The following is a 72,089-nucleotide window of genomic DNA, read 5'->3' on the forward strand; positions in this document are numbered from 1 at the left end:
CGCTTGCAAGATAGACGTGCCGCTATAGCAGACAGCGGAGATGACTGGGAAACTGACCCTCCCAAGTCCGGGGCCCGGCTCTCTACCAGACTTTCACACACCAAGCCACCGTAGCCTCCACTGCTTACCCCACAGGCACCCCAGAGGGGGAAAGAGGAACAGTGTGGACAGCAAACTACCGAACAGTGGAGACCCTGCAGTCCCAGATGAAGAAAACCACAGTCACACCCAGTGTTCATACACTCCCTGACCTAAACATGACTACTGTCACAGCAGAAGTTCCCCTGAAGAGCAAGACCCTCACCAGTGAACCTACTAGGTCATCCTGAAGTATCTGGACGCCTCGGCAGTACCGGACCAGGACAGTTACCAGTCAGGGTTGGACTTCTGTTCCCAGATGAAGACTTGGGCACAGGAATCCCTCACCAAACAGGCAGGTTCCATCCAGGACGTCCAGCAGGAAAAAGATGAACCTGGGGACAGGTACTCCTCCAGACTGTCTCAACAATTTGAGGATATCGGATTCACCCTCCATAATAAGATCCAAGCCCACATGCTTGTAAAGGCCCTAGTGGAGGGCCTCCAAGATGAACTTAAAGACAAAGTTCTTGCCACTCATCCAGAAATCCTATCTGCAGGATTCAAGGATGCTGTAACCATAATCAAAGGATTCCAGAAAGCTCAACATAAGGTGAAAGACAAGAAGAAAAAGAAAGTGATGCTGATGACCACCACTTCAATGAACAGTGACTCAGATGAAGAACCGGTCCCTGCCCCTATCATGGTACAGCAAGCCCCTACAGGACCACCTATGCCTGTCAACTACTACCCTCAGCCACCAGTACCCCATGCATCTCATCCGTGGCAGACACCACAACAGCAAGGACCCTTTGGATTCAACAACCAGAGACCTCGCCCTACCTGCTGGATTTATGGAAGACAAGGCCCTGCCAAAAGAGACTGCAGGTCCAGACCCAGTCAACGCCCCCGAGATGACTACAGACCGCGCCAAAGTGGACCTAGATCTGATGACTATAGAGGGTCCCAGAATAGACCCAGACCTGATGACTATAAAGGATCACATGATGAACCCAGGTACCAGGACCAAAGATATCAAGAACCAAGACCACAGGATTGTATTGGCATTACCGGCACCACTGCTGAGTCTCCCCTCACTATTCCTGTCCCCGTTGGACCTTTCCCTGATGTCATGGCTCGCTTCCTGGTGTCAGATACCTGCCCCATCAACCTTCTAGGGGCAGACCTTCTTCAACGTCTTAGAGCTTCTATCAATTATACTCTCCAAGGTCTTCAGCTTGAATTACATGACCCCAGGTCAGAAGAGGGAACTATGGACAGATGTGTACTTAGAGCTCTCCCTCTGATGCTTCAGCAAATTCATCAACCTGATCCCCTCTATGGAGTCCCGGACCGGGTCCCAGCCCAACTCCCTTCCTCACTCTGGTCAACTGGACCTGATGACGTAGGACTTCTACCGGTCCCTCCAGTGATGGTATATCTAAAAGAGGGGGCTCAGCCCCCGAGAATACCTCAGTATCCTCTGAAAATGGCTCAAGAACAAGGCCTCTCCACCCAGATTCAGGCCCTTGTCAAGCAAGGTGTTTTGGTCTACTGTACCTCTTCCTGCAACACCCCATTATTTCCTGTCCAGAAGAAGACCCCCAAGGGGTCACCACCCAAGTACAGGTTAGTCCAGGACCTCAGAGCAATCAATGCAGCTACCGTATTGGAAACTCCGGTGGTACCCAACCCCAACACTTTGCTGGCCAGCATTCCACCCTCTGCGAAGGTTTTCACGGTCATCGATCTTGCTAATGCCTTCTTCAGTGTACCCTTACACCTGAAGTGCCGTTATCTGTTTGCCTTTACCTCCTGTGGAAGCCAACTCACTTGGACAAGGTGCCCACGGGGTGCCCAGAACAGCCCTAACCAATTTACTCAGGCTATGAAGACTGTCTTGTCTCCCTGGATTGCTGAGCATTCTCAAGTTACTCTCCTACAGTATGTGGATGATCTTCTCCTCTGTGCTGACTCCAAACCACTGCTGGAGCAAGAGCCATTGTCTCTCCTACTGTACCTCTCTACAGCCAACTGCAAAGTTTCCAAAGATAAAGTTCAATGGTGTCATGCAACGGTCATTTTCCTTGGACATTGTGTCTCTCAAGGGGCCAGACACCTCACAGAAGACAGGAAATCGGCCATTGCCAAGTTACCATTTCCTTCCACCATTAACCAACTCCAGTCTTTCTTGGGACTCATCACCTACTGCAGACAATGGATTCCGGATGCATCCAGGCTTATGCAACCCTTGTATGACTGTTTAAAGTCAGGAGAACCACAAGGTGCTTCACCTCTGGTCCTCCCACATCTACAAGACTGTCACCACCAACTGAAGATGGCCATTTCCAGAGCGCCTGCTCTGGGACTTCCAGACTATACCCAGCCCTTCAACCTGTTTGTTTCTGAAAGTGAAGGACATGCAACTAGTGTCCTGGCGCAACAGCATGCTGGGAGACAACGTCCTATTGGTTACTACTCTTGCCGTCTGGACCCTGTGGCCAGAACATCTCCTACTTGTTTGAAAGCAGTTCATGCCGCCCATGCACTTCTAGACAAGACTGCTGACATCGTCCTGGGACATGACCTCATCATTCAAGCCTCACATGATCTGGCAGCAGTTCTTTCTCAGACCCAACCCAGACATCTGACCCACCAGAGACACCTCAGACTTCAGTGTTCTTTACTTCTGCCTTCCCATATTACCTTCAAACGTTGTTCAGTGATCAATCCAGCCACTCTCCTTCCACATTCCAGGGGGGAAGAAGGTGACTCAGAAGTTGCTCCAGCAGTTGAAGATCCTCATGACTGCTTACAAGTTCTTCTTGATGATACCTCAACGCTTCCAGGGGTAACTACCCAGGAATTACCCCATCCTGACCTTGAACTTTGGAAAGACGGCTCCAGGTTTGCAGACCAGCCTGGAAGGTACCATACAGATTATGCGGTAACCACTGAAACACAGGTGGTGAAAGCGGAAGCCATACCAGCCTCCATGTCAGCTCAAGAAGCCGAACTGATAGCCCTCAAGGAAGCCTGTACTTTGGCCAAAGGGAAGACTGAACATCAGGACTGACTCAAGGTATGCCGATGGCATTGCCCATGATTTTGGAATAATCTGGAAGAACAGAGGCTTCATCACAGCCGCAGGTACCCCAGTGAAGCATGCAGACCTCATCAAGAACCTGATGGAAGCTCTACAACTGCCTACCAAGGTGGCAGTGATCAAGGTAAAAGCTCACGGAAAAGTGAACTCTAAAGCAGCCAGAGGAAACAACCTGGCTGACTGCACAGCCAAAGAAGCTGCCATGGGGAATGTGTCATCCGAGTGGCTGGAAAGGATCCCGAAGGAAAAACAAGAGATGACCTACCCCTGTATGGTGGCCACTAGAGCCCAGAAGAAGAAAGAAGAAGAAGAGAAGATTATTTCTCCGCAGTTCATGCCGCCCATGCACTTCTAGACAAGACTGCTGACATCGTCCTGGGACATGACCTCATCATTCAAGCCTCACATGATCTGGCAGCAGTTCTTTCTCAGACCCAACCCAGACATCTGACCCACCAGAGACACCTCAGACTTCAGTGTTCTTTACTTCTGCCTTCCCATATTACCTTCAAACGTTGTTCAGTGATCAATCCAGTCACTCTCCTTCCACATTCCAGGGGGGAAGAAGGTGACTCAGAAGTTGCTCCAGCAGTTGAAGATCCTCATGACTGCTTACAAGTTCTTCTTGATGATACCTCAACGCTTCCAGGGGTAACTACCCAGGAATTACCCCATCCTGACCTTGAACTTTGGAAAGACGGCTCCAGGTTTGCAGACCACCCTGGAAGGTACCATACAGATTATGCGGTAACCACTGAAACACAGGTGGTGAAAGCGGAAGCCATACCAGCCTCCATGTCAGCTCAAGAAGCCGAACTGATAGCCCTCAAGGAAGCCTGTACTTTGGCCAAAGGGAAGACTGAACATCAGGACTGACTCAAGGTATGCCGATGGCATTGCCCATGATTTTGGAATAATCTGGAAGAACAGAGGCTTCATCACAGCCGCAGGTACCCCAGTGAAGCATGCAGACCTCATCAAGAACCTGATGGAAGCTCTACAACTGCCTACCAAGGTGGCAGTGATCAAGGTAAAAGCTCACGGAAAAGTGAACTCTAAAGCAGCCAGAGGAAACAACCTGGCTGACTGCACAGCCAAAGAAGCTGCCATGGGGAATGTGTCATCCGAGTGGCTGGAAAGGATCCCGAAGGAAAAACAAGAGATGACCTACCCCTGTATGGTGGCCACTAGAGCCCAGAAGAAGAAAGAAGAAGAAGAGAAGATTATTTCTCCTACCCTTGCTCAGCTACAAGAGGAACAAAAGATGGCCCCAGAAGAACAGCATAAAGCATGGAAAACATGGGGTGCTGCTTATGAGAATGGACTCTGGACAATGCAAGGACTTGTCTGTCTCCCTAGAAAGCTGTACCCCGCCATTGCTGCCTGGGCTCATGGGGTAACGCACAGAGGAAAGAACCAAGCACTAGGCTATGCCAAGAGTATTTTGCTCCAGGATTATCTACAGCTGTGAATGCCTACATCAAGGCCTGTTCCATTTGTGCTACCTGCAACCCAGCTCCCACGACCAAAGTGCCCTACCAGCACCTGGCCAAGTCAGACTACCCTTTCCAAAGGATCCAAGTTGACCACATTCAGCTTCCCAAGTGAGGAAGATATGAATATGCCTTAGTAGCTGTGGACATGTTCTCAGGATGGCCAGAAGCCTACCCAGTTGTCAACATGACTGCCAAGCTCACAGCCAAGAAACTGATTACTGAAATTGCCTGTAGATTTGGAGTACCTCAGGTAATAGAAAGTGACCAAGGACCAGCCTTCACCGGATAAATCTACACTGAACTATGGCAGATGCTAGGAGCCAATATAGGACTCCACACGCCATATCATCCTCAAAGCTCCGGGAAAGTTGAAAGGATGAATGGGACTTTGAAGAACAAACTGCTCAAGATGACACAAGAAAACCCTAAGGAATAGCCAGAACTTTTGACCATTGCCCTGTACCATGTCAGACATACCCCTCAAGCCAAACACGGTCTTACTCCCTATGAGATTCTGTTTGGGTCACCCCCTAAGTTGTCAGAAGTTAGGGAGCAGCAGTTAGCTGAGGGGATGGATAAAGTTGTTAAGTTTGTTGTCCGTCTGTCTAGAGAACTGTCTAACACACATTCTGCAGTCTCTGCTTCTATCCCTGAATCCACAGGTGACACGGTCCACGACTTCCAACCAGGTGACAAAGTATATGTAAAGAAGTACATCCGCAAGAACTGCCTGGACCCAAGGTTTGACGGTCCATACACTGTGGTTCTTGTCACCCCCACTGCAGTTAAACTTGAGGGGAAAACCACCTGGACGCACGCCTCCCACTGCAGAAGAGACCCGGCCTCACCATGAGGAAACATATCCTTTCTGTATACATGATGTTCTTTAGCTCATGCCACATTGGTTCAGGATTAACCACATTATGGGTTAATATGCCCCAAGATAAACCACGATCGCCCAATCCCTCATCCATGGAGCTAATTTAGGGAAAGATGGGAGGACTCCATGAGTGTAAGTTAGTGTAGTGCAAGCGGGAGGTGAGGTCTTGCTGAAAGGGCAGGCCTTGCCCGAAGTTTGTGAAGCAACCCCACCCCGACCTATCCCCACTCATGGACAACCTCGAAGGTACGTTAGAGGAAAAATTTAGTATTTAGGGGGGATTGTGAAGGGGAATATTTGTATATGAGCCTATAGTTTTATATTTTTTATACTTTTATATAGCTGGCAAATACTAAAGTTTTTCCTCCTCAGCAATATGCTCAGATATGTTACTTAAGATGGCGCCGGCATCCACACAGCCAACACCCTATATCCAGGAAAAGAACAACATTCCTGATTCCAAGAAGGCTTCATCCCTCATATCGAAACTCAATGCCCAGGACATTATCTGCCCAGATACTGGAACTGACCAACCAGGGCACATCGGATGCTAGACAAATTTGCTTAACCCTTCCCCATTATGATGCTGTATGACACATAACCACACCTTTCTCTCTTTTGTATAAAAGCTACAAACACGGAAATAAAGTCAATCTTGCTGTCATGAAAGCTAGAGTGAAGAGCTTGCTTAAGATTAAAACCTGAATAATCTTATCTCAGATTTTATCTTGAAAATGTGCACACTTGCTCTATCTAATTTGGAGGTGACTGACTGGACCGGTTAATTGTCGATTACGACCCTGACAGAGCATGCACTATCTTTTCCCGGTGTATGTCGGCATGGTGTATGTGTGGCACCGTAGCACCCCTGGCTCACCATTGCCATCTATGGAGATGTATATGCAGCAGCAAGTTTGCACCCATATGTGCCTCCCCATAGACGGGCGTCTGAATGTACCCTAAGAGTCTATAAATGTGGATGTATGAGTGTAGAACTTTGTGTGTTTGTATATAGATATACATGTTCTTATAAATGAGTGTGATAGTATAAACATGCTTACAAATGTGTCTACATTTTTTAAGGGGGAGGGGGCCCCATGCACAAATCTGCTCTGGGGCCCTGCCTCTCCTAGTTACACCCCTGGTTATATACATATTATTTTGTAAGATGTGCAGCATGATATGTAGATAATAGTGAATATCCTCCATTCTTTAATGTGTCAGGTTGGATGTTGGGCCCCCTGACACTGCGGGCCCCATAGCAGCTGCAATGGTTGCAACCACTGTAGTTAAGCCACTGCACACATACCTGAAAGGCAATTGCTGAAGGGGATCCCCAACTGGACTAATAGGAGATGTCTAGAAAAAAACATGGCTTCTCTGCAATCCGTCTGATTAATGGGGGACAACATAAAAAAGATGGTAGTTGTGGCTGCAGTATTGGCTTCTGGCCACTGCACAAAGTAATTGCAACTGTTTCTAGCTCCATGCTGTGTGTAAGCTAGTTAAAACAGCAGATGCTGGGGACAGATGTCAGATGTTGAAGGCCACCAATTATAATTACTGGACAAAGCATTTAAGCATAAAAAACAAGGGTTTAATGAACTTAATAGATTTTTCTTAACGTTTTCCTACAAAAAAAATGGATGCAATCATTTATTAGTATCCCATGAATAAAGAAAGACACAAGACACACCATGACAGGAGAACATTTTATTGTCCTTACAGCACGTTATTCCAGGACACACAAAAGATAATCTCCAAATTCCTGGGTCTCTGTATCACTTGACAACAATAAACTGTGAGGGCGAGATCTCCTCTTTCAGATGTAAAAAATACACCTCTGTGTAACCAACCCTGCGCCCTAATATGTCCCCTGCCACAGGTTTAAGATTCAGGACACCCCGTCATGTGACCTGCAGTTAGCACCGCATGGATGTGACACTGACCACGCTTGAGCATGAGACAATGCATTGTACACACCCAAGAATGTTTCCCTGTTGTTACAAAGTTACAACACATAAGATTCCAATTGTAGAAAAAACATGAATTATACCCATTAACCTGCACATGAATGTAGCTGTATACGTGTACACTCCCCAACCCTGATGTCTTGTGTTCACAAGTAGTATGCTTCAATATTCACTTTGGAAGAAATATTCCTCCATTTTGATGTAGTCTTTTGTGTGTGTGTGTGTGTGATATCCCCCATTTTGTTGTAGTTTGTGTATAATATCTCCCATTTTGTTGGAGTCTGTGTATGTATTGGTGTATTTGGATGTGTTTTAGCATGTTTATGTCTGATGTTTGTACTGTAGGCCAGGAACAATTTATCGAGGCATGAGAAAATACTTTGTCATTGCTATTAGCATCCCTTTAGGAATTTTAATTTATAAGCACCACAGTTAGTGAATATTTTTAGAAATCTTCTAATATGGGACCGATTTACACAGTACACAAAGCCCATAAGATACTGATATTTTTCTGCTACAGAAACTGTCAATCTCCAAAAGTTTATGTACTTGTAAAGGGGGTTTTATTTTCTCATTTCTTGATAAAGCTAGACTTTAAGTTTAACACACCCAACGCACAAATCTGTCCATGAATGCATTTTCAGTGAGTCTGCCATAATCTCCCTCTTTAAAGATGGCTGCTCCCTCTCCTAAACTTAGTTTCTTTAGTACCTGCATATCCAGATCTGACCCAACAGATACTAAGGTAGACACAACATTATGCTTTTTCATGGCTGTCACAGACTCCTCCAGACCCTCCTGACCAGTAACGCCATCAGTGATGAGGACAAATGAGGTTTCTGCAAACTTCCTGGCACCTCGTGTGTTGTCTCCCAAGATATTATTGATGGCATAAACAATGGCATTTCCAATATTGGAGGAGGAGTCATAGTAAGTCAGACGTGATAGCCCCTGGTAAATCTCTGTTAGGTTATGGGTAAGTGGGAATACCACAGCTTGCTCATCCTTTCCACCATACTGTAATAGGGCCACCCGGGCATTGTTAGAGTCATCATTGGTCCTTGATAGAGACAGGCGTCTAGATACTTCCTCAACAAATGTCGCTGCTTGTCTGAAGTTTTGTTTTCCAATACGTTCAGAGCTATCCAGAAGGAAGACAACATCCACTGGGCGCTGAGTGCATTGTGCAACTGCAAGTTCTGTGGGGAGAAGGGTGCATATATACTTTGTATACATCTGGTATAGTCACTAAGTATACTCATTAGACCTGTGCGCATGCATAGAATGAATCAAGCTGCTTCTTGGAGAATAGCATGTACAATTTCTCCTTAATAAATATTCATAGAAACCTTCACTCATATCATTCCTTGCTATTACTAAAGGTGTGGCAAGAACTCTATAGGTTGTATCATAAACCCATAGAAATAGAAGTCCCAGCACTCGTTGTCTTTAGATGCAGTTGAGTTTATTTAGTACATCGGAACAGCCACAACACAGTAACAGGTAGAACGCATTTCGGCTTGTAACCCAAGCCTTTCTCAACTACAATGTGTGAATACAAAGAATCGAACGTTTGGATCTTTGTATTCACACATTGTAGTTGACAAAGGCTTGGGTTACAAGCCGAAACGCGTTCTACCTGTTACTGTGTTGTGCCTGTTCCGACATACTAAATAAACTCAACTGCATCTAAAGACATCGAGTGCCGGGACTTCTATTTCTTTGGATTATACTGGCATGTCCTGACCCTGAGCACCGTTGAAGCAACGGAGTGCCATCTATCTTCATTACATTTGAGTATCATAAACCCATGACCTCCGGCAAGGGTGTAGCTACTGTAAAAAAAGTGTTGTAAAGGCAGTGGTTGTACCTGGCCCTAAGTGTTGAGTGGCCTAAGGCCTTTTTGCTGCATTGGAATATACCAACAATATAAATGGCAGATATAAAAGGGGGGCCTCTGTTAAAGTTAACCCATCACCATTATGAATATGTCCTCATGTGGACAACTTGGTGTTAATATTTCCCAAGCGAAAGTGGTATATCCTCAAACTTAACTCAAACTCTGAATCTCTAGAAACAGTTACTTGCCTGATTATGGAGGGGTGTGATGGGGCCACTAAGAGAGGCTGACGTGGACCTGACATAGAATTGTACAGTGCAGCTACCAGGCAGGGATATCAAGAAGCTGGAGCCTCCTGATATATCGAGCGCACGCAGGGGCAGGGTAATCATTATACATTGGCTGTCCCAGAGCTGGTGGCTTAGACTAATCATAGAATCATCGTTTATATGGTTGAAAAAAGACTCATGTCCATCAAGTTCAACCAACTGTAGCTCTTTTCCCCTCCCTATAGACTTCAAGTGATGCTTCACTAAGCTCTTATCTGTCTTGTTAGCAAGACAGAATTCAGCACAAAGTTATTATTAGATTAGGTGGGATGAAGGGTGTTTTGCATATTGATTTATAGAAAACATATTCATTTTTGAGGATCATATGCAGAAAAATCCAATTGTGGCAAATATTGAACAGATGTAACATAGAATATAAATATGTGTGACTGTAAATGTATGACTGAATGAAAGCCCTTATTCTGTAGGTTAACACCCATTCACACAGGAGCACATACACACATGTATACATATTCAACAAAGAAGTGAGAAAAACATAAAATGACAAAAGCAAATCAAAACAGTGAAAGTGAAAGTAAATAAGGAAGGATTATTACTAATAAGACTGTTTCTCCGCAATTAACAAAATACACTTAGGCAAAAAAACTCTTTTTTTGTATATAACATTATTCATATTATGTTACAAAGTTTGTCTTATAACAACCTTTCCCATTGGTTGAAGAAGAGAGGAAATCTAATGTCCTAAATTCCTCATTCTCCTATATGTCTAAAAAGGAGTAATAGATGCAAGGTAAGTAAAGGTTACCTGCATTAAAAGTTTAATGTGAGATGAGTTAAAGGAAACCTACCATTTGATTTGATGCATTATGAAGCAAACATACCTTGAGAATGCTGTAGCTACACTGATGCAGAAACATATCTTGGTTAATCCCTGTGCTGAGTGGTTTTGCTGATAAAACAGATATAACATTATGATAATGAAGCTTTGTGACTTCTATGTCTGCTCTGATGCTTGTTTTGCAGCTTCTCATAGCAGGAGAGTTTCTCTCTGATTGCATCATCATCCCCTTCAGTTTTCTTCCTGCTAGACAGAATAATCAATTGCTGTACCATCCCCCAGCTGCTGTGTATGAGTCATTTAGCTCAGGTTGATTAGTGCTTGACTAGTAATGCTTTACTTAGCAGGCATTTGTAATTCCAAGCTCTTGCAATGTGTAAGCCAGTCTGCCCCAATTTCCCAAGGTCCTGAATGGTATAATTGTTTTTTCAGCAAAACCACTCAGCACAGGGATTAACCAAGATGTGATTCTGCATCAGTGTAGCTACAGCATTTCCAAGGTATGTTTGCTTCATAATGCATCAAATCAAATGGTAGGTTTCCTTTAAAGTGAACGTTTGACCTGGAAAGTACTGTTCAATCTGCAGTCAGGATGTTATGGAGCAGGAGGAGCTGAGCATAGTGTACATAGTGTCCAATTTGCAGGTAGCATGCTATAGAGCAGGGGGAGCTAAGCAAATTGTACATAGTGTAGTATCTGTAGGCAGCATAGACATCATGCAGCTCATCCTGCTCTATATACTGATAAGTAAATATAGTAGACTATGAGCAATCTTCACACCTTCTCCTGCTCAATAGCAAGCTGCCTACAGAAATAGCATTATGTAAAATTGGTTCTGCTCTATAAGATGTTGTCCATGTTAAACATGAATGGTTTCCCTTTACGTATGAAGGTATTGAGCATAAATAAATTTGCTACATAAATGGCGCTTGCATTAAATATTTACTTATTATTATATTTTTTGTAATTGTAATAAATTACATTACATAAAATGTCATATATTTTTTAAGAATTTGTCCTTGCCAGAATCCTGCCTGGGATATAGCTATAGATATTGCATTTTTTTTTAGGAATTTTATAAATTTCATCCTCTGCACCTGCTAAACCTGTAACAGGTACACACTGGGGGAGATTTATCAGAGGTGTCTGAGAGCAGAATTGTTCTAGTGGCCCAAAGCAACCAATCAGAGCTCAGCTTTAATTTCTCCACAGCAAATGAAAGCTGAGCTCTGATTGGTTGCAATGGGCAACTAGAACATTTTTTACCTCAGACACCTCTGTTAAATCTCCCCGCTGCCTCTATGATGATTGTGGAGTAAGACACTGCATTAACAAATTCCAGTCAGTGCATTGGCATCGCCTACAATGTCTGCATGAACCTTTCTAAAAGCATCAACAAACAACCCGGTCCAGTTCTGCCTCTCGTCTCCGTTGGAGAATTTGGCTCTCTCAGCCGTATAAACCATCATAGCAATGAGCTGGGAGTGCGTTGGGGTCTCGGAACTCGCCTTCTGAGACTCAAGGAATTCAGCAACCTGAGGGATGGTTTTAGGAAAGGCGATCGCCACACCCTCTTCATTAAGGTCGTAATTAACGATAGTTTCGGGGTTATGTCCCCTCCCACCTGCAAGTGAGGGCCAGAAGGACAGGGTCAGGGATCCCTTTCCCCGGAGACAATAGACATTAAACTGCTTATAGAGTTAAGAAGTCTCTTCTGCCCTTCCTTAGTTTCTCATCCTTGACCACTATGATGTGGTTAGTTAATTAAGCTAATTCTGCCCAGGCCAGTTTTAGTATTTTTCAGTAATATCAGAAAGAGTATGAAATCTACCTCAAGATGTAGCATGCAGTGGAAGTTTCTGTAAAATTGTAGGCACAGATGCAGTGATTAAAAGTGTAAAAGAACTAATATGTTCTGCCATTCTATTATGCTATAATCAGGGGCATAACCTGAGGCGGTGCAGAGGGGGTAATCGCAACTGGGCCCAGGAGGCCTAAGGGCCCATAAGGTGTCACTTTCCCATATGAGAAGACTATTACTATAAAACATTATAGTCAGGGCTCTGGCACAGACTTTGCACTGGGGCCCTGCAGATTCAAGTTATGCCACTGGCTATAATGTAACACATTAATGAGAGGAGGACCCCATCTTTGATATGTAGAAAAGACTGTTGATTTTTAGTTACTTGATGTCTAAAAAATGTTTGCTAACCTTTACCTTTCCATGAATTTTGCTAAGAACTTCAATTTTGTCACTATACAGACTCAACACAATATTGCACCTTTCAATAAAACCTTTAAAAGGCTCCATTTAAAGGGGGACTACAACCTCCACCAAGAGTTACAATCTGCTGGTAGCATGCTAATGAGACAGTTGGTTGATATACCAGGGTCATGTCCACAGCACAGCTTTCCACACTTAAATCACTTCCCTCTTCCTCTTTGTTGTACCATCAGTGTCACAAGACAAATGACAAAGAGGTTAATGGTCCAAGTAGGAATGGCAGTGCTTCGGGTGCTCAGGACACGACCTTGGTGCACCAACTGTCTCATTGACCTACAGAATAAAATGGGAATTTCTCTGAAACAGCATAACAGATAAAAGTAATACTGTTTTCTTTAAAATCATAGTGCATTTCTGATCTACATACCACCACTAGATTCTACTGCTTGGGTAACTGGTAGACTCCCTTTAACATCCCTTTGACCCATAGAATTAAGAACTCGGCAGAGATTTGCAAAATTATGTTTTTTAGACCTAGTCATCTCATGGAACACTTGCCAGGATATGTAGATCTCACAGGAAAGGGAAGGAAGGATGCATCTGAACATGTACAAAGGGTGGAAATACATGTACAAATACTGTATATGTACATTACCAGATTTTATGTGTTTTGACCTACTCAGAGTTTAAGTTTATAAAATGAATGTAAATTGATCAGCATGTGAGGTGAAAGCTATGAACAAAGTTAAAGTGTAAACTACTAGAAATATGTTAGAAGGGCACAAAGCAAGTTCTGCTATATAATAGAATCAACATGACTACCACATGTTTCAGCAAAGCAAAGAAACATATAAAGCCAAGCAAGACATTACTGTATGATCATAGGACATAAGACAATGGCTTACACACACGCAGTACACACACATTACACACTTCCATACTATATGCACATGATCTAACTTTACTAGAAGTAGAAAGTCCAATGTAAAATGTATTACCTGCTTGGCATGGCAGATCCGGACATACAACCTGAGGGTCTAGAAAGCAGACAAGATAAATGAGTTAACTATCAGCAGATATTGTTATGTGTTCTTATAATATATTTCATATAAAGACATTTAGATTCATGGATATTAACATTTCTATCCAAAATCTGGCCAACGGAAGAACGTTATAATAAAACACAGTTACTCTAGGTCTGTGGTGGCGAACCTATGGCACAGGTGCCAGAGGTGGCACTCTGAGCCCTCTCTGTGGGCACCCAGGTCCTCAGCATAGAGTTTATAATATAGGACCAATGGCCTCCTCCTGCAGTCCCAGGCCACATTGTGCACTCAGTACTATTTTAAAGCAACACATCCTTGGCTGCCTGGGACCGCAGGAGAAGTGAGAAGATGTGGACAGGGCTGGATTATAATTGGAGTTTCTGCCATAGGCCCTGCATACATCCTGTAGGACCCTGGAGGGACGCTACAAAAAAATCAAAATTTCTCCTATTTCTACTGTATTAATGTCTTCAGGACGCCAATACGATTGAAAGCTTTGACAAAGTTGCGAGCAATAAGTTATTGCTTAAATCGCCATGTTGGCACTTTGAAATAAATAAGTGGGTTTTTGTTGTCATTTGGGCACCCGCTCTCTAAAAGGTTTGCCATCACTGCTGGTTATCTAACTTACTTTAAAAGACATCTACCACCAGGATGAAGAATTGTAAACCAAGCACAATTAAATGCTGGTGTGTTCCCCCTCTGGCATGGGCTGCTTTTATTTTTGCTTCGTATGCCCTGGTTTAACCTCTTAACGCTCAGCGTCCGATATATCGGACGCTGAGCGCAGTGACTTAGCGCTCAGCGTCCGATGTATCGGACGCTGAGCTGATGCCGGTTCAGCTCAAGATCTGAGCCGAACCGGCATCGGGAAAGACGGGGTGCCGGCTGTGACTGATAGCCGGCACCCCAGTGTAACACCCGCGATCGGAGTTGTCTCCGATCGCGGGTGCTTAACCCGTTAAATGCCGCGGTCAGCGCGACCGCGGCATCTAACATGTATCTGGGGGATCTTTCCCCCACGATCGGCCCCCCCGAACCGTTTTCGGGGTGCGCCGATCGTTGCTATAGTAACTCTGGGGTCCGATCTGGACCCCAGAGTTACCTGCAAGAATTGCCAGTAAGATGGCGTCTGTGACGTCATCTTACTGGCACAGTGCCAGCCTATGCAAGTGTATAGGCTGACACTGATAATACTCTGCAATACATGAGTATTGCAGAATATTATCATGAAGAAGCAATCAGATGATTGCTTCTTCATGTCCCATGGTATAAAAGTGAAAAAGTAAAAAAAAAAGTTATTCAATAAAAAAATAAAGTCATAAATCACTAAAAATGCCCCAAACCCCCAAAACATATAAAGAGACATATAACTCAAAAAAAAGTCTAAATCATAACACAAACCCCACATATATAGTATCACCGCGTCCGTAACAACCCGTAGAATAAAAGTAAATCATTATTGAACCCCCACGATAAACGCCGTAAAAAAAAACTGTTATAAACCCTCCAAAAATTATGATTTTTACCTTTTCAATCCCACAAAAAATGCTATAAAATGTGATCAAAAAACCATATGTACTGCGACATGATACTGGTGCAAAGTACAACATGTCCCGCAAAAAACAAGCCATCAACCAGCTCCGTAGCCAAAAAAGTAACAAAGTTATGCCACTTGGAAGACGGCAATACATAAATGATTGATTTTTCCCCACATTAGGGTTTTGTTTGACAAATTTAGTAAAACGTAAGAAAATATATTCATGTCTGGTATCCCCGTAATCGTATCAACCCATAGAATAAAGATAATATGATTATTAGTCTATACGGTGAACACCAAAAAAAAAAGAAGTAAAAAATCCAGTACAGAATTGATGCTTTTCTACTCCTGTCCTCAAAAAACGTTCCTAAATTTTCAACAATAGGTGATACAAACCCCAAAATGGTAACACTGGAAAAAGCATCTCATCCCGCAAAAAAAATGGCATCACATGGCCCCAATAACGAAAAAGCGAAAATTTTATAGCCTTCAAAAGGGAGCAACCAGAAAACTAAAATCCTGGCAGCTGCAGGGTGCTCTTTCCCTTCTGCGCCTCGCTGTGCCCCCATAACACAAGTCACAGCCACATGTGGGGGGTCTTTGTACTCAGGAGAAATTGCAGAACAAATTGTATGGTGGGTTTTCTCTTTTTATCTTTTGGAAATGTGTAAATTTTAGGGCTAAATGAACGTATAAGGGAACAATATGACCATTCTAAATTTCACCTCCATTTTGATTCAATTACTATGAAGATCTCAAGGGGTTAACAATCTTCGTAAAAGCTGTTTCTGATAGCTTGAGGGGTGCAGATTTGAAAATGGGTTGGTTATATAGGGGGTTTTGATGCTAAATATGTAAAATTTCATTCCAAACTGTATTTATCCCCAAAATAGTCAATTCTGAAAATCCGGAAAAGCGATATTCTATTTGCAAGCCGCGTGACATCAAAATAAATTATCCAGACATTTCAGAAATTCTGAAAATGTAAAGTAGACAAATGGGAAATGTTATTCAGCAACTTATTTAGGTGGTAAATCGATCTGCCTGAAAACGCAATGATTTTGAATTTCGAAAATGGCAAATTTTTCCAAAAATTTATCATATTTTCTTTTTTTTTGTAAATAAACGCAAAACTTATCTGCCAAAATTTACCACTAAAATGAAGTACAACATGTGGGGAAAAAACAATCTCAGAATCGCTTTGATAAGTAACAGTGTTCAAAAGTTATAACCGTATAAAGAGACGCAAGTCAGAATCCAAAAAATCGGGCTGAGCCTTAAGCTACAAAATGGCTGCGTCCTTAAGGGGTTAAAAAAAAGGCTTTAAAAACAATGAGCCTGAAGGGCTCCAAGCTCCATAGGTATTAATGGAGCCTGGAACTCATCAGGCTCATTTGCATATGTCAGATGTCACAAAGAAGTTAATAGCAAGCAGGTCGAGCATGTCCCCTTACACTCCATTCATATCGGCAATTTAGGTGATTTGATTCCCCTTTTGCTAGTGTTTACCAACTTATCAGTGTGTTTTATGGCTTAATCCCTTTAAATGTATAGTTCATGATTTTCTATTGATGGCCCATCAATCAAAACTTTTAAGCCTCATCACTTCTACATAAATGCAGGCTTCTTCCACCTTATGAGTCAAATATGTACATATATATGTGTGTGTATGTGTATAGGTGAATCATATACCTGGACACAGAAGTTGCTCCATGTTGTCAATGAACTCATCGGCTACGAGTTCAGAGAAAAGTTTCATCTTCTGCACTTGCTTCTGATTGTCACAGGCAATGGAAACCAGAGTTTCGGACTCATCTTCTTTGTTAAACATATCACCAATACCAATAGCATTTACTACAACATTGCGGTTACACAGAGATTTAAGACGATCATCAGGGTCTCTAGGATCATGACGCCCATCAGTAATGACCACAGCAAAGACTTTAGCTTTGTCTCGTCTGGTCTCCTTGATCAGCTGGTTGTATGCAAACTGCAATGCAGATGGGGTCCATGTTCCTCCAGCAATCCACTCAAGGCGTCGGACAGCCTCTTTGAAGCTTGATAGAGAGTCAATGCGAGGGTCATTGAGCTGAATAGCCTCAAATGTGCCCTCATGACTGTACTGTACAACGCCAACTCGAGTACCTGCAGGATATAGTCTTTATTGGTTATGAAGAACTTAATAACTTGCTCAATATTATAGCATGAGGAAATAAGCTATATGTAAAGGTTTATTTGATTGTATAATAGAAGGCAGTTTTCTAACCTTACTAATTATTTTTGCTTTTCATAATTAAAAAAAAGTAAATTAAATTTAGCAGAATTTAGTAGAAATTTTAGAGAATTTCCCAGGCAATTGCAATTAATAACCTAGGTTAATATTAGGAGTTCAGTAGGGGTAAGAGACCTGGCACCCATTCTTTTTAGTTGTTTGACTCTACAGATGAAGAAGAACAGTTGTTAATTTAGCTAATAATGAGGGTATTAAGGATATTAGCCCAGGAAAATGCTTTATATATGGCTGTCAGTGGCTATGGAGGTCACAGTTGTAATGGGACTCATAAGCAAGGTGGGTCCACAAGCTGCTGTACAACACTTTGATCTCCTCTCAGTTTTAGAAATGTAAGTATTGTAAACCCTTCAACTTTACTCTGCACACTAAGATTTATGACTGTTATCCTCCAGACATAGCCCCAGCCCTCAGGAGATAATTAACCGTATTATCTGAAGCTAAATGAGTAACAGCAGCACAAGGATTACCATATCCTACTTCGACTTCCATCTACATTCGAGAAGACATCAGCAAATGTAACTGTGTACTCCCTGTGTATAGCTGATATTATAAAAATATATAACAAACATAGAGACGAGCTACTATATCTAAGCTGCCTTGAAAGAAAAGCTGCATTGTTGATATACTCTTTCCAAAAACATGTAGATTTTATGGGGTGATGGAAGTGAACATATCTTTGGTACAAAATTTTTTAGGACCCTGGAAATTTTTTAGGACCACTAGCTGTTACTGCCGCATCAGTGGGTCATGTGAGCCGCAGAAATGTACTGGTGGACATGTGTGGGAAATGCAGCAGTGGGTATGTGTAGACCCAAAGCTATTTTTTTGCCCCGAGGCCCGTGAAACTTTAGTTATACCTTGCATGGACATAACAAATCTTAGCTCTGTATTTATTTGTGGCATTAAGAAATATGAATTAACTACAGTATCATAACTTACCTGTATCAGCATTTGGATCTTTGGCAATAGACCCAAGTTTGCTTACAACATTGATGACAAAGTTTTTCTCCAGAGTAAAGTTAGTATATCCAATACTCTCAGAGCTGTCAATGATAAAGACAATATCCAGAGCACCGCATCGCTTCTCACAGTCTACAGAGGATCAAACAGAAGAGTCAATGCCACGGATAAGACACCAAAATTCTAACAATGAAAGTATAAAACTAACGCCTATTAAAGAGGACTATGATTCATGTTTAGCAGGTAAAACAGCTGACGGGTTTTATTCAGGGAAATCGGATTAGTTGAGTCTCCAACTCACCAACCAGATCAACGATTACTTCCCTTTCAATTTCAGGTTCAAATTTATCAGCCACAAAATACTTTATAAATTAATAAAAGTTGAATGAAGGGGCCATTTTTGGTAACCCAAACACATGTTGCATGTGCTGTATGGCTCAATAATACTAAAATTATTAAAATTAAAAATTTTTCAGTAATATGGGAAAAAGCCTGAAATCTAACACGCGGGCATGCCAAAACCCATAAAGACTCAGGCTCTTCTACTGGAAATTCACTCTTGTCTCTACTCTTTAGTCCTGCTTTATAGTTTCACTATGGAGCTGTCTTACTGCTGTCCTTATGGGCTGTCTACTGGACTCCCAAGTGAAGAAAATCAGGTATTTAAAAAATTGGAATATATATTTTAGTGAATCTTTTCCCATTAAACTATATATCAAACCACTGCTTACAATAACAGTCCGGTAGATTGGAAAACATTTTCATGGTGACATAATTTCCTTTAATTATTTGTTCTTGCTTGAAAGCATAAATTACATATACTTAAGAACACCCGACTTACAGACGACCCCTAGTTAAAGACGGACCCCTCTGCCCACTGTGATCTCTAATGAAGCTGTCTGGATGCTTTACTATAGTCCCAGACTGCAATAATCAGCTGTAAGGTGTCTGTCATGAAGCTTTAGTGATGATCCTAGGTCCAATTACAGCAAAACATTTTGGAACTACAATTGTCACTGGGGCAACTTTTTTGTCTGGATCTACCATTATGAAATATACAGTTTCAACTTACGTACAAATTCAACTTAAGAACAAACCTATGGAACCTATCTTGTATGTTGCCCAGGGACTGCTTGTGAAAAGACAATGAGAAGTAGAATTGTATAAAAGTATAACTAACCACAGCATCCACATGTTTCTCGTACATAGGTCATGACATCGCATTCCTACAGAAATAAAGAAACAATGACAAATTCAGAAATTATTCTATGAATCCTGCCATATTAATGAAGTGTAAAATGTAACAACTTTCTAATAATTTCCAGTTGTTGCAATATCATATAATAAAGCATTATGTGTGGAATATCACACATTACTCACAGTCAAAGCAGGGTCACCAGAAGGTCCTAAGTCACCCTAAGAGATACATAAAAATAAAAATATTATTGGTTAAGAAAATAGGCTTGCATCTGATGGTCCATATGAAAAAAAATGAAAACTCATTAAACAAATTTTGTTTAGTAATATGGTCGCATTTGGAAGTGACTTCCTCAATTTTACATTATATTGGCTACTCATCAGGCCTACACTTTGTACATAGATATTACAGAATAAGTAGACATGGTCACCCATCTGCAGGACACCTAATGTTTTGGTGGGGTGGTCTTCTGAAAGAATATGGGCAGTAAAAATTATGTAATCTGGGTAAGGGTTGTCCTTAGGGGAGGTTTCATTGTAGATTGGAGGAAGAACTATGACCTAACCTACTTATAACAATGTATAAAAGGTAAAGATACACGGGCTTATTTACTAAGGGTCAGAGGCACGCATTTCCTTCGGACTTCCTGACATTTTGGGATATGCACCACTGTGACAGGGATTTAGCAGGGGATTGTGTTGCACGTGATTGGATTTTGGCGCAGCGGCAGCGGCTTTCATGCAACAGAAATCGGGGGTGGGCCGCCGAATGACCTGACTGATTCGGACTGAACGTGGGATTTAAGATTCAAATTGTGTTGCATCCAATGCACTTACATACACCAGGAAGAAGATGGTGAACTCCGGTGGACCTGTGCGGGGAAGTGACACATGCAGGATATCGGACGCACGATCTTAGTGAATCGCAGCAGAGTGCATTATACACGGACAATGCACTTTCGGGAACTCCGAGGAAACGGGTAAGTAAATGTGACCCATAATATCAGAAAGCTAATATGTAAAATGAAAAACATACCGGAAGACCAGAGCCTCCAGTTGGTCCACGGGGGCCTGGTTCTCCACCAGGTCCTGGGTCGCCCTGTTAAGAATAAATAACATTTCATAACTTAATTTTAAATGGTCTTGTAATTGTTCCACATTTCTCTTTGTTATAAAATGATAATTGCTTTGCATAGTAAAAAACTACTTTGTCCTACTAGAAGGGTTACTTACAGGCTCCCCTTTCACTCCCTTTGGTCCTGCAGCTCCCTTGAGACCAAAATCTCCTCGTCCTCCCTGTAAAAAAAAAATATAAACATATTTTTAAAAAAACATCCTTGACCTTATGCAAATATTTTTATTTTGGTGTATAATTCATCAGTAAAGGCGCCCATTGACCTAAGGTTCATGTTTTATTGTGCCAAACATAAGATAGTTAGCGGGTTTAGACAATTTTTTTCGCCAATAGGTAAAAAGGACTACAGAATCTAAGAGTAAATTGTGTGTACACGAGGAATAATAATGTTTCAGGTCAATATGTGACTTTTACTCATGTATACAGACATTTCAGAGTGGGTGGGGTAGAACTAGCTGCTGTGAATCACTGCTCCTCCTTCCCCTCTGCATAGAGCTTTTATGTAATCTGACGCCTCAGTCAACTTCTGTCCTTCTTGCTAGCAGGTTGGAATTCAGCGGAAATTTCAGTGTAAAAGCAGATTAAGAAGGAAGGAGTGAGGATAAGAGTCAATTTATTTGGAGAAAGAAGTGTTTGCTCTAAGACGATCTATTGCAAATTGTGTGTATTCTTTTCTATCACTGATTTATGCAACATTCAGCGCAAAGTTGGTGACACTGTAAGTCTGTGGCTATGAATTTTATAAATTTACAATGATCCTCCTTCAATTATTAACACTAAAAGTCCTTAAAGAATGGAACTCCACTCTATCTTAAAATGTAATGGCATATTACCTGTGGTCCTGGAAGTCCTTTGTCACCCTTATCACCCTATAATAATAAATAGGAAAGTTAAAAATTACCTTCCACTATTTCATTGTCAATTTTCTTTAAGAACTAGGCATCATACTTACTGAAGGACCACGTGGTCCAGGATAACTAATACCGGGTCTCCCTCTGTCACCCTGTAAGAAAATAAGTAAAATATTTATACAAGCAATTCATGCAGGAAAGTATATAAAGTCTCCTCTTCAAGATTTTATTAAAAATGAAATTGAGAAAATTTTTTTTTTAGGAGTGTTAAAGATTTTTTATCTAGGGCTAAAACAGCTCTTCTACAATTGTAAATTGATTGCCAAATTTATAGATCTTTGTTCCCAGCACTGGGAAATGAAGCACAAAGAATGACACACAAACATAAGCTGTACTCAAATCAATGCATTTATTTCAAGCCGGCAGTCATGTATATAGAAAGAGAAAAAGCCTTGCTTTGGGCCTGAAACGGTGATACTGAAATACTGAAATGCTATAGGTTAGCTTGAATATACCAGAACCTCCCCTTTAAGCTATTTTCCCAAAATGAACTTCATGTATAGTTCCTACTGGAAAAATAATAGGCTTCATGGAAACAGAATGTTTATACTAAATGTGCTTGTGAAGCTCGGCATAAGTCAAAATAAGCTCCATAGCCTTGAAACAGAGGCGCTGAAGAAAAAGACAAGGAAAACAGTAGGAAGGACAAAGTATTTTCTAAACAGTTGATTCAAAATGATGTTTGAATCATTACATGGCTGGCAGTGGACAACATGGTCCCCCGCTAAAACAAGATGGCTTCTGGGTGAACAAAACGGTGTCTGGAGAGAAATATGATATCTCTCACAGAAGTCATTCACACATTCCAAGTATAAAGGTAAGCTTCAACTTTTTCTTGATTACAAGAAAATCTTTAGTAAAGTTCTAAAATAATTATAGCTGTTACACCTATTTACCTTAGGTCCTGGGAGCCCTGGGTTCCCTCTTTCTCCCATATCACCTGGGTCTCCTCGTGAACCCTTTATAAAACAAAAATGATTAATAACAGGATTAAAGGACATTCAAACCAAATAGAAATTAATGGGCAGTAAGTTATCTTTGTTACAATATGCATAAATAGGTGTGTAGCCTCAAGGACCCCAACTGTTCCTAAGAAAAAATGGGTCACAACACTTTCTCAGCTGAGGCCTCACTCATGGCCTGAGTTCTCTGAGATCAACATTGTGTCCACCATAGAAAATTTAGACTCTTTCAATGGATATATTCCTTGTACACTAAATATATTATCCCATTATGAAGAGTAATATTTCAAATATTCCTGATACCTTTAAACATGAGATGCAATACATTGTTAAGATTTATTATTCAAAATACAGTTAGCATGATAGAGAGAAACCTACAGGGAAGTATCTAAGCCTCTGCGGGGCAGGGGACGTCCATATTATTGCAATACAATAATATAATGTTAGATATTCAATTACCACTAAACTGGGTAAGAAATATAGCTAATAGGTAAACTTACATTTCTACCTGGTACGCCAACTGTTCCTTGAGCCCCTCTTGGACCTGGAGCCCCACGATCTCCCTATAGGAATACAGTGGTAACAAAATTAAGTATTTGGCTTGTATTATTCACAACAAGACTACATAACGGATGACTACAAGTCATGGTGTCACCAAAAATAATTTAGATTTTACCTTTGATCCTTTCACACCAGCTTCTCCACCAAGACCTCGAGGACCCTCTGGTCCAGGATCACCCTAGACACAAAATACACAACAATCCTTAGATATCTTATCACTATTATCTTTAAGGAGAATATACAAAGAACACTGAGCAACCAATTATTAACCTTATCTCCTTTGGAGCCGTCAGTTCCTGCACCTCCCTTGGTACCGGGATCTCCTCTACGACCCTATATGTAAACAAATTCTTAAAAAGTGTTCAAGATGTGCTCAATAGACCAGTCTTATAAAACTCCACTTAAAAAGAAAATGTGGCAATATAAACATATAGTTATGGTACAAACAAAAATTAAAAACCAGAATTAAAAATGGCAGAATGAAATGAAAATGATTGTCTTACTGGCTCGCCTTTTGGTCCTGGACCTCCTGGTCCTCCTTTGTTACCCTTCACACCTGGAGACCCAGGAGCTCCAACATTTCCTGGTGGTCCCTAGAAAAAGAAAAGAGAAGGTTAGGATATAGATACATACAGGATAAAACATTTGAGAGACCAACAAGAAAGCCTAATTTAGGAGGTTGGGGGAAGAAGGTGTCAACACCATTGAATCATGACCCAAGAAACAGAGTTTCAGTTTACAGGTCATTTCAATAATCAACATGTTTTAACTAGCTAACTTTGACCAATTTTGACCAAGACTATCATAACTAACAAATTATTGGAATCTGTTATCATGTTTAGTACCCTCTCTCCTTTTTCTCCAAAGGGTCCTGGTGGTCCACTACTTCCAGGTCGTCCAGGGTCACCCTGATAAGATAAATAAAAAGATAATTTATAACCTGCATTATGAGAATATTTGAAAGCAAATGACATTTGAATCCAGATAAACATCTGTAGTAGAGATTCTGTTTTTCCATTCAGTTGAGAAGCAAAATAATGGAAAAAAATGGAAGCCCCCAATGTGTAAAATAATATACACCAATGGAGACCAAAACATCCCATTGACTATAATAGGGTTAATTGGGCTTCTGTTTTAATATTTGTGGAGGTCCGTCACATTTCCTGATGAAGATTTCTAATTAGCTCAATTAATAAATTGTTAACTGATAAATTTCACAAAATAATGTAAAATGCTTTAGAATATAAAGTGAATTATATATCTTTATTGGGTTGAACCTTACAGTCCAGTAATGTATTTTAACCCCTTAAGGAGGAGGCCCTTTTTTGTTTTTGCATTTTCATTTTTCATTCCCCACCTAAAAAGAGGTGTGTGATGGCTTGTGTTCTGCGTAGCAACCTGCAATTCATAGTGATGGTATTTAATATTTCATGCCATGTACTGGGAAGCGGGAAAAAATTCTGAATGCAGTGAAAATGATGAAAAAACGCATTTGCGCCATTTTCTTGTGGGTTTGGATTTTACGGATTTCACTGACAGCCCCAACTGACATGTCTACTTCATTCTTTGAGTCAGTACAATCATGGAGATACAATATTTGTAGAGGTTTTTTATGTTTTCATGCATTTACAAAAATGTAACACCGATTGCGGGTGTTAGCGACAGGTAGAGATGAGCGAGCACTAAAATGCTCGGGTGCTCGTTATTCGATACGAGCTTTTCCCGATGCTCGAGTGCTCGTCTCGAATAACGAACCCTATTAAAGTCAATGGGAGACCCGAGCATATTTTTAGTAAAAGAGAACATTAAAAGAGCAGTGCATAATAAAATATTCCAGATTTTTACTGATGTTTTCCTTGTAAGAACACATTGAAATGATACTATTCTTCACTTTCCAGGTGTGCGCGCGTGTCTCCCGCTAAGTTAGGAGATGTGCACGAACATCTGGAATGTGAAGAATAGTGTTCTTTCAATGTGTTCTGCACTTAAATGGTCCTGTATTCACAGTTTTTAATGTTTTCACATTGCAGGTGTGCGCTCGTGTCTCCCGATAGGTTCGGAGAAACGAGCGCACAGCTGCAAAGTGAAAAATAGAATTAAAACATTAAAAACAGTGAAAACACGAACATTTAAGTGAACACATTGAAAGAACGCTATTCCTCACATTCCAGATGTTCCGAACATCTCCCAACTTAGCGGGAGACACGCGCGAACACCTGTAAAGTGAAGAATAGTGTTATTTCAATGTGTTCTTACAAGCAAAACATCAGTAAACATCTGGAAAATTTTATCATGTAATAAAAATACTGTTCTTCACTTAATTTAATGCTCGATCTCGAGCCGGCGAGATACTCGTCCGAGTAACGAGCCGGTCCGAGTATGCTAATACTCGACTGAGCAGTATACTCGGACGAGTATACTCGCTCATCTCTAGCGACAGGTGTTTGCTCCATTGTGAAGCAAACACCGGGTGAGTATGAAGAGAGCTCAGCCTTTGAGCCAGCTTCATACGCCCCCCTATGCATCAGGACGTTCAGGAATGTCTTTTTGCGTTACGGGGTTAAAGGAAAGGTATCCCCCCCCCCTTTTTGTAATGTTTTACTGCATTGTAGAATGTATTTTAATTCTATTTTGTCTACATGTGATTATGACGACAGCCATCTTTCCTGCACTTCTCCTCTGCTCTGTTAACAGCATTTAGGGATATGCTTTACAGCAGCCTCATAGCCATAGTCAGCAGCACACTTTTCTAGTCATTCTCTGTACAGCAAACTAAAGTAGATAAGCTATTGTCAGTAGTGGAAGTAATGTTGAGTTCTCTATATTTTGTCTTTAGGGGAGAAGATAACCATTATCTAGCATCAGTAATTTAATGTTGTTACCTACCGTAACAATGGTATTTTAATTTATGTAATTTGTAATATGGATAAAAAGCTATATAAAAATTCAAAATAAAAGTTAACAGCATACTTTAATTCCACGGTCTCCATCTTCTCCCCTGTCTCCTGCATCTCCTGGATAGCCATCAGGACCCTGAAAAATAAATTAAAAATATTTCAAGAACCCGTGCCGTACTCAGCGATACATTAGATAAATAACATGTGATATATTTATGATTCATAAAAATGTCCAAATGTTGGTATTGAAAACTTGAGGATAACAACTTGAAGCTATGCAAGGAAGTAATAATTCTGACTCAATCAATATATTATTATTTACAGCAGTTGTCGTCATTGATAACATTATATGCACAATTTCTTTTATCTGTGAAGTGTTTGTAGTAATGTTATGGACAGCTTTGACACCCTTTTTATTGATACCATATTTTCTATTTATTTAGGAACTGGGTATCAATTATTTGAGCTCTTTCCGCTCTATCCCTTTAAGGACTGTATAACACAATCCATTAGGGAATCCTATGATGCGACTTATCAAGGCCCTGCATGAAGTTCAAAACCGCATGTTTTATTCCTTTGTATATTGCTTTTTGCTCACCACCGGGTTGTGTGTGACTATTTTCAGGAGAAATGGTACTGTACATCTCTATCACTTTACTTGTAGCCCCCGGGTTACATACAAGATAGGTTCTTTAGGTTTGTTCTTAAGTTGAATTTGTATGCAAGTCGGAACTGTATATTTTATAATTGTAACCCCAGCAAAATTTCTTTTGGTCTCTGTAAAATTGGATTTTTAGAAATGTTGGGTTGTCATAAGAACCAGGATTAACAATAAAACTTATTAGCAGACATAGAGCTTCAAGAAGGGTCTAGATGCCTTTTTACACCTAAATAACATTGATTGTCATGCTATATAGGATTGTTTCCCCTAAATCCTTTCCTTGGTTGAACTTGATGGACAAGTGTCTTTTTTCAACCGTATAAACTATGAAACTATGAAACATATTTGATAACTGTTACAGCTGTTTATTGTAGCCCAAGGCTAAAGTACAGTAAGTTACCAAAATCCAGATGTCCGTTTGTAACTAGGGGTCGTCTATAAGTCGGGTGTTCTTTAGTAGGGGACTGCCTGTATTACTATCACTTTTATGTATGTACAGGGTAATCAATAGTAGTGACAACTCTTTGGGTATTGTATAAATTATTTTTTCAAGTATTTGTATAACAAATTTACAGCTTTTAACTGCATTTTGCACAATTTCTCAGGGCATTTTATGACACAAAGGATGAGACAACTGAACACTAAATTGACTATATAACACTATGTACTCACTAAGTAAATGCAGCGTGAGCCCTATTCATAGCTGCACAATATGGAGACCATATTTTCAGTATCTATGTATGCTACTTACCATACCGGACATTATACAATAGTATTATACCAGCTTATTTTTACAATAAAATCTGCAGAGCCACAAGAAAGCCTTACCTTCTCACCGGGATCTCCCTTACATCCAGGAGCACCAATACGTCCTCTTTTACCCTAAAGATGGAGACATGGATCATAATTTCCTATTATTATTTGTACTTATTTTCCTTAATCCAATTAATAGAATAATGTATCAAGATATATAAAACTAAGTCATAACAAGGACAGAAAAAGAAACACTTTGGAGGATGTATCAAGTGCTTTCACATCATGTTTTAACCCATACTTAAAGGGAACCTACCACCACGAATCTACCTATAAAGGTAGTTCGGGTGGTAGGTGGATGTAAGGGACGTGAGGAGAGCTCTTTTTAGAGCTAATCCTCACGTCCCGCTAACTTTTGGGAAACTTTATTGACCGAATATCTAAATTTAGTTATGCGGCTACTGGGGCGTGGAGTAGCCGGCACGAGGCTACACAACGCGGCTACTCCACGCCCCAGTAGCCACATTACTCCTCCTACCCTGTTGTGTGCGGCGCGCAGCTCCTCGTAGCTGCGCGCCCTCGTCCGTCATGATGGCGTTCTGCGCATGCGCAGAACGCCGGCTGAGCAGTCCCAGCTCCGAGGCCGGAGCTACTGCGCATGCGCAGTAGCCGGCTTGTCGGACGAGGGCGCGCAGCTACGAGGAGCTGCGCCCCGCACACACAGGGTAGGAGGAGTAATGTGGCTACTGGGGCGTGGAGTAGCCGCGCTGTGTAGCCTCGTGCCGGCTACTCCACGCCCCAGTAGCCGCATAACTAAATTTACATATTCGGTCAATAAAGTTTCCCAAAAGTTAGCGGGGACGTGAGGATTAGCTCTAAAAAGAGCTCTCCTCACGTCCATTACATCCACCTACCACCCGATCTACCTTTATAGGTAGATTCGTGGTGGTAGGTTCTTTTTAACACCCATACTACTAAGAGGCTCATAACTTTTAGGATATCTGGTGACCGGCCATGTGGCTGGACATTACTCTGCCTGGCCCTGCGTGAGATATAACTGTGTTTTAACCTGCACTAGTGACTGCCCATTCTCTGTGGTCCCCTCTAGGCCCTTCTTTCAACATTAACTTTTGCATTTTTTGCCTTTTGTTAATCATCAACATGGTTTGGGTTGTTGCTAAATAAAGTTGACCAAACAAGCTACACATCAATAGTGCCAATACTATAGTATTTATTGAAAATAATGTTGAGTTTTATTATGATAGAAGGGAATAAATATCGTAACTAGAGATGAGCGAACATGCTCGTCCGAGCTTGATGCTCGGTCGAGCATTAGGGTACTCGAAACTGCTCGTTACTCGGACGAATACTTCGCCCGCTCGAGAAAATGGCAGCTCCCGCCGTTTTGCTTTTTGGCGGCCAGAAACAGAGCCAATCACAAGCCAGGAGACTCTGCACTCCACCCAGCATGACGTGGTACCCTTACACGTCAATAGCAGTGGTTGGCTGGCCAGATCAGGTGACCCTGGGATAGACTAGCCGCTGGCCGCGCTGCTCGGATCATTCTGTCTCTGGATGCCGCTAGGGAGAGAGCTGCTGCTGGTCAGGGAAAGCGTTAGGGTGTTCTATTAGCTTACTGTTAGGCAGGAGTGATTCTCAAAGAACCCAACAGCCCTTCTTAGGGCTACAATAACGTTCTACTTTTTTTATTTTAATTTGCATCTTTTACCATTTTGTGAGGAATTAGCAGGGGGACTTGCTACCGTTGTGTTTAGCTCTTAGTGGCACACATATCCATAGCAAAGACCGAAGTGGGAAAATTCAGTAGGGGTTGGATTTCTATTAGGCAATAACTCAGTGTCATCTCATCTGGCATAGTAGTGTGCTTCCTTTGATACTTGGCTAGAAAATAGCCATAGGAGAATACAAACAGCTTCTTGAAGCCTACAGTAGCGTTCTATATATTTGATTTCTGGTTGATCTGCTGGTGGCTGTAGTTTCTGCAGTGCATGTACTTGCCAATTCTGAGCAATTTGTAGTGAGACTTGCGACCGCTGTGTTCTGCGCTTAGTGGCGCACATATCCATAGCAAAGGCCGAAGTGGGAAAATTCAGTAGGGGTTGGATTTCTATTAGGCAATAACTCAGTGTCATCTCATCTGGCATAGTAGTGTGCTTCCTTTGATACTTGGCTAGAAAATAGCCATAGGAGAATACAAACAGCTTCTTGAAGCCTACAGTAGCGTTCTATATATTTGATTTCTGGTTGATCTGCTGGTGGCTGTAGTTTCTGCAGTGCATGTACTTGCCAATTCTGAGCAATTTGTAGTGAGACTTGCGACCGCTGTGTTCTGCGCTTAGTGGCGCACATATCCATAGCAAAGGCCGAAGTGGGAAAATTCAGTAGGGGTTGGATTTCTATTAGGCAATAACTCAGTGTCATCTCATCTGGCATAGTAGTGTGCTTCCTTTGATACTTGGCTAGAAAATAGCCATAGGAGAATACAAACAGCTTCTTGAAGCCTACAGTAGCGTTCTATATATTTGATTTCTGGTTGATCTGCTGGTGGCTGTAGTTTCTGCAGTGCATGTACTTGCCAATTCTGAGCAATTTGTAGTGAGACTTGCGACCGCTGTGTTCTGCGCTTAGTGGCGCACATATCCATAGCAAAGGCCGAAGTGGGAAAATTCAGTAGGGGTTGGATTTCTATTAGGCAATAACTCAGTGTCATCTCATCTGGCATAGTAGTGTGCTTCCTTTGATACTTGGCTAGAAAATAGCCATAGGAGAATACAAACAGCTTCTTGAAGCCTACAGTAGCGTTCTATATATTTGATTTCTGGTTGATCTGCTGGTGGCTGTAGTTTCTGCAGTGCATGTACTTGCCAATTCTGAGCAATTTGTAGTGAGACTTGCGACCGCTGTGTTCTGCGCTTAGTGGCGCACATATCCATAGCAAAGGCCGAAGTGGGAAAATTCAGTAGGGGTTGGATTTCTATTAGGCAATAACTCAGTGTCATCTCATCTGGCATAGTAGTGTGCTTCCTTTGATACTTGGCTAGAAAATAGCCATAGGAGAATACAAACAGCTTCTTGAAGCCTACAGTAGCGTTCTATATATTTGATTTCTGGTTGATCTGCTGGTGGCTGTAGTTTCTGCAGTGCATGTACTTGCCAATTCTGAGCAATTTGTAGTGAGACTTGCGACCGCTGTGTTCTGCGCTTAGTGGCGCACATATCCATAGCAAAGGCCGAAGTGGGAAAATTCAGTAGGGGTTGGATTTCTATTAGGCAATAACTCAGTGTCATCTCATCTGGCATAGTAGTGTGCTTCCTTTGATACTTGGCTAGAAAATAGCCATAGGAGAATACAAACAGCTTCTTGAAGCCTACAGTAGCGTTCTATATATTTGATTTCTGGTTGATCTGCTGGTGGCTGTAGTTTCTGCAGTGCATGTACTTGCCAATTCTGAGCAATTTGTAGTGAGACTTGCGACCGCTGTGTTCTGCGCTTAGTGGCGCACATATCCATAGCAAAGGCCGAAGTGGGAAAATTCAGTAGGGGTTGGATTTCTATTAGGCAATAACTCAGTGTCATCTCATCTGGCATAGTAGTGTGCTTCCTTTGATACTTGGCTAGAAAATAGCCATAGGAGAATACAAACAGCTTCTTGAAGCCTACAGTAGCGTTCTATATATTTGATTTCTGGTTGATCTGCTGGTGGCTGTAGTTTCTGCAGTGCATGTACTTGCCAATTCTGAGCAATTTGTAGTGAGACTTGCGACCGCTGTGTTCTGCGCTTAGTGGCGCACATATCCATAGCAAAGGCCGAAGTGGGAAAATTCAGTAGGGGTTGGATTTCTATTAGGCAATAACTCAGTGTCATCTCATCTGGCATAGTAGTGTGCTTCCTTTGATACTTGGCTAGAAAATAGCCATAGGAGAATACAAACAGCTTCTTGAAGCCTACAGTAGCGTTCTATATATTTGATTTCTGGTTGATCTGCTGGTGGCTGTAGTTTCTGCAGTGCATGTACTTGCCAATTCTGAGCAATTTGTAGTGAGACTTGCGACCGCTGTGTTCTGCGCTTAGTGGCGCACATATCCATAGCAAAGGCCGAAGTGGGAAAATTCAGTAGGGGTTGGATTTCTATTAGGCAATAACTCAGTGTCATCTCATCTGGCATAGTAGTGTGCTTCCTTTGATACTTGGCTAGAAAATAGCCATAGCAATAGGATAGGATTGTTTGGTTTTAAAAACTCAAAAAAAAACAAAAAACACAAAAAAAAACAAAAAAAAACAAAAAAACACCAAAAAAAACAAAAAGAAGTAAAAAAAAAAAAAAAGTTATAACTCTCATTTTAAAAATGTTTAACCCGAGGGCTAGGGGTAGAGGACGAGGGCGGGGACGTGGGCGTCCAACTACTGCAGGGGTCAGAGGCCGTGGTCCTGGGCGGGGTGAGACACCACCTGCTGATGAGGGAGCAGGGGAACGCCGCAGAGCTACACTCCCTAGGTTCATGTCTGAAGTTACTGGGACTCGTGGTAGAGCACTGTTGAGGCCAGAACAGTGCGAACAGGTGATGTCGTGGATTGCTGACAATGCTTCGAGCAATTTGTCCACCACCAGTCAGTCTTCCACGCAGTCCACCCATGTCACCGAAATCCCCACTCCTCCAGCTCCTGCACCTCAGCCTCCTCCCCCCCAGTCTGCCCCCTCCCAGGAAAATTTGGCATTTGAACCGGCATACTCTGAGGAACTGTTTTCTGGACCCTTCCCACAGTCACAAACCACTTGTCCGGTTGCTGCTGAGCAATTTTCCGATGCCCAGGTTTTCCACCAGTCACAGTCTGTGGGTGATGATGACCTTCTTGACGTAGTGGAAGTGTGTAAAGAGGTGTCCGACGATGAGGAGACACGGTTGTCAGACAGTGGGGAAGTTGTTGTCAGGGCAGGAAGTCCGAGGGGGGAGCAGACTGAGGGATCGGAGGATGATGAGGTGACAGACCCAAGCTGGGTTGAGAGGCCGGGTGAACACAGTGCTTCTGAGACGGAGGAGAGTCCTCGACCTGAACAGGTTGGAAGAGGCAGTGGTGGGGCCAGATGGAGAGGCAGGGCCAGAGCTGGTGCATCAGCGCCACTGTCAACTAGTGAAGCTCCCGTGGTGAGGGCTCTTGCGGCGAGGGCTAGATCTTCAGAAGTGTGGAGGTTCTTTAAGGAAACACCGGATGACCGACGGACTGTGGTGTGCAACATTTGCCAAACCAGGCTCAGCAGGGGTTCCACCACTACTAGCTTAACTACCACCAGTATGCGCAGGCATATGAATGCTAAGCACCCCACTCAGTGGCAACAAGCCCGTTCACCTCCGGCCGTGCACACCACTGCTCCTTCCCCTGTGTCAGCTGCTAGTCAGCCCCCTGCCCAGGACCCTGGCACAAAAACCCCATCGTCGCCTCCACGATCCTCCACAGCATCCACCAGCGTTCAGCTCTCCATACCCCAGACGCTGGAGCGGAAACGCAAATATAGTGCAACCCACCCGCACGCCCAAGCCCTTAATGTGCACATCTCCAGATTGCTTAGCCTGGAGATGCTGCCCTATAGGCTAGTAGAGACCGAGGCCTTTCGCAACCTCATGGCGGCGGCCGCCCCTCGGTATTCGGTCCCCAGCCGCCACTACTTTTCCCGATGTGCCGTCCCAGCCCTGCACCAGCACGTGTCAGACAACATCATCCGTGCCCTGACCAACGCCGTTTCTGACAAGGTCCACCTGACCACGGACACGTGGACGAGTGCTGCCGGGCAGGGCCACTATATATCGCTGACGGCACATTGGGTTAACTTGGTGGAGGCTGGGACCGAGTCTGACCCTGGGGCTGCTCATATACTGCCGACGCCGAGGATTGCGGGGCCTACCTCGGTCCAGGTGTTTCAGGCCTACTATGCCTCCTCCTCCTCCCACCCCTCCTCCACCTCCTCCTCCGAACTACCATCCGTGGGCACGGCGCCATCAGTCGGTAGCTCTAGGCACAGCAGCAGTGCCGTCGCTAAGCGACAGCAGGCGGTGCTCAAACTGCTGAGCCTAGGCGACAAAAGGCACACCGCCCAAGAGCTATTACAGGGCATCACGGCGCAGACTGATCTGTGGCTGGCACCGCTGAACCTCAAGCCGGGAATGGTTGTGTGTGACAACGGCCGTAACCTGGTGGCGGCTCTGCAACTCGGCAGACTGACACATGTGCCATGCCTGGCCCATGTGTTAAATCTGATAGTGCAGCGTTTCCTCAAGACATACCCCAATCTGTCTGATTTGCTCACGAAGGTGCGCCGCATCTGTGCGCATTTCAGGAAGTCCAGCCCAGATGCTGCCACTCTCAGGGCAGCGCAGCGCCGCCTCCAACTGCCCGCTCACCGACTGTTGTGCGACGTGCCCACGAGGTGGAATTCAACACTGACCATGTTATCCAGAGTTTACCAGCAGCGCAGAGCGATTGTAGACTGCCAGATGTCAACTTCCACCAGAACTGGTAGTCAGGTCAGTCAGCTTCCTCAAGTCTACAATGAGGAGTGGACGTGGATGTCTGATATCTGTCAGGTGCTGAGTAACTTTGAGGAGTCAACACAGATGGTCAGTGGCGATGCCGCCATCATCAGCCTCACCATCCCGCTGCTTGGCCTGTTGAAAAACTCTCTGGTCAGCATGAAGTCGGAAGCTTTGCGCTCGTCACAAGAGACGGGGGAAGAATATTCCCTTGTTGATAGCCAAAGCACCCTGAGGTCTGTTTCTCAGCGCATATCGGAGGAGGTGGAGGTGGAGGAGGATGAGGAGGAAGAGGAGGAGAATGTTGGCGAGACACAAGAGGGGACCATTGTTGAGTCCTTCACTGTTCAGCGTGTATGGGCAGAAGAAGAGGAGTTGGAGGAGTTGGAGGAGGAGGAAATGGACAGTCAGGCCAGTGAGGGGAGTGAATTCTTACGCGTTGGTACTCTGGCGCATATGGCAGATTTCATGCTAGGCTGCCTATCCCGTGACCCTCGCGTTCAAAGAATTTATTCCAGCACCGATTACTGGGTGTTCACTCTCCTGGACCCACGGTACAAGCAAAATCTTCCCACTCTCATCCCTGGAGAGGAAAGGAGTGTGAGAATGCATGAATACCAGCAGGCCCTGGTGCACAAGCTGAAACAGTATTTCCCTTCTGACAGCGCTAGCGGCAGAGTGCGTAGTTCTGCGGGACAAGTAGCGAGGGAGAGTAGGCGAGCAGGCAGCTTGTCCAGCACTGGCAAGGGTACGCTTTACAAGGCTTTTGCCAGCTTTATGTCACCCCAGCAAGACACTGTCACCTGTCCCCAGTCTCGGCAGAGTAGGGCTGATCTTTACAGAAAGATGGTGAGGGAGTACGTAGCTGACCATACCATCGTCCTAAATGATCACACAGCTCCCTACAACTACTGGGTTTCAAAGCTGGACATGTGGCACGAACTGGCGCTGTACGCCTTGGAGGTTCTTGCCTGCCCTGCCGCTAGCGTCTTGTCCGAGCGGGTTTTCAGTGCAGCTGGTGGCATCATCACCGATAAGCGTACACGCCTGTCGACTGACAGCGCTGACAGGCTGACGCTTATTAAAATGAATAAAGGCTGGATTTCTCAGAATTTCCAATCTCCACCAGGTGAAGGAAGCTCAACCTGAATAATTGATCCACTCCTCCTCCTCCTCCTCATTTTCCTCCTTCTCCTCCTCTTTGTACAGTAAAGCAGAGGAAAATGGCTATTTTTTGACAGGGCCCACTGGCTCTTGCTATAGTACTTCATGCATTTAATTTTTCTGGAGGGCCACCTACCCGGTCCTCTGTTTGAAACAATTTTTGTGAGTGCCACATACAGGCACTCAATCTATTCCATTTTTCTGGAGGGCCACCTACCCGGTCCTCTGTTTTAAAAAATTTTTGGGACTGCCACATACAGGCACTCAATCTATTCCATTTTACTGGAGGGCCACCTACCTGCTCCTCTGGTTTGAACAATTTTTGGGACTGCCACATACAGGCACTCAATCTATTCCATTTTACTGGAGGGCCACCTACCTGCTCCTCTGGTTTGAAACATTTTTGGGACTGCCACATACAGGCACTCAATCTATTCCATTTTACTGGAGGGCCACCTACCTGCTCCTCTGGTTTGAAACATTTTTGGGACTGCCACATACAGGCACTCAATCTATTCCATTTTACTGCAGGGCCACCTACCTGCTCCTCTGGTTTGAACAATTTTTGGGACTGCCACATACAGGCACTCAATCTATTCCATTTTACTGCAGGGCCACCTACCTGCTCCTCTGGTTTGAACAATTTTTGGGACTGCCACATACAGGCACTCAATCTATTCCATTTTACTGGAGGGCCACCTACCTGCTCCTCTGGTTTGAAACATTTTTGGGACTGCCACATACAGGCACTCAATCTATCCCATTTTACTGGAGGGCCACCTACCTGCTCCTCTGGTTTGAAAAATGTTTGGGACTGCTACATACAGGCACTATCCAAATTAAATTGTCTCCATAGCAGCCTCCACACGTTGTCTCCATTGCTACCTCCAAAAGTCGTCCATATAGCTGCCTCCATACATCGTCCCTTTATCAAACGAGGTGTGTCAGGCAGAAATTTGGGTTGTTTTCATGGATTCCACATCAAAGTTGTTAACTTTGTCGCCACCCTGCTGTGTTATCCACAAAATATACTGGCAAACTTTTACCATTTAGGGATATTATTTCAGCGCTTCTTGCGCATCTGTTTACATTCCCCTCACCCGGCATATCCTAAACTTATAAGAACGCTACTACACTTGATCTTATACAAAAGGTTCTTAGAAGTGCTGTTTGGGGAGTAGCCTAGAGACAGGGGCTTGGATTGGCGAAAGCTCGCCTGGCAGCGGAACGCCAGCTCCATGCGCATCATGCGCTTCTTGCGCATCTGTTTACATTCCCCTCACCCGCCATATCCCAAACTTATAAGAACGCTACTACACTTAACTTGGTGCAGGCTGGGACCGAGTCTGACCCTGGGGCTGGTCATATACTGCCGACGCAGAGAATTGCGGGGCCTACCTCGGTCCAGGTCTCAAAGGCCTACTATACCTCCTCCCACCCCTCCTCCACCTCCTCCTCCTCCGAATTACCATCCGTGGGCATGGCGCCATCAGTCGGTAGCTCTAGGCACAGCAGCAGTGCCGTCGCTAAGCGACAGCAGGCGGTGCTCAAACTGCTGAGCCTAGGCGATAAAAGGCACACCGCCCAAGAGCTATTACAGGGCATTCCACATCAAAGTTGTTAACTTTGTCGCCACCCTGCTGTGTAATCCCCAAAATATACTTGCAAACTTTTACCATTTAGGGATATTATTTCAGCGCTTCTTGCGCATCTGTTTACATTCCCCTCACCCGCCATATCCTAAACTTATAAGAACGCTACTACACTTGATCTTATACAAAAGGTTCTTAGAAGTGCTGTTTGGGGAGTAGCCTATAGACAGGGGCTTGGATTGGCGAAAGCTCGCCTGGCAGCGGAGCGCCAGCTCCATGCCAAGATCCAACTAACATAGTTTTAACTGCAGCACCTTTAATCTACTACTAGTTCACTGCCTCCATACATGGTCCCCTTATCAAACGAGCTGTGTCAGGCAGAATTTTGGGTTGTTTTCATGGCTTCCATGTTAACTTTGTCGCCACCCTGCTGTGTAATCCACAAAATATACTGGCAAACTTTTATCATGTACCGATATTATTTGAGCGCTTCTTGCTCACCTCCTTTGGTTCCTCTCTGCCACCCATTGGTTTGAAGCCTGAGTCCATTTAGGGTATGTTGCCATGCCACTCTCTAGCCTGCTGCCGCTGCCTCTGCCTCTGCATGCCGTCCCCTATAGTGTCAGGGTCAATTATTGGATGTTTTAGATGCTATCTAGCTTCATTCTGTCACTCTGTCATGGCCATGCTGTTGCCCATAATTTTGGCATAATGGTGCGATTAAGCAGCCTCAGAGGCATCCATGCATGCTGCCCCTGCTGTTTCCTGTCCATTTCCGTGGTGTTTCCATCCTTTTCTGAGGTTCCCAGGTGTTTGGCCAAGCTTCCCTGTGCAGAGCCTTGGTCCCCTTGAAAAATGCTCGAGTCTCCCATTGACTTCAATGGGGTTCGTTATTCGAGACGAGCACTCGAGCATCGGGAAAAGTTCGTCTCGAATAACGAGTACCCGAGCATTTTAGTGTTCGCTCATCTCTAATCGTAACCTATATAAAGAGGGAAATAGTCTGTTTCTTTGCACCAATAGAAAGAAGGGTAGGGTTTAGGGGATCTCTGTCTTCCAAACTAGTGGTGGTCCCGAAGGTGTCACTAATTGGAGCGTCATTTGTGGACATTCTATAAATTTCTATAATAAATAGAATAGATTCTCACGATAAGGACAGAGTTTTTGCTTTTTACAAATAACTGGTCAGACCACAAATGGAATATTGTGTATAGTTTTGGGCACTGGTGTATAAAAAGGCCATAGTACTGATCGGGGGCAGAGGAGAGCAACCAACATTATTAGGCAAATGGGGGAACTAGAATACAATGACAGATTACAAAATTTGGGGTTATTCAGCTTAGAAAAGTGACATCTGAGGGGAGACCTCATTACAATGTACAAATACCTGAACGGGAAGTACAAAGATCTCTCCAAAGATCCTTTTATACCTAGGTGTGTGACCAGGACAAGGGGGCATCCTCTACACCTAGATGAGAGGCGGTTTTACCATCACCATAGACAGGGGGCATCCTCTACACCTAGAGGAGAGGGGGTTCTATCATCACCATAGACAGGGGGCATCCCCTACACCTAGAGGAGAGGAGGTTCTACCATCACCATAGACAGGGGGCATCCTCTACACCTAGAGGAGAGGAGGTTCTACTATCACCATAGACAGGGCGCATCCTCTACACCTAGAGGAGAGGCGGTTCTACCATCACCATAGACAGGGGGCATCCTCTACACCTACAGGAGAGGCAGTTCTACCATTCCCATAGAAAGGGGCTTCCTCTACATCTACAGGAGAGGTTCTCTACCATCACCATAGACAGGGGGCATCCTCTACACCTAGAGGAGAGGCGGCTCTACCATCACCATAGACAGGGGGCATCCTCTACACCTACAGGAGAGGCAGTTCTACCATCACCATAGACAGGGGGCATCCTCGACACCTAGAGGAGAGGAGGTAATACCATCACCATAGACAGGGGACATCCTCTACCCCTAGAGGAGAGGCGGCTCTACCATCACCATAGACAGGGGACATCCTCTTCACCTAGAGGAGAGGCGGATCTACCATCACCATAGACAGGGGGCATCCTCTACACCTAGAGGAGTGGTGGTCCTACCATCACCATAGACAGGGGGCATCCTCTACACCTAGAGGAGAGGGGGTTCTACCATCACCATAGACAGGGGGCATCCTCTACACCTAGAGGAGAGGCGGCTCTACCATCACCATAGACAGGGGGCATCCTCTAAACCTACAGGAGAGGCAGTTCTACCATCACCATAGACAGGGGGCATCCTCGACACCTAGAGGAGAGGAGGTAATACCATCACCATAGACAGGGGACATCCTCTACCCCTAGAGGAGAGGCGGCTCTACCATCACCATAGACAGGGGACATCCTCTTCACCTAGAGGAGAGGCGGATCTACCATCACCATAGACAGGGGGCATCCTCTACACCTAGAGGAGTGGTGGTCCTACCATCACCATAGACAGGGGGCATCCTCTACACCTAGAGGAGAGGGGGTTCTACCATCACCATAGATAGGGACATTCTCTACTCCTAGAGGAGAAGCGGTTCTACCATCACCATAGACATAGATTCTTTACTGTAAGAGCAGTGAGACTATGGAACTCTCTGCCGCAGGAGGTTGCTATGGGGGACTCTTTGTACATGTTGAAGAGAGACCTATATGTCTTTCTGGAGAGCAAAACAATCACATTGTATGGGAATAAAACTTTTTTTTAGTAGTTTCTGTGGTTCCCGGGAGTTATTCTGACCATATTAGGGGTTGGGGAGGAATTTTTCTCAGCTTTTGGCCCATTGGCATCTCAGGGTTTTTGCTTTCTTCCGGATAAACACAATATAATGTGTAGGTTGGACTTGCTGGACTGATGTCTTTTTCTAACCTTTTTTACGATGATACTATAAAGTAATATCTATTCATACATGAATTTACTGCAGTGTAAACCTCTTACCTTCTGGCCATCTGTGCCATTCCTTCCATGAACACCAGGCAAACCCTGGCAAAAAGGGATAAAAAATCATTAATTTACAATTCACTCTGTGTTTTAAAACATGTGTGTAAGAGTATTACAAACACAACTTACCCTTCTTCCATCAGCACCAAAATCTCCCTAGTAAAAAAAAGAAATATGTTTAGTAGAGAACAGATATTAATGTCACATTAAATCTGAAATCTGATAAATTAAGTATTTACCTTTTCACCTTTAGCACCAGGAACACCCTAAAACCAAACAGATAAAGAAGTTACGTGAAGCATCACTTGAATCTCATACTAGAGACAGCATATTGGACTTGTGTACTTCTGGAATTTGTCATATACCTTAGGTCCTGGATATCCGATTGGTCCCTCAATTCCAGGATCTCCCTAAGATAAAACATAATGTTAGCTATTCAAACAAAAAATTATGAAAAGGACAAATAATAAACAAGTAAAATCACTTACCTGACGACCTTTAAGACCGGGATCTCCAGGTTCACCAGCATTACCTTTAGCACCCTGAAATTGAGCAAAAACTCAGATTAGCTTTAGTTAGGAAGGACCAATTCTTTAGTGACTTATTAACAGCATGTATTAGAATATCTAGAGTATCTATTATTTCTGTTATTGTCTATTTAGATAAGTTATTTATTTTGTTTATGATCAGCTTGAACTTTACTTATATAAATAACCAGGGCCAAGGCCCCTTGTGCACAAATGTAATGAGGACCCATTTCCCCTGCACCATTTTCGGGGCAATTTTAGTCCCCATAGAAGCCTATTGCAGCCAATCACGGTGCTGTGAGAAAACATTCTCTCACCCTACCATGATGATGTGCGGTAAAATATAGGACGTCCTATATTTGCCGTGCTATGGCGCCGGCCACTCTCTCCTGTGGGCAGCTGTACGCCCAGCCGGGCAAGCATACGTTTTTGTGCAGGTAGCCTAAAGATCAATCTATTTAAAGTTGGCTTATATGCATGTTGAGGGTTCACTAGCGCATTTTTTGGGTACACACACAGTTCATTTCCACTTACCTTCTGTCCTCTCTGACCAGCTGGACCAGGAGGCCCTGGAATCTGGAGACAGCTCAGTCTGTAGCACTGCAAAATATTAAACATTATATATGAAGAGGTTAACACAGACAGTTTTATAATTATACTACTTGTCGGGTTTATGTAAAAACTGCTGAGCTCTAATGCAAAAATGATTCCAGACCTCCAATTATGATACTACATTTACAGTGATGGCCTCTTTGTATGATGCCTCAATGGCCCCCTAAGGCTCCTCTGTCTAGGTACATCCAAACCCTCTGTTACTCCACTTTTAAGTTACTCCACTTCTTTTCATCTTATCTAAACTTCAGTGTCTAAGCATTTTAGATTTAATACCTACCTATCATAAGTATTGAGCCTCCTATTATAATCAATTTTTTTAACAATTGTAAATTGGTAATGATGATCTCCTAGACTAGAGTCTTAACATTCTGACCTAATTTGTATCCTGGAACATAATATTGTATATAAAAAACCATAACTATGTAATAATTATATCAAAGTTTAATATGGAATATATATTAAATGAAAGCTTATTTAACAAGACTTGCCTTGGGACTATGCTATGCCTTAAAACATTCTACTTTAACAAAAGAAAATCCCCATCATCAAAAACATGAGTTTACATACCTCTCCATAAGCTTCATGTTTCTGTCAAGAAACAAAAAACAGAAATATGTAATTATTAAAAAAGTTACTGTATCTTTTACAGACAAATACTGTGAATACGTGAAAATAATAAGATGCATAAATAAACCCATAAAATCAAGACTTCAAAAAAACTTTACGGAGAGCCAAAGAACCATTAAGTCCTTACATTTTCCCATGAATTTGTAGCTTGTGCACCCACTTTTATTGAGGTTAATCAGCAATCAGGCTAATTCTTAACATATTGGCTTTAGAAAAAAATATATAATATTTTGTAGTTCACATTGCCCCATTGCAAGAATCCCAATAGGGTCGTTGGGTGGGGATTCATATCATGAGTCTGACTCATGTCAATAAATGTCTGTGGGAAAAGTGGACAGTGATGTGTGGCCACTTCTCCAGTGTATCGGCATGCATTTGTGGCATTATAGGAGAGAATCAAGGTGGTTTATATCAATTTCACCAGGAAATATAATATATATATATGCCCAAAGGTAACTAGCAGCTGAAAGTCCACTTATTAGATTTTATAGACTGTTGTTTCATGTCTAGTTTACCTTAGAGTATGACTTGGTAAAACATTTTTGGTAAAACAAAATTACACATGACAATAAGAAAACTTACCACTGCCATATTCATTGGGGGAATGTATTATTTACTGCACAAAACATTTAGGATCAGATACAACTTTAAAGGATTCTCCCATACAGTGTCAGCGTTAGGGCTGGGCAAAGTGTCAGTTGCCAACGGTCCCATCACCAAGAGCCACTGGAGACTCTTTGCAGGATGCAAAGCAGGAATCCCCTATAGATTGGAGCAATAAGCTTACTCTCTACAGCATCTAAATGAACAGATAAACAGCAGCTAAATTCAGCTGCCTCTCTCCTTCCCCTCCTTACCCAGGTAACTCTTGCACAGGAAATACCGGTAGTGATGGGAATTCCGGCTCTTCTTAGTGTGCTGGATCATTAGGCTCCGCTCACTAAGAACAGCTGCCTCTTCTGGATCCTGAACACCTCCCTATTAAATATATAATAGGGAGCCACAGGCCAATCAGTCACCCCACACCACTCTACTTTTAACCCGATTGTATCAGGTTAAAGGGGGTGTGGTGAGCCGGTTGGGGGCTGGGTCAAGTGAGCCACCGGCTCTTTGAGCCGGCTCATTTGCAAACAATGAGGTAGAGGGAGATATGGAGGAAAAATGTGTCATGTGCTAATAATACATGTGCTGTATGTTGACATTTTGTTGTATATTATGTGCTCTGTGTATTGACATGTGTACTGAATGTGTGTACTGTATTTTGATATGTCTGCTCTATAAATGTACTTTATGTTGATATGTGTACTGTAACACAATACAATTGTATACATCTGTTTTATGTCCAGCACTAGTTTAGTTTATGTCCACACTTGTATACATCTGTTTTATGTCCAGTACTAGTTTAGTGAGTCCATCATCAGTTCATTTTTGGGTGAAATATGGAGTGGATTTCCCTGTGTGTGTGGTTGACCCTAGAAACAACCCTGAAAGTGGTGGATTTAATTGATATATTTCTTGGTACATCCCCTTCTACATCCCCTTTCCAGAGAATTTAGGATCCCATGTATAATTTTGCCCAAGGCCCTACTTAGTTTAAAATGCGCCTTGGTCTCATACCTAACATTTATCAACTTTTTTGGAAAATTCTAATATTCACAAAAAAAGATAAATATGGTGAGAGGTGACCAGTCCCCTTTAGAGCCAACAGGGTAATTTATAAGAGAGTGAACATAAGGGCAGATGCACATGACAAAACGGCAAAGTGACGTCCATTCTGTGTACACAGCTTCATGAAACGCAATACATTTTAATGGGTCAGTGCCCACAGCCAGGCAACACCTGAACATCTTAGCCATTTTGCTAAGGCTTTTCATTTCATGACAATAATCCACTGGTGTTACACTGGTATAACTTTTGTATAATCTTTCTGAAATCTCAATGCACTGTGACATTGGTACATAGAGTCATACAATGGCGCACATTTATGAAGCAATCTGTGCCAGTATTCTAGCGTAGATTGCACATCAATACATGTGCAAACTACTTACACATGTATTTAGGAAGTGTTTGCACCATTATTGTGTTGTGGTGGCATGCATAGTACAATACTGTGCTCCTAAAGGGGCATTCTGTTCCCCATTCGCACTGTCTGCCACATTTGTGTCGGAAGTACAACATAATTGTGTTAAACTGAGTGCACCCTCCCCACTCTATAGAGCTGATAAGCAATTCTCTTGAAATTTTGGAGGAAAAGGCTGATTATGAAGCCAAGACAGGTAATGTTCCTTATTGTCAGCACATTCATTCCTTAGTATTTAGCGCCATCTAACAGTAATTTCTGGTACTCCAGCTGAATTACTATCTGCTTGTGAAGGAAGGCTAAACATTTCCTATGTTTATGATATATGTAACAACTATGTTTTCCTTCTCTGCAGCAAAGTCAGCCATTGGTTGGTTAACCCAGATTACCTTGCTATGATTTCCTTCTAAAGTTGATATAAGGGAGTTCCTTGCAAGACTCTGGGGCAACGAAGGGTCCCACGGCCGCATTTCGGTCAGGTTTTGCAAATTTTTCCATTTTGCGCTGAATTGCCCCGGGTTTTGGTGCATGCAATCGGATTGTGACGCATCGCCGCTGGCTTGCATGCGCCACAAATCGGGGAGCGTGGCCATCAGACAACCCGACTGATTCGGACAAACCGCGGAATTTAAAAATCAAATTGTGTCGCAAGATCAGCACTCACATGCACCGGGAATAAGGAGGTGAACTCCAGCGAACTTGAGCGGGGAAGCAACGCAGGAAAATGAACACCCGATCTTAGTGAATCGCAGCAGCTCCGAACCGAGGTCGGACAGCACACACCGGGGATCGCGACGGGACGCTAAGTAAATGTGCCCCTCTGTGTCCAGTCTGTTCCAGCATTGAGTCACATCATATGGCCTGCTGCTGTCTCTCCTCGGAGGGCTATCCCCTCTATCAGACCTGCAGCTCTGTGTGCATCTCTCCACAGACCCTGCCACAAACCGCCGCCCAGACAGCCTAGCTTATTCTCCAACCCCAAGCTATAGGACCAGGGCTATGAGCTACATACAGACTGCATCCAACCACCGGATACCTCCGGGAACAAGCAGGAAGGACTTCCTACCTCAGACTGTTACCCATTGCTGTGTTGGAAGTCTGAGCAATAAAGAGTTTTATGTTCATCAACCCTGTCTCCATTTGTGGTCCTTGGCCAAGGGGATTTCTTCACCACATGTACACCAGGAGTGCCCCAAGGGGAAACTTTATTATATTGCGGCCTCCCCCTATTCTTGAATCCCCCCAGTTTGGAAGAGACCTTCCTGGACCACCTGGACCAAGCTATCCACTAGCGCTAGGCTGCCCATCAAGCCAGCCAGTCAAGTAGCAAGAGAATCCATCTGCCTCCACACCAGAGGATCAGGCCCTGGTTGCAAAGTGTTTTGAAAAGTTAATGACCATTTACTTTAATCACATTTTTACCACATTTTTATTTAATTTTTATTTTAATTATTTTATTGACTTACCATAACTTGAATAATTTTATCAATGGTTCTCTGATCAATCTCAGTTTGGTCATCAGGGTTGGTCACTGTGTAAGCATTCCTGAACAGCTCATGTGGCATGTTGGCAATCTCTCGTAGGCCGGACTCATAAACATCACGACTTGCAGCTACAGAGAAAAGTTTGATACCAGCGAGCTGTGCTCTATCTGCCTGGGTCTTCACGCCTCCACATGGATTGCCAGTCACATGCCCATCAGTGATTACTACAGCAAAATTCACAGGTTCACGTTCTCCTGGCAAAACCTGTGCCGTAACCTGCTTTATCTGAGCGGTCATGTTAGAGATGGCACAATCTGTAAAGGTTCCTCTTCCAATATACTGGACTCCTCGTAGTCTTGAAATGTATTCTTTCTTGTCAGTGGTGAATGTACTGTAGATCTGGACCTCATCTGAGTAATGTAGACCTCCGAACTGCCAGTTTAGAGACACCTGATTTAGGTATGCCTCATTCTCTAGCTTGTCCAGGAAGGCAGGAATAAATCTCTTCATGTGGTCCAGCAAGCTTTGAATGGGAGCGGTCTGAAGAATAATACTCTCAGATGTGTCGATGATGAAGAATACATTGATTGGGCATTTGGCCTTGTCTAGAAAATATAACATAAAATATTCTGCATTTGCATAGAAAAAACTTTCCTAAAAAGAATTGATAGAAAAATACACAAAGACAAACTCACAGGGGAAGATTTATCAGAAGTGTCTGAGGTAAAAATGTTCTTGTTGCCCGTGGAAGCCAATCATATCTCAGCTTTGGGAAAATGAAAGCTGAGCTCTGAATGGTTACCATGGGTAATTAGAACAGTTCTTCTCTGAAATACTTTTGATAAACCTCCCCCACTATAAAGATGCCCAAATGGCTCTATCCGGTCCCAAGCCACTCTGCACTTTCTGGACCATTAATGATGACCAGAGTCAGGGGTTTTTCATCACTGACCCTCTTCAGTGAAGTGATTATGTAGAGAGCCAACATCCGTTTTGTTTGGACGTCTCAGCTGGACAACAAAATACGCGGTGATGGTGAATCGGGAGCTAGGCAGATGGTCTGAGAAGTGTATGGGATTTATTATTTTAATATGCTCCATTTGAGTAACAGTGGTTGTTGTATGAAAATGCCTTGGTCACTGCCTCTCAATAACGAGAGCTGGCTCCCAATTTATTAGTTTGAGGCCATCATGAAATTTGCTGGAAATCAAGTTTGGGGTAAGTAAAAGTTGTCAGCACTTTAAACCACTATGTTAATGACAGTTTTGGCATTCAATCAGAAGGCCAGTGGAAAAGCTATAATAGGCAGATGGGAGGGGCTGGGAAGTCTTCAATGCAGAGAGCAGAGAGAGGACCAATTCCCTTTTAAGAGCCTGAAGATGGCCGGCACTATTCAAAAATGTATCTCTGGGGTGAAGTCAGATTATAACAGTGGACTTACAAAAAAGGGAAAGAAAAGTATAATCCGAGAGAAGCAAACCACTAATAAACACAAGATTTGTTTATAGTGATATGTGTAGGGACTAATGATTAGACAGGCAATCAAGCAGCTTCCACTGTGATTGGCTGGGCACGACGTGTGACTCTGCAGTATAAGAACAGGGTCACAGGGAACTTGCTGCTCGTCATAGGGTCATTCAGCTAGGCCAGGACACTTAGATGTATAGAAGAGGCTCCTATTATTAGGTACAGGTGGAAATCTGAAATGATTGCTGTTATAAGGTCATTGAAATTGCAAGAGTGCAAGGATATTCTTACTGATTATAGAGGACTATACAGCACTACTTGCAAATACAGGATTATTAGCATTTATTGCATCACCCATCAAGATCTTGAAGGTCCTGTGCCTGTATACTATTAAGGTCCAAAAAGTCATGGTTACAACTTTTCTCCTGTCAGTGAATAGCGCACATGAATATGTGCATCAGAAAAGTAGTGTTGTTGAATAGCATTCAGCAATACCTTGATCGTAAAGGTGCTCATGGTAGTGAATAGTGTGCGGTAATACCTAGATCGTAAAGACGCTTATGTCAGTGAATAGTGTGCGGTAATACCTAGATCGTAAAGGCACTCATGTCAGTGAATAGTGTGCAGTAATACCTAGATCGTAAAGGCGCTCATGTCAGTGAATAGTGTGCAGTAATACCTGGGTCAAATGTTTGCATGCAATTTTCTCTGTCAGAATTTTATTCATCATTATATCTTATGGATCACTTATGGTTACTACATGGCCAAAGAATTGAGCTACAGTTCTCCGTCATTAGGAAAACAGATTTGGCACTTGAATAGTGGTCATCTTCCATTGAGATATAAGCAATTCTACAATGAATATAATCAAAGAAAACAAGTAAAGACTTAACGTACCAACATTTTCAAGGAAACTTTAATGAATCATGTGGCGTCTGTGATGTCCAGGAGAAGAGCATAGACCTCTGTAACCACCACTGAGCCATCAATGTCTAATAGGAACTCTACCACTAGTGGATTTCCTCTCACTGCCATAAAAGACGCAACAGGCAAAAACAGACATTTCCTCCTTATTTGATCATAACATATACTTTGTTATCATATATATTCACCATTTATTCCAGGGGGAAGGGTGGTTTGTGGGCTCGGCCTTACAGGCTCACCCCATTGTCTTATTTGTTTTTTTGTAATTGTTTTTAACCTCTGTAGTGTTTGTTTCCATTGTTTAGTATTTGTTCTGTATATCTTGTGTTTATTTGGGGTGTGTGTCTCTTGGGTTATACTTTTCTGTTCCTTTTTTTGAATATTGCTTGCACATGTTCATACACATTCAGCAAATTATGGCACCATTGAAGACGCTGTTTTTAAGCATAGGCTTGTGTGGTTACATCAGATCAGTGTCTGGTCCTAATCCAGGCATACTTCTATTGTGCCACATAATACTTCCCCCAGGAGTACTGAGGGGTATCTAAATAACATTAGGTACATTAGCAGGTTACCTTCACATGTCTTCCCGTCATCATTCTGCGCTGATATAGTTCCGAAGGCAATGCAGAGCAGCAAACACAGCACCTGTAGCTGGGCCATGGCCACTCTGTAAAATATACACAAACATACCATAGAAAAGTCAGTAGGACACAGCAATATGTGATAAAGATTTGTTTATACTTCGTTTGCTTTTCTATCGCTTTATACTCTTTTACTGTCTTTTTCTGTGACCAGAAATCTGCACATAAAACCGGGATTTAGTTTTGAATTCCAGTAAGATCACATTGGTCTTTTGTCCCTTATATAGAAGTCTTTCAGGTCCAAAATGCCTGTGAAACTAGAAATAGCTGTATCAACTTGTAGTCATTACGCAATGCACTGCAGACCTATCAACACTTCACACATGTGGAGATTAAAATCTACCCTGTAGGGGCTGCTATACAAATTTGGGGGTACTTTGAATTTTCTTTCTAGCTTCCACAGTTGCGGAGCTATCAGTCCCAGTCTCTGACCATTGGAATCTATGTTCTGACAGAGAGGAGGAGCTGGGGCTGGAGGCGTGTGTCATGCTAATCTTCTCTCATACTGTTCAATCAGTGGCAGAGAGTGTATGAACTCTCTCTATGGTCATCTAGATGCTAATATTCAGTTAACAATGCGTTTACACAGTGTTTATAAAATGCAATGTTACAGAATGCGATCGGAAACGCAACTCCAGAGTAAACACACAAGTAATGTAAATGCCATGTAAATGTAAACACAAAAGCAATGTAAATACCAACACCATGTAGACGTAAACACCCCGCAAACGCCATAAAAATACAGCATAAATGCAAATGCCACGCAAATATCATGTTAATGCAATGCAAGCACTACATAAACGCATATGCCACTTTGATGTAAATGCAAATGCCAAGTAAATGCAAATACAACATAAATGTGAAACAAACGCCACGCAAACTATACATAACACAAATGCAAAACAATCACCACGCAAACATAAGCATGACACAAATGGAATGTAAATGCAAATGAACTGCAAACGCCGAGTAAACGCAAATGCTACATAAACATTAAACAAAAAAACCATAAACGTCACATGAACGCAAATGAAACGCAAACACACCATAAGCGCAAATGTAACGTAAGGCCTGCGTAAACACAGCACAAGTTGCATGTAACTCCATGTAAACACATTAACACAAATGCAACGCAAACGGCACGTAAACACAAACGCCCTGTAAATGCAAACGCCATATGAACACAAATGCAGCGCTAATACCTCGTGAACACAAATTCGCCACAAACAGCATGTAAACACAAAAGCCATGTAAACGCAAATGCCAACTAAATTCAATAACACAATTGCCAGGCAAATGGCACATAAACGTAAATGCCACATAAATGCAAAGTCACATGAACACAAATGTAATGCAAACGCTACATAAGGGCCGTGTAAACACAACACAAGTGGCATCAAAATACAAATGCTGTGTAAACGCAAAGGCTACGTAAACGCAAATGCAATGTCAGTGGATATGTCATAAATAGTTCAGATAGGAATATCCCTCTAGCATTTTGTAAAACATCCGTGCAAGCCTCCATGGCCCCCTTCATCCTGTGTCCAGCTGGACACAAGACGTCACAGGAAGTCCTGAGTCCTGCTACCGGTGAGTCATGTGACCCATAGCTCCTGCAAACTACAGTGAAAAGTATGATATCTGTGACCCTAATAGCACCTTATACTTACCCTGGTAAGGTTTTTTATTAGTGGCTTACCCCTTTAATCATTTTACATTGGAACTTTAGAAAATAAAAGCTCACCAGATAAAGCAAGTGTGAGGCTTTTCCTGTTAGGTAAGTACTTAATATTTAGCTTAACTAATCCTGGTGTATACAATGTTATGAACTGGTCTATTTACATTTCCATATGTCCTAAAAGCCCATATAATACAGGCGGTCCCCTACTTAAGGACACCCGACTTACAGACAACCCATAGTTACAGACGGACCCCTCTGCCTACTGTGACCTCTGGTGAAGCTCTCTGGATGCTTTACAATAGTCCCAGACTGCAATGATCTGCTGTAAGATGTCTGTAATGAAGCTTTATTGATAATTCTTGGTCCAATTACACCAAAAATTTTGAAACTTCGATTGTCACTGGGGCAAAAGAAAAAAAATTGTCTAGAACTTCCATTATAAAATATACAGTTTCGACTTACATACAAATTCAACTTAAGAACAAACCTCCAGACCCTATCTTGTATGTAACCCGGGGACTGCCTGTATACTGAAATACATGTATTGCACGTTATTATGCATCTTATATACCTGAGGGTTTTTCATAGGCCCCAGTTGCCGTAGAAAATCCTTAACATCCACTGATAACTGTTACATCAGGTGTTGCATAGGCTGGGATACTATGCAAAGAATCTTTTACTTTGCCTCCTGGAGGCATAAATCAGACCAATGTAAAACCCCTTTAAAAACAAAGTTTTTTAAGAACTTTTCTTAGATGCTGTAGAAGCTTCCTTCTTAATTTGTTCCTAAATGCAAGGACCAAGATCATTAGGCTCGCTGTACACTTTTTTTAAAAAAAAAACAATTATTATTAATATAAACAATTTGCGGCACAAATCCATCGGATCGTCTGACGGCCCGTTCCCCGATTTGTGTCGCGTGAAAGGCGATTGCAACTCCATCCGATCGCATGCAACACAATCCCCGGCATGCGATCCCCAAAAATTAGGAAAACCCCAATATCTTCTTTGCAGGCCTGTGTGTCCCCATGGTTACAGACTACAAACAAATCCTGTGTAGTCAGATATTGGTCTCTGTCAAGTGCCTCCTGTCATACTGTCTGTGGATTATCAAAAAGTGAGAGATAAAAGTGAGAGACAAAAAGTGAGAAAAAGTGACTACAAGATCAGCCTACAGATGAGGATTGTAGTCTGTAACCATGGCGATCAATAGGCTTGCATTGGTGATGTGTACATAAAATAATGTATTTTTAATCAGGACAAATAGGAACAATACAAAATCTTAAGATGATAATTAAAGTATCTTCAAAGTTCAATTTTTATTTTGAGAACTAAACACTCGATATTTTGTATCGCTATTCTCTCACTATCCTCTCTATAAGCAAGAGGTTACCCAAAGGAAAGGGCCATCAACCCTGGCAAACCTTACTTCTCTGAAATGGGTATAAAACCAGAACATAGCTTGACTAGTAACTACAGTAAAAAGTTAATGACCAATTAAATGTTGTATTGAGGTATTTTAAGGTATTATTATTTCACCATACATCATTGGGGGCCATTCAAAACTTCAATCAGGATTTGGGAAAAATAAGCCCCGCCCACCCTCACCTCTGATTGGTTGTCATAATGATATAGTCTAGTGACAGTTTAGAGTTTACTTTATGCCACAATATGCAAACATGCATTAATAACTGTAGAGAAACAAATATACAACAACTGCAATAATGTATATATCAATAATACAGCTGAATTTGGATCTTATTTGATAAAAGCTACATAAATGGCTATTAAAGTTTGACAGCCATGTTGCACATGTCATAGCCCAAGTGTTCGAACCTATGCCCCCTCAGCTCTTGTGGGACTACAAATCCCCACATGCCCTGCGAGATGCAGCACCATAAAAGGTTGTAGATCTACATTACAATATATGGAATTGCAGATCATTAACTAATAACTTGCTTTGCTTAAACCTGACTAATGAATCAACATTGCGGCACTGGTGTTGTACCAGCATGTACATAATTTATCCATAGACTGTGATGAATTATTAAAAAAGTATTTAGAATTTCTATACGATACAATCCTCACTGTTGCTGTGAAACCTTGTCTATGTCTATGTATCTTCTGTGTCAGATGAGGCAGAAATACAAAAATGTTACTAAAGAATATTGAAACTTTTTTAATACTAGATAATGACATTCTTCCTAATGTATTTGTCTCTTTTCCCATAAAAAAAGAGAATAATAGAATCTGTTTGTTTCGTTCTCAGAAATAAACAATTCTCTAGAATTCCATAATAATAATCATCATCATAACATGACTTCTAAATTGTAGTGATTAGAGAAGTCTCCACTATAGGGTATAGGAATAGAGTTCCCCATGTATAAATATCCACCTCAGACTACAAGTCCAATTCTACATTTCCAAGGCCAAAATCTGCAATTTTTAGTTCAGTCTATTTGTGATATTTCTACAGGATACTGTTAACTATAACCACAACACTACAAATGCAATGTAGGAAGGATTCCTGGTATTGTTTCCTGATGTCCGAAAACAATAGCCTATATTTCACATAAAACATTAGAAATCTTACCTTAAAGGTAGTAACAAAGCTAATGTTTTCTATACTTTCAGCTGCTGGGCATTCTTTGTAGTGAGAGAGAAGCTGATGCTGGAGATGGGACCTTCTTCTCAGGACAGAAAACTTTCCTTCCTACACCCAAACTCCTTCTATCTCTGCAGAAAAAAAAAAAATTCTAACCAAGTCTGGGTCAGCCCCTTTCAGTCATTGCAAGTTATATGCAAACAAAATGAGATGTGTTACCACTGGGTGGCACTGTGGGTCCACTAAAGGGTGGGGATGCCCCCCCCCCCCAATGCTTCATGCTTTGGGAATGTGTGTGATCTTTTCCAGTTTTCCACCAAATCGTTATTTTTCATGAGAAAAATCATATAGTTGTCCCGCAATTAATGCATTTCCTTTGTAGTATGAATAAAAAAGGAATGACTAATAGCGGGGTTGTTAATCTCTTGCTATGAGGTTGTTGTAGAACTACAAGACACAGCATGATCTGGCTTCTAATAGGGCAATCGCCAGTCTAGGGATTTTCTATATGATATACAAAGATTTGCTCATGAATGGCCTCTTGTTACAATCATATTATGTCTTGGCATAATTACACTGTGACCTGCAGCCATATATAGTAACGCTCTGCAGATGAGGATGTTATTTAGGCAGCATATGAGCTTTTCTACTGTATCAAAACCAATAATTCATTTAAATACAGTCACGAATAAGGATACCTAATATCTGAAATGCGTAGACTTTTGCTGTATGTATCCTGTGGCCATACCTTTCATTCATTTTAAAGTGATGGAATAAAGCCTTGAAATTTTACATTGTTTTCCTGTTGCATCCTTGGAAGCTGGATCTTTTCTCTTTCTTCATTGAAATACAGTACAGAAAATATGCATTTATCATAACATAATGCGACAACTGACAACCTCTGTTACAGTTAATAGGTGACTTGGATATTATCACTTTGACAGGTGGGTAACTTACATTCAGTCTGTGCCTGATATACAAAAACAACAAGACAAATTCCATACACACAGCACATGCAGCTGCTAAGGGGTTAATAGAAAAGGGGCTCAGATACGAATAGGTTTTATAGAACAAGTGGGTCTCCTTTTGCAGCCAAGGAGGTAGGAGCAAGGTGGTGGACTAAACCGGCACAAAGTGAGTGGTCACCACATGTCCCATCTTTTTATTGTACTGGTCAAATCCTACTGCGGCACAATCAATAGAAAAGTTATAGTTGACAATCATAGAAAGGTGTCAGGACACAGGACATCACAGTATGAGGCTATGTATATTCATGCTGACCCTCTGAGAAAAAAATGGCCGCATGAGCCACGGAACCAAGGAAATAGGTGGCATGGTCTGCGTCTTTTGATGTCTAGATGCAGTGGAGCATTAAACAAAAATTTGGATGTATATCGAGGCATATCTGGGGCATTTATTAATAGTATTGCAGGGTCTGTGTTTTGGGCACAATTTACACTGGGATTTTGAGGCCTCAAAAAAAGGCCTGAAAGCATTTGCGTAAAGTCAGTAATTAATACTCCACATCCTTTAAATTAGTAAAATTCTGTGGGGGGAAACCATTTTGAGCACCAGTCTTAATATTCGCCGTCGCATCGTGTGCCGGATTTACTAAGAGGCTCCAACCTCTTAATAAACGGACACGATCACCGTCTCCGCCTATTTAGGGCAAGTCTGATGTGTTGGACATATCAGCTATAGTAAACCCAGCAGGCCAGGGTGGTTCATGTCCACTCCCGCCCTGTTCACAAAGGCCACAAAACCGAATTTCCTACAAAATTTCCAACTACAAACACTTTTTGCCCATACACAGGATTGTATCCAAGTGACCAAGAGAACAGAGGTCTATCTTTCTCCTTTGTAGATGGTAAGACATTGTACATCTGTACACTCTCTTCTGTGGGATTGCAGTTCAGTAGACATACATCATGTAGTGCCATTGGTACCAGAGTAGGGTCCTAGCAGTCAGATCCCAGTAATTACTTATATTTCTCTACTGCTTGTGCTATAATACCTTACTTTTGGTTATTTTTGGTTAGCACACCATGATCTGCTTCTGTAGACTTTTCCATTTACTACTCAATCCCTCTTAGCTGACACTTACCACAGTCACCATAGTCAAAGTCAAAGTCTTTTAGATCACATCTTCACTATATGCTTTTTCTGTTTTGAATGGCACCTGAATCTCTTGAGCATCATACATGAATGGTGTCCTATGAAGTCACCAGTCATTGTACTCTTCACCTATTTTTCTTATTCATACATTCAAACTACACTGCCTACTTAAGAACACCTGACTTACAGACAACCCCTAGTTACAAACAGACCTCTGGATGTTGGTTATTCACGGCACTTCAGCCCTAGGCTATAATGATCAGCTGTAGGAGTTATAAAAAGTGTCTGCAAATAAGTTTGTTAATACTGATTCTTATGACAACCCAACATTTTTAAAATCCAATTGTCACAGAGACCAAAAAAATTTCTGTCTGGGGATCTAATTATAAACTATACAGTTCCGACTTACATACAAATTCAACTTAAGAACAAACCTATGGAACCTATCGTGTACGTAACCCAGGGACTGCCTGTACATGTATTTCTGTAGATGCAATGATCTGACCTGCCCGGAATACTGCAGTTATGTTCAGTAATTGTTAATATCCTAGAATTGCTTACTTATAGGGCTTTTTTTTACATTTGGTTCATATATCTATTAGGATAGTATCAGTTTTTTTGTTGCATCCTCTGATGCTGTTTACTCTATAGATTTCTTGACTTCTCTGCTGTGGTCATTGTATCGCTGGGGACTGGTATACATTACACTGTAAAGGTGCACACCACGGGGATATAATGGTCAGTACATGTATTTTACAGGCATATTAAAGGAGGAATTCCCACACAGTGAAATTGATTCCAGAAATGTGTTGTTTGATGCTGCATCGATGCGGAGGGCTCACCAGGTGGTAAAGTCCTAAACATTTGAAAGGGACTGTGAGATATGGGCTTCAATTTAATTTTTGTTGTATACTTTATCAAATTGAAAGGATCTGAGTATCTAATTTTTTTAAAAAATTAACTTTTATAATGGGGTAACTTAAAATGATTTAGCTTTTGTGTACGTATCCCCTAGGCAGAGCTATCTGTTCCCATGGTTACAGACTACAAACAAATCCTATGTAGTCTGATTATACTCTCTTTTATCTGATCTCTTTTCTACTGTAAGTACTTTGGTTATAAAAAAAAATAAATAGCATATGGAAAAGAGTATCATGGCTGTGGAATAATGACCGGCCAATGAATAAAAACATTTTTTTGCAGCAGCTGCTGTGGGTGATAGGTACAATCAGCTGCATATTCCCTGCCAAAATTAGGAGATGGCAGTGGCAATGAGACAATTTCATTGGACAAACTGTATACAACAAACTATTCTGCTAATGAGATCATAAACCATAAAGCTGAAAAAGATCTCAAAGAATGATCCTTGAATAAAAAGAATTCAACTGATCAAATCAGTTTTCTGTGTGACTTTGCACTATAAAGAACATGTATTAAAGCGTCTGTGCCAGTTTTGTGTCGTGGTGGCATTATTCTTGGAAAGACAGAAAAAATTTGCACCTACAGGGGCGTGTTAGTGTATAGCCGAAACGGGCGCCGGAATTCTGTCCCACAAATTTAAAATAAACATTCTTAGTTCCATTCTGTGTAATAGTAACAGTAGATAAAAGTATACGTGGCTCCCTGCCAGCACACACGATCGAGTCATGGGGGTGTCTGTGCAAGGCTGTGAGTCCCTGTGTCATCACTGCTCTCCTAACTCTCCCCCTCCCTCCTGCTGGCTCGTCCTCTATGGGAGGCCTATATGAGCTATTAGATCAAAATGTGAAAATCTAATCAGGTCCCTTTAACTACAGCAACCACTGTTTACTTATGTCCATCCAATCTCCTATCACAGTGGTGGCGAACCTATGGCACGGGTGCCAGAAGCGGCACTCAGAGCCCTTTCTGTGGGCACCCGGGATGTCACCCCCAGCATATCAGACAGGACTCAAGGAATCTTCCTGCAGTTCCAAGCAACTTAAAAGATGTTGCTTTCAGTCATTAAAGTGATACTTACTTTGCTACCTGGGAATATAGGAAGAGGGTGAAAGAGTAGACAGGGCCGAATTATCTTGAAGGACCTTCTGCTGGCCACACAATTCTCTGTGTACCGAGGGACACTGGAAAGAAGCTAAAATGATGCAAATTTTCCTCCTCAGGAGGCCAATATGATCGAACGATGTTGAAGAACAGGGAGCAATAAGTTACTGCTTTAATTTTTGGTTGGCACCTCGCAATAAATAATGGGGGGTTTGGGTTGCAGTTTGGGCTCTCAGCCACTAAAAGTTTCACCGTCTTCTAATTTGATACTTCTGTATGTAGCCAATCCATCTTGGAATACCAAGATGGATTCAGCATTGATTTCTTAAGGGAGTGTTAAATTTCATCGGGAGAGAAAAGCAGTGAAAGAGCCTGATAAGAGAAGAAAAAATATTTTCTGTATATTAGCCTTTATTATACACATTTTTTGAATGGTTAGTGACCATTTAACAACATTAGAAAATGTTAAGGATGAATACATATATACCTTGTAAATTAGTGATAATATATCTGATCATTGAAGTCAGTCTCAGGGCTTATGTAACTATATTGCTGACATAAGTGTTCTATGGAGTGTTTAATGGCAGATGTGTAGTTTTTATAGATGACCAAAATTCTGCATCCAACAACAGCACTCTCTCCGTAATAGTCAGGTACCATAAGCAAGTGGTTGGTGCGGTTATGCCATAGACCACCTACAATACTTTACCACTAGACCACAAGTTGCTGGTAATTTCTTCTCCTGCTCTTCTGACTGTGCTCTGTGCATGTGGTACTAGAGGGCTGTAGGAAATTTGCATCCTTTTGTACTTTTTAGTGCAGGATTATGTGGTCATTTATTCACCCATGGCAAATAAAGTGCAATGTTTCAGCTCATCAATAGGGCCATTTTCAAGCACTCGCTGTGCTGCTCCACATTTGGACTGAGTGATTTTTTTTACATGCAGTCTGTCTGTAATCCTGATATTTCCGATTGCTGGACACACGGATGTACTGCATAGAATGGTAAAGATAAGACTTAATTTTTATGTCTGTTCTGTGTTTCTTGTGCAATGGCAAAATGACAACATTCTTCACAATTAACTGCTTCAAACCTTGATGCACAACTTTTTCCATAACACTATGGAAAGAGTTAAAACTTCAGCTTCTTGCTTTTTCCGTTGAATTAAAACCACTTGGAAGAGAATTGTATGTTTTATTTTTCGGTTTCCAAGAGAAACCAAGGGGAAAAAAAGAGTTCTGACATTTGTTTTCCATTAGGAGATCCCAGCATGTACAGAGTCTCATTACTCACAGTATAGACCCTGTCTGGGGACTCACCCCAGAGTGAGAATTGAGGGGGTTATATCCTAAAAACCCCAAAGTGCATGTTCAAAAGCACCCACAACCTTGTTGTTTGAGGTTCTCCAGGATGTAAATAATTTCTCCCTGGATAATTTTCCACTGAAAAACACAGCGACTTTAGAATTGTTATAAATCTTCCTTGTCGGACTACGGCCATGTATCACAACTTGCATGATGCTGTCCTGTGAAAGCCAAAACTATCTCCTCTACATCATTACTAGAGAAATGTAATCCCTGCAGCATTCTGGTGCTACTTCCTGAGAAGAGAACTGTATCAGACAATGGCTAGTAATAAAATAGGACTAAATGTGCTCAAAGAAAATCTATCACTAAAAAACACCACCCCAAACTAAGATTACGATTTTGTAGGTCCTATATTCACTAATCCGGGCATGCCTAAGTAATCAATATTCCTGATGGTTTTGCTGGGGATAAAAACAAATTAAAAAGTGGCTTGGGGTTCCAATGCTTCCTACTGCTTTCTTGACCGAAGTCACTGCACTACTTCAGATATGGCAACTTCACAGTCCGCCTGTCACTCCAACGCCTTCAGAGTTGTGTTGCGTTGCATCTGTGCAAAAAGAGAAGGAAGTGGTGATGGACAAAGTGATGAATGGATCTGAAGTGCTCTGGGGGGTGTTGATTATGCCCTGGAGTTGGAGTCTATCAACATCCTCAAAAGCAATTCAGGTTAATTTGCATATTTTTAAAATCATTTTACCCGGGTCAAACCAACTGGAGTATTAGTGTGACTGGTATGAACTGCACAAAAGGTAATCTCAGTTTGGGTGTTTTTTTTATTGATAAATTCCATTTAAGAAAAAAATGTTTCTGTTGTAGAAGATTGTAGAATATGAGGCATCTCCAGCTGTATATAAATATATCACTGTCTCTGGTCACTGTGTAAGCCATTTATGAATATACTGTACATGTGCACAAAAACAACTCACAAATCAGAGACAATCATTTTTCCGTATTGGCGATTTCTTCACAATTACCTAAGGGTGAAGATTTGACAAATGGTCAAAGTAAGGTGGAAAGTTGTAGGAAATCTGGACAAGAGCACCTTAAAACAAGTGAGTAAGGGGTCTCATTCCTATTGTTTCATCTGAAGAGGTTATTTTTCTGTAATATATAAATTTTTTTTATATATATACCTTTTACTATGTAAAGTGCTGCAGAAAATTTTGATATAGAAATAAAGATTTATTATGATTGTTATTAAGTAAGGAATGAACTTGTAGGATTCACTCTTATCTCAACTTCTGTAACACCCTACTAGGTCTTGCACTTCCACTACAATCTATCCTTAATGCAGCAGCTGGACTTGTCTTTCAATCAGACACTATGCAGATAGTTTGTGCCAGTTGATGCACTGGTGGCTCATCTCCTTCCTAACACAGTTTAAACAAATCCCTACCTCTCCTCTGCCATCTGTCTATGGCCCGTGCTCTTTGATCTGCCAGCAATCTTAAATTGTTCTCTTCTTCTATAATTTGAACCTCCCACCCGTGTCTCCGGGGACTTCTCCGGAGTGGCATCAATTCTCTGTGATGCCCTGTCCTGGATTATCAGACAAATATACAACTTCCAAAGTATCAAACTTACCTTGACAAACTAACATATCACTTTCACTCTCATTACACAAACTTTCACTGTTTACTTCTCCCCATTATGTAATTCCTCAGTACCTGATATGATAATATAGGATACTCTGCAGCCCCTATACACCTCGAATTCTATACATACTGTACATAGAGATAGCAGCTGGTAACTTCCTCATGCAGAATTAAAGAATGACTGGACAATTTAAGGATCTCTACTAGAGATGAGCGAGCACTAAAATGCTCGGGTACTCGTTATTCGAGACAAACTTTTCCCTATGCTCGAGTGCTCGTCTCGAATAACGAGCCCCATTGAAGTCAATGGGAGACTCGAGCATTTTTCAAGGGGACCAAGGCTCTGCACAGGGAAGCTTGGCCAAACACTTGGGAACCTCAGAAAAGGATGGAAACACCACGGAAATGGACAGGAAACAGCAGGGGCAGCATGCATGGATGCCTCTGAGGCTGCTTAAATGCACCATTATGCCAAAATTATGGGCAACAGCATGGCCATGACAGAGTGACAGAATGAAGCAAGATAGCATCTAAAACATCCAATAATTGACCCTGACACTATAGGGGACGGCATGCAGAGGCAGCGGCAGCAGCGGCAGGCTAGAGAGTGGCATGGCGACATACCCTAAATGGACTCAGGCTTCAAATCAATGGGTGGCAGAGAGGAACCAAAGGAGGTGAGCAAGAAGCGCTCAAATAATATCGGTACATGATAAAAGTTTGCCAGTATATTTTGTGGATTACACAGCAGGGTGGCGACAAAGTTAACATGGAAGCCATGAAAACAACCCAAAATTCTGCCTGGCACAGCTCGTTTGATAAGGGGACGATGTATGGAGGCAGTGAACTAGTAGTAGATTAAAGGTGCTGCAGTTAAAACTATGTTAGTTGGATCTTGGCATGGAGCTGGCGCTCCGCTGCCAGGCGAGCTTTCGCCAATCCAAGCCCCTGTCTCTAGGCTACTCCCCAAACAGCACTTCTAAGAACCTTTTATATAAGATCAAGTGTAGTAGCGTTCTTATAAGTTTGGGATATGGCGGGTGAGGGGAATGTAAACAGATGCGCAAGAAGCGCTGAAATAATATCGGTAAATGATAAAAGTTTGCCAGTATATTTTGTGGATTACACAGCAGGGTGGCGACAAAGTTAACAAGTTTGATGTGGAATGCCCTGTAAGAGCTCTTGGGCGGTGTGCCTTTTATCGCCTAGGCTTAGCAGTTTGAGCACCGCCTGCTGTCGCTTAGCGACGGCACTGCTGCTCTGCCTAGAGCTACCGACTGATGCCGCCATGTCCACGGATGGTAATTCGGAGGAGGAGGAGGTGGAGGAGGGGTGGGAGGAGGAGGAGGTATACTAGGCCTTTGAGACCTGGACCGAGATAGGCCCCGCAATCCTCTGCGTCGGCAGTATATGACCAGCCCCAGGGTCAGACTCTGTCCCAGCCTGCACCAAGTTAAGTGTAGTAGCGTTCTTATAAGTTTGGGATATGGCGGGTGAGGGGAATGTAAACAGATGCGCAAGAAGCGCATGATGCGCATGGAGCTGGCGCTCCGCTGCCAGGCGAGCTTTCGCCAATCCAAGCCCCTGTCTCTAGGCTACTCCCCAAACAGCACTTCTAAGAGAACCTTTTGTATAAGATCAAGTGTAGTAGCGTTCTTATAAGTTTAGGATATGGCGGGTGAGGGGAATGTAAACAGATGCGCAAGAAGCGCTGAAATAATATTGGTAAATGATAAAAGTTTGCCAGTATATTTTGTGGATAACACAGCAGGGTGACGACAAAGTTAACAACTTTGATGTGGAATCCATGAAAACAACCCAAATTTCTGCCTGACACACCTCGTTTGATAAGGGGACGATGTATGGAGGCAGCTATATGGACGACTTTTGGAGGTAGCAATGGAGACAACGTGTGGAGGCTGCTATGGAGACAATTTAATTTGGATAGTGCCTGTATGTGGCAGTCCAAAAAAGTTTTCAAACCAGAGGAGCAGGTAGGTGGCCCTCCAGAAAAATGAAATAGATTGAGTGCCTGTATGTGGCAGTCCAAAAAAGTTTTCAAACCAGAGGAGCAGGTAGGTGGCCCTCCAGAAAAATGAAATAGATTGAGTTCCTGTATGTGGCAGTCCAAAAAAGTTTTCAAACCAGAGGAGCAGGTAGGTGGCCCTCCAGAAAAATGAAATAGATTGAGTGCCTGTATGAGGCAGTCCAAAAAAGTTTTCAAACCAGAGGAGCAGGTAGGTGGCCCTCCAGAAAAATGAAATAGATTGAGTGCCTGTATGTGGCACTCCCAAAAATTGTTTAAAACAGAGGACCGGGTAGGTGGCCCTCCAGAAAAATTAAATGCATAAAGTACTATAGCTAGAGCCAGTGGGCCCTGTCAAAAAATAGCCAGTTTCCTCTGCTTTACTGTACAAAGAGGAGGAGAAGGAGGAAAATGAGGAGGAGGAGGAGTGGATAAATTATTCAGGTTGAGCTTCCTTCACCTGGTGGAGATTGGAAATTATGAGAAATCCAGGCTTTATTCATCTTAATAAGCGTCAGCCTGTCAGCGCTGTCAGTCGACAGGCGTGTACGCTTATCGGTGATGATGCCACCAGCTGCACTGAAAACCCGCTCGGACAAGACGCTAGCGGCAGGGCAGGCAAGAACCTCCAAGGCGTACAGCGCCAGTTCGTGCCACATGTCCAGCTTTGAAACCCAGTAGTTGTAGGGAGCTGTGTGATCATTTAGGACGATGGTATGGTCAGCTACGTACTCCCTCACCATCTTCCTGTAAAGATCAGCCCTACTTTGCCGAGACTGGGGACAGGTGACAGTGTCTTGCTGGGGTGACATAAAGCTGGCAAAAGCCTTGTAAAGCGTACCCTTGCCAGTGCTGGACAAGCTGCCTGCTCGCCTACTCTCCCTCGCTACTTGTCCCGCAGAACTACGCACTCTGCCGCTAGCGCTGTCAGAAGGGAAATAGTGTTTCAGCTTGTGCACCAGGGCCTGCTGGTATTCATGCATTCTCACACTCCTTTCCTCTCCAGGGATGAGAGTGGAAAGATTTTGCTTGTACCGTGGGTCCAGGAGAGTGAATACCCAGTAATCGGTGCTGGAATAAATTCTTTGAACGCGAGGGTCACGGGATAGGCAGCCTAGCATGAAATCTGCCATATGCGCCAGAGTACCAACGCGTAAGAATTCACTCCCCTCACTGGCCTGACTGTCCATTTCCTTCTCCTCCAACTCCTCCAACTCCTCTTCTTCTGCCCATACACGCTGAACAGTGAAGGACTCAACAATGGTCCCCTCTTGTGTCTCGCCAACATTCTCCTCCTCTTCCTCCTCATCCTTCTCCACCTCCACCTCCTCCGATATGCGCTGAGAAACAGACCTAAGGGTGCTTTGGCTATCAACAAGGGAATCTTCTTCCCCCGTCTCTTGTGAGGAGCGCAAAGCTTCCGACTTCATGCTGATCAGAGAGTTTTTCAACAGGCCAAGCAGCGGGATGGTGAGGCTGATGATGGCGGCATCGCCTCTGACCATCTGTGTTGACTCCTCGAAGTTACTCAGCACCTGACAGATATCAGACATCCACGTCCACTCCTCATTGTAGACTTGAGGAAGCTGACTGACCTGACTACCAGTTCTGGTGGAAGTTGACATCTGGCAGTCTACAATCGCTCTGCGCTGCTGGTAAACTCTGGATAACATGGTTAATGTTGAATTCCACCTCGTGGGCACGTCGCACAACAGTCGGTGAGCGGGCAGTTGGAGGCGGCGCTGCGCTGCCCTGAGAGTGGCAGCATCTGTGCTGGACTTCCTGAAATGCGCACAGATGCGGCGCACCTTCGTGAGCAAATCAGACAGATTGGGGTATGTCTTGAGGAAACGCTGAACTATCAGATTTAACACATGGGCCAGGCATGGCACATGTGTCAGTCTGCCGAGTTGCAGAGCCGCCACCAGGTTACGGCCGTTGTCACACACAACCATGCCTGGCTTCAGGTTCAGCGGTGCCAGCCACAGATCAGTCTGCGCCGTGATGCCCTGTAATAGTTCTTGGGTGGTTTGCCTTTTATTGCCTAGGCTCAGCAGTTTGAGCACCGCCTGCTGTCGCTTAGCGACGGCACTGCTGCTGTGCCTAGAGCTAGCGACTGATGGCGCCATGCCCACGGATGGTAGTTCGGAGGAGGAGGTGGAGGAGGGGTGGGAGGAGGAGGAGGCATAGTAGGCCTGAAAGACCTGGACCGAGGTAGGCCCCACAATCCTCGGCGTCGGCAGTATATGACCAGCCGCAGGGTCAGACTCGGTCCCAGCCTCCACCAAGTTAACCCAATGTGCCATCAGCGATATATAGTGGCCCTGCTCGGCAGCACTCGTCCACGTGTCCGTGGTCAGGTGGACCTTGTCAGAAACGGCGTTGGTCAGGGCACGGATGATGTTGTCTGACACGTGCTGGTGCAGGGCTGGGACGGCACATCGGGAAAAGTAGTGGCGGCTGGGGACCGAATACCGAGGGGCGGCCGCCGCCATGAGGTTGCGAAAGGCCTCGGTCTCTACTAGCCTATAGGGCAGCATCTCCAGGTTAAGCAATCTTGAGATGTGCACATTAAGGGCGTGGGCGTGCGGGTGGGTTTCCGCTCCAGCGTCTGGGGTATGGAGAGCTGAACGCTGGTGGATGCTGTGGAGGATCGTGGAGGCGACGATGGGGTTTTTGTGGCAGGGTCCTGGGCAGGGGGCTGACTATCAGCTGAAACAGGGGAAGGAGCAGTGGTGTGCACGGCCGGAGGTGAACGGGCTTGGTGCCACTGAGTGGGGTGTTTAGCATTCATATGCCTGCGCATACTGGTGGTAGTTAAGCTAGTAGTGGTGGAACCCCTGCTGATCCTGGTTTGGCAAAGGTTGCACACCACAGTCCGTCGGTCATCCGGTGTTTCCTTAAAGAACCTCCAGACTTCTGAAAATCTAGCCCTCGCCGCGGGAGCCCTCGCCACGGGAGCTTCACTACGTGACACATTTGGCGCTGATGCACCTGCTCTGGCCCTGCCTCTCCGTCTGGCCCCACCACTGCCTCTTCCAACCTGTTCTGGTCGAGGACTCTCCTCCGTCTCAGAAGCACTGTGTTCACCCGGCCTCTCAACCCAGCTTGGGTCTGTCACCTCATCATCCTCCGATCCCTCAGTCTGCTCCCCCCTCGGACTTCCTGCCCTGACAACAACTTCACCACTGTCTGACAACCGTGTCTCCTCATCGTCGGACACCTCTTTACACACTTCTTCCACTACGTCAAGAAGGTCATCATCACCCACAGACTGCGACTGGTGGAAAACCTGGGCATCGGAAAATTGCTCAGCAGCAACCGGACAAGTGGTTTGTGACTGTGGGAAGGGTCCAGAAAACAGTTCCTCAGAGTATGCCGGTTCAAATGCCAAATTTTTCTGGGAGGGGGCAGACTGGGGGGGAGGAGGCTGAGGTGCAGGAGCTGGAGGAGTGCCGATTTCGGTGACATGGGTGGACTGCGTGGAAGACTGACTGGTGGACAAATTGCTCGAAGCATTGTCGGCAATCCACGACATCACCTGTTCGCACTGTTCTGGCCTCAACAGTGCTCTACCACGAGTCCCAGTAACTTCAGACATGAACCTAGGGAGTGTAGCTCTGCGGCGTTCCCCTGCTCCCTCATCAGCAGGTGGTGTCTCACCCCGCCCAGGACCACGGCCTCTGACCCCTGCAGTAGTTGGACGCCCACGTCCCCGCCCTCGTCCTCTACCCCTAGCCCTCGGGTTAAACATTTTGAAAATGAAAGTTATAACTTTAATTTTTTTTTAACTTTTTTTTGTGTTGTTTTATGTTTTTTAGTTTTTAAAACCAAACGATGCTATCCTATTGCTATGGCTATTTTCTAGCCAAGTATGAAAGCACACTGCTATGCCAGATGAGATGACGCTGAGTTATTCAAAAAATAAACGTAAAATAAAAAGAAACTGGCAGACTGTGCCTAATTGAAATCAAACCCCCAATAAATTTTCCCACTTCGGTCTTTGCGATGGATATGTGCGCCACTAAGCGCTAAACACAACGGTTGCAAGTCTCACTACAAATTCCTCACAATATGCTAGTAGATGCACTGCAGCAAGGACAGCCACCAGCAGATCTACCAGAAATAAAATATATATAACGCTATTGTAGGCCTAAGTAAGCCGTTTGGATTCTCCTATGGCTATTTTCTAGCCAAGTATGAAAGCACACTGCTATGCCAGATGAGATGACGCTGAGTTATGAAAAAATAAACGTAAAATAAAAAGTAAATGGCAGACTGTGCCTAATTGAAATCAAACCCCTAATAAATTTTCCCACTTTGGTGTTTGAGGTGGATATGTGTGTCACTAAGAGCTAAGCACAACGGTAGCAAGTCCCCCTGCAAATTCCTCACAATATGGTACTAGCTGCAAATAAAAAAAAAAAAAAGTATAACGTTATTGTAGCCCTAAGAAGGGCTGTTGGGTTCTTGTAGAATCACTCCTGCCTAACACTATTCTAATTGAACAGCCTAACGCTTTCCCTGACCAGCAGCAGCTCTCTCCCTAGCGGCATCCAGACACAGAATGATCCGAGCAGCGCAGGCAGGGGCTAGTCTATTCCAGGGTCACCTGATCTGGCCAGCCAACCACTGCTATCGACGTGTAAGGGTACCACGTCATGCTGGGTGGAGTGCAGAGTCTCCTGGCTTGTGATTGGCTCTGTTTCTGGCCGCCAAAAAGCAAAACGGCGGGGGCTGCCATTTTCTCGAGCGGGCGAAGTATTCGTCCGAGCAACGAGCAGTTTCGAATACGCTAATGCTCGAACGAGCATCAAGCTCGGACGAGTATGTTCGCTCATCTCTAATGTTGAGTTAATTAGGTGATTAGTGTTTATGGCCATTCAGCCATGACATTGATAATATTATCCAACATAAGAGTTGATAATTTGTGGCAATAAAAGATGCTGAGACGTTGGCCTAAAATATATAATTTATGAGTATGAAATGGATCGGCTGTACCACCCATCTGTATAAGCTTGCAGTAAATTGCCTGTACTACCTATTCTTCGTTTTCAGTGAATCATATTTGACTTCTAACTTCCAGCGTAATCCTGCAGCCCTGGGACCTTTATAATAGGGTAATCCCTGATGCAACTTGTCATAGTTCCAGCTTGACTTTTGCCTCTGCTATGCCTATTAGACAGATTTTGGACTTGTACAGTATATTAAGAAAATGTCAAACTACTGCAATAGAAAACCCCTACTGACATGAATTAATTTTAATAATCTTGGCTATCATGTTGCTTAATATAATCTGTAGTTTTCTGTAGCGTATTGTTTTATTAAACAGATGCCTTTTTTTTCCTAGGAATTGTTTTGCTTGGTTTATCATGTTTCATATGTTGGCGATACTTTGTGCACTAATGTAATAATATAATGTGTTAGCTGTTGTTAGGCAAGCTTAAACCCTAAAGGGTTGGTTTTAGGCAAAGTTAAGCTGCAGCCAAAATTGAAATTGGTGCACTAAACAGCCGTGCCAACCATACAATTAGATCAAGCCAATTTATAGGACATTGTTCCATTGGAATGTTGACTTTTAGTTCTTCCAAAGGTTCGGGTAAAGTAATAAATACACCAATTAATAAATTATACATACCGTATTTTTCAGACTATAAGGCACACAAAAAAATCCTTTGATTTTCTCAGAAATCAAAGGTGCGCCTTATAGTCCAGTGCGCCTTATATATGAACCGTACTGACAGACAACAGCTGCCTTGAACTGTGCACAGGTCTGCCACCTGCTGGTCATTCATCCTTATAATCAGGAGTGCCTTATACTCCGGTGCGCCTCATATATGAACCTAGACATTTTAGCAGGCATTTATTGATGGTGCGCCTTATACTCCGGTGCGCCTTATAGTCTGAAAAATACTGTACATGAAAAAAAATCATACATAACATGTGGTGATTAATATCTAGAGATGGTGGAGCACTTCTATTTTTTCATAGTACAGTACAGGTTTGTTCTTAAGTTGAATTTGTAGTAAATTGGAACTGTATATTTTATAATTGTAAGTCCAGACAAATTTTTCGTTATCTGTGACAATTGGATTTTAAAAATATTGGATTGTCATAAGAACTAGGATTAACAATAAAGTTTCATTACAGACACTTTTAATAACTGTTACAGCTGATTTATTGTAGCCTAGGACTAAAGTACAGTAAATCACCAATTACCATAGATCCGCTTATAACTAGGGGGTCATCTGTAAGTCGGGTGTTCTTAAATAGGGGGCCGCCTGTATATATGTATGATGCATAATTCTACATATTATGACCTTTTTGGGCTTACACTCTGTAGTGGGTGGTCCATGTAGTGTCCCCTGAGTAATTAGGATGACAGTATAAGTGCCTGTCATCCTGGTGACTTATACAAGGACATGCAGTGCAACATAAAAACACTAATAATTGCACATTGTGAATAAGTGGTTCCCACTAATGTCCCTCTTTATATGTATATTATCTGTGTGTAAGAATCTGCCCTGAGTATAGTATCTGGGAATCATGTTTAATGTCACTTCTGGTTCTTTCAAGGGAAAAGCTGACATCTCTAGTTATTACTATAAATCACATTTGCCTTCCAGTGTAAATATTTGCGGATACTTGGGGTTAGCAAGCGTATAAACGACCACCGTGTAGGGCTGACACACATATACACATTCTGGCATGGATTGTATGTACTTATGTAATACTGATGTCTTACTAATAGATTTCTACACAAACTAGACAATATATTGTATCTAGTAGAGAGGGGAGCTGAAATGCAATGCTGCGGTGATGATGGCAAGTATGTGACCTGACGTAGAGTAAGTTCCAGTCCCTATGTTAACAAAGCGACTGTATGAGACAAAAACGTAACGGTATCTTTGGGTGCAGAATAAATCTAAACAGTAAGAGAATTGAGCTGAGTGAAATGTACTTGTCCAAGGAGTTAAAGGTTCTATAAAATGTACCACCACACAGATGTTTGGGGAGTTAATGCTGTCCAAAAAAATTGCTTAGACAGAGGAAAAGAAAATATTTCAGGGATGTAGGTGCCTTTCCTATTTTATTGGGCAACATGTTTCAATTCCCAATTGGGGCCTTCATCAGGTTTTCATTTGTGGGAATGGGGCTGACAAATGGAGGATCTAAGAAATTAGTGTTATAACTCAAGGGATTAGCACTGCCGCTGGATCCTGCATTTGTTTGAAACGTGACTTCCAGTATTATTGCACCAATAAAATACTTTTCTCAAGAAAATATTTAGTCCCTGCAATTTGTCTGTGGATCTCAATGCTCACATGAATCTGCACCTGCAACCCTGAAATATGTTCTCTTCTTCTTGGATAGAACAGCCTCACTTTAAAATAATGTTACATTATATTAGGATTCCAATGTTTTCTAAGGTTTTCTTCAGCCATCCGTTTTTTTCCTTTTGGCATGGTAGTGTGGGATACTGATGCCAGAACTGATCCCACTGTTTTTGGAGAGATTGTTTCTGCCATCTGGCACATCAGTTGTGATGCCGGATGTCTCCCTGTGCCAGACACAAGAACCTAGATAACAGCATTTTCAGATTACGCCCAACTATGGATATTGGGATTGTGCACAAAAATATGATCCGTTTTGATTACACAGACTTATTTAAACTCAGATGAAGCTTTATGTGGCTCCTACACTTGGTAATTATAATAACTGCAGTGCACCAATAAAATCAAATACATTCATACAAATCATGTTTTTGTCCATAAAGCACTGGCTCTACAGTATATGTAAATGTACCAAGAGTGCCCCCTTTACAACGTCTCATGGACACATTGGGGTAGATTCATTATGCCTACTCCACTAGTTCACTGGCTGAGAAAGCACATGAGTTACCCTGTCCCCACCAGTTTTTGGTCTTCACCAACCCACACGCCACTTTTGGTGTCAGGGTGGGGAGTGGGAAGAGGGCGGGCATGGGTGTGAACACCCGGCCCACTACATTTACTATAGCAAAGCACTCTGCCAATTCGGACCTGGTCTACAGTAGAGTCTTAGAGAGAACTTTAAGATTGGAGTATACCTTGGTGTAGTGGCATATAAAGGATGTACAGTGTTGTACCAAAGAGCCAAATCTCATATTTGTGTTACCACAGAGTATTCATGCTGGAAGTGCAGAGCTGGGCAGTTTTCATGGATATTCTTAGGTGGAGGTTGTAAATACAATTATCTAAAACATATGAAAAAAACTGTTTATAAAAAAAATATCACTCCAATTCCCTGAATTCCTGCATCACATGCTCTAGAAATGCTTATCATAGTGGCTGCTAATGTAATTCTTAATTAGCAAAATATTAGAAGCATTCTGTTCTACCAGAAACAGTATAAAACTCCTGGAAAATCTAAAGAGAACTGCTGATAAGCTAAAGCTTGGTAAGAGATGACTCTTAAAGGAAACCTAACATTTGTTTTCAGGCATTATGAACCAAACATACCTTGCGAATGCTGTAGCTACACGTATGCAGAAACATACCTTGTTTAATCCCTGAACCAAGTGGTTTTGCTGAAAAAGCAATTATAAAATTATGCTAATGAGGCTCTGGCGCTCCTGTGGCTGCCCTAACACTGCTCCTCTTACCCGAATTATGCACTGATCTAGCCTTGTCCTGCCCAGCATAAGCCGAGAATACGTCATCATTGTGTTGTCACTGATAGGCATAAGTAATCAATCGCTGCACCATCCCCCATCTGCTGTGTATGAGTCATCCAGCTCAGGTTGATTAGTCCTGTCTGGACAGTTTAGGAAGCTGCGTGTGTAATGTGTTTATGTAGGCAACCAGCTTTGCCAAGGTCCTGAATTGTTTTTTGAGCAAAACCACTCAGATCAAGGATTAAACAAGATATGATCCTGCATCAGTGTAACTCAAGGGATTAGCACTGCTGATGGATCCTGCATTTGTTTGAAACGCGACTTCCAGTATTACTGAACCATGGTTAGCCATGTTGAATCACCACTGATCTATAGATGAGATACTGCATCCGATCATCACCTTCTAAATCCCTGTAAAATGTTGCCACCCTACAGAATTCACCAATTTCCTTTATAGCTACTACACAACTATAATAGATATCTTCTTTCTTTTTTCTAAGCCCTACTACCTAACGCTGATAATTTAAAAATGACATTATTACAGTCACCCCGACATGTTTTGCCGGCGTCCTCAGAGGGTAATGGTGCAGCATAAGACACCGAGCACTTCTGGCAAGTATTCTTAAAACATAGCATCGTGACCTCATATGTCTATCCTGCCAATCGGAGTGAACTCCTTCTGATAGGCATCATCAATGACCCATCATTGCGATGTGAAGTGGATTTTCTGATCTGGTTGGGTAACGGCATGCATCCTACTGCATTTGACGCATGCGCCCGCGCTCTATAGAATTTCCTCAATCGGGAAAGTTACGTGCCTGTGCATATACTTAGAGATTGGCGTTCGTTTTTATATTTCTGCGCCTGCCTGCGGTGTTAGTGAAGAAAAAACAAGATGAAGTAATGCCTCTATTGAATGTCTGTACAGAGGATTGTAAGAATAGTTAACTCGTCAGAGATACTATGCTTGAGTTAGATCTAGAAAAGAAAATTTTCTTGATGCCTACTTAGGCACATTCTTATATTAACAGTGTGTCTTTTCTTACTTCCATGCTACAACAGGTAATTTTTACAAAAGGCTTGGCTACATTAACTACTGTATTTTTCGGATTATAAGGCGTGCCGTATTATAAGGCACATTATGAATAAAGGACAGCTAAGACGTCTAGGTGCATATATAAGGCACACCGGATTATAAGGCGCAGGTTCCTGGTAGCTGCTTGGGTTAGAAGGGGTCCGGGGGCGGGTTTGGATGCCGAGCAGAGAGGTCGCAAAGAGAGCCTGCTCCGCCACCAGCACTGGTAAAGCAACTCACCACAGCAGTGACCTGGCAACTGTCAGCACCCCTAGTGCATACCTACGTGAGCAACACCCTGAATAGCCTTGGATCGTATTCGGCACCATCCTTCCCAAGCAGCAGCAAGGACACAGGGAGCAGAGGTGAGCGGTCAGACAGGGAGATGACACCGGATTGGAAGGGGGTCCATGCACGGAGCAGATGAAGAAGTCCCGTGGTTCGCGCTATGGAGCCTGTTGTTCGCGCCCCGCATGGTCTGCAGTTCCCGCTGGAGATTTGCTGTGAAGGGGCTGTCTCCGCTAGCAGGGACCTATGTAAGTAGAGTCCGCTGCCCTCCTCCGCCTTGCCTCCTCCAGTCACTGCCGAGTCCCCCTCTGGTATGGCGGGCCTTGCAGGGCCGCGGCTCTGGTTTCTTCCTGCTACTGCCCTGCTTCA

The 72,089-nt window shown here is 42.9% G+C and overlaps 1 protein-coding gene across 2 annotated transcripts; it reads right to left on the bottom strand.

Moving 5' to 3' along the window:
• Positions 1–7,258: 7,258 nt before the first annotated feature.
• COL6A2 (collagen type VI alpha 2 chain) lies at positions 7,259–52,723 on the bottom strand. 2 transcript variants are annotated; one of them, XM_072121542.1, is made up of 28 exons: positions 52,564–52,723; positions 48,221–48,315; positions 45,237–45,859; positions 41,631–41,651; positions 40,983–41,048; positions 40,410–40,463; positions 40,287–40,331; positions 40,161–40,187; positions 40,051–40,077; positions 39,919–39,963; positions 27,718–27,771; positions 26,302–26,364; positions 24,177–24,239; positions 23,835–23,924; positions 23,602–23,664; positions 23,447–23,509; positions 23,271–23,333; positions 22,705–22,767; positions 21,850–21,900; positions 21,731–21,766; positions 20,996–21,058; positions 20,799–20,861; positions 19,946–19,981; positions 19,746–19,791; positions 18,545–18,697; positions 17,005–17,457; positions 13,725–13,763; positions 7,259–8,732 (listed from the first exon to the last, which is right to left on the bottom strand). In XM_072121542.1, the coding sequence occupies exons 2-28, from the start codon at positions 48,306–48,308 to the stop codon at positions 8,134–8,136; spliced, it is 3,057 nt and encodes a 1,018-aa protein (XP_071977643.1). In that variant the 5' UTR covers positions 48,309–48,315; positions 52,564–52,723; the 3' UTR covers positions 7,259–8,133. The 2 variants fall into 2 exon arrangements, with proteins under 2 accessions (XP_071977643.1, XP_071977644.1); XM_072121543.1 differs by lacking the exon at positions 7,259–8,732 and adding an exon at positions 11,723–12,126.
• Positions 52,724–72,089: the final 19,366 nt, after the last annotated feature.

The sequence above is a fragment of the Engystomops pustulosus genome, chromosome 8, assembly GCF_040894005.1.
Source record: "Engystomops pustulosus chromosome 8, aEngPut4.maternal, whole genome shotgun sequence".
NCBI classification, from domain to species: domain Eukaryota; kingdom Metazoa; phylum Chordata; class Amphibia; order Anura; family Leptodactylidae; genus Engystomops; species Engystomops pustulosus.

What these genes read in the sequence shown, in the direction of transcription:
- COL6A2 (XM_072121542.1), bottom strand. Translation starts at nt 48,308, where the DNA reads ATGGCCCAGCTACAGGTGCTGTGTTTGCTGCTCTGCATTGCCTTCGGA. An exon ending in AGGGAGATCCCGGTGAGAAG is followed by an intron (nt 26,365 to 27,717) that starts GTAAGGCTTTCT and finishes TTTATTTTTCAG; the next exon opens with GGTCCTGATGGCTATCCAGG. An exon ending in TTGGCGTACCAGGTAGAAAT is followed by an intron (nt 22,768 to 23,270) that starts GTAAGTTTACCT and finishes TGTTTTATAAAG; the next exon opens with GGTTCACGAGGAGACCCAGG.